At 41.1% G+C, this 72,089-nt stretch overlaps 1 protein-coding gene and 1 long non-coding RNA gene across 2 annotated transcripts; both read left to right on the top strand.

Moving 5' to 3' along the window:
- The first annotated feature begins 33,996 nt into the window (after positions 1–33,996).
- LOC112842392 (uncharacterized) lies at positions 33,997–34,772 on the top strand. The gene is made up of 3 exons (XR_003214140.1): positions 33,997–34,324; positions 34,413–34,543; positions 34,635–34,772. It is a non-coding gene; the product is annotated as an uncharacterized LOC112842392 (long non-coding RNA).
- A 20,488-nt stretch (positions 34,773–55,260) lies between these two features.
- On the top strand, positions 55,261–59,021 carry LOC109194737 (uncharacterized). The gene is made up of 4 exons (XM_019345493.2): positions 55,261–55,861; positions 56,251–56,418; positions 56,958–57,053; positions 57,617–59,021. Exons 1-4 carry the CDS (start codon positions 55,352–55,354, stop codon positions 57,932–57,934), a joined length of 1,092 nt encoding a protein of 363 aa, XP_019201038.1. The 5' UTR covers positions 55,261–55,351; the 3' UTR covers positions 57,935–59,021.
- The last annotated feature ends 13,068 nt before the right edge of the window (positions 59,022–72,089 follow it).

Below are 72,089 nucleotides of genomic sequence, written 5' to 3'. Positions count from 1 at the left end.
GGTGCTGGCACAGGACGTGGACGTGCAGACCAAGCAGGACCCGCAGGAAACGAGGCAGGACCAGACGAGGCAACCACAGGCGACAGAACTGGCCCAGACAGTGGCTTGGCAGCCGCAAGTGATGGAGCAGGTGGTGGCGCTGCAGGTAACGGCATGGAAGCCGCAGGTTGAGGATCTGGAGGCGCTGATGGTGGCTGAACAGCCCACCGGGTCCTCCAGCGAAGATTGAAGATGGCTGGAGCGGTTCCCCGGACCCTAAACCCTAAAGGCTGAGCTGCAGACTGAACTGGTGACAAAACAAATGGCTGAGCTGCAGGCAGAGCCAAAGGTTGGGCAGCTGATTGAGCTAATGGCTCTGCAGATGATTGAGCTAACAGCTGAGCTAACAGCGGTAGTGGTGGTTGTAGTGGAAATTGAGTGAGTGGTGGTGTTGGTTCTCCTGAGCCTACAGAAGATGATGGAGGTGGCTGAACAAACTGCACCGGCTCCTTAGTGTCCGGGTGTCCAGAGTTAGCTGAGGTAGGTTGCTCAGCCTCTGGGGAGACCCTGGGAAGGGTCTCAGTCCCTTGTAATGCCAGTTCTGCAGTTACGAAAACAGGTTTTGAATCTCCAGTCCCTGAGCTAGCATTCACTGTCTTTATTATAATACTCCTGGACTATGAAGGAGCATGAAGAGAGTCTCTTAAATCCTCAGGGCCAGAAAAGATGGCTTTTGAAAGACAGTCTTTTATTTTGCTGCTTCTGAATTTACTAAACCAGGGGTATAAGATACTGAGTTCACAGACACCGGATAGACAGGCTTAAGGTTAACAGGCTCTGAACCAACCAGCTGGGCAGTTTGACAGTTGATGGGGAACAGTGAGTTCTAACTCAGTGTCTGGTATAGCAGTTCTAGTATCTTTAGGCTCAAAAAGAACATGGATGCCACCGTTTGTAAAATCCAAGGAACTGGAATAAATGTCTGTGGAATGAGAATGACATCAATAAAAACAGAAAAGGGAGTGGGGACAACAGAGGTGACCGCTGAAGATGGAGAAGTGGTGGCCGACTCGTTGTCCTCCGACCACATTGCTGCGAGGAAAGTGGCTAGCGAATGACGGTCGGAGCAGGGCATGGGAGGTGTATTGTGGCAAATCTATTTAGTCAAAAAATGGACCAGACATCAGATGTAGAAATGTTAGTCTTTATATTAGACTTCAAAAAAAAGGGAGGTGTACAACAGACAAAACATAATGGCTTCCCGAAAACCTTTCCATTTTCTAGCTAACATTGAGTACCTTCCCACTTCTGCCGCAAAGGATCCTGGAAAATGCAGTCCCCCAATGTACACATACAGTAAATGCTCTTTTTTAGTAGAAGCTCCAATCTATAGCCAGCAGTTTTAAAAAAAAAAACATATGGGCGATCGTGGCTTAAGAGTTGGGAGTTCGCCTTGTAATCGGAAGGTTGCAGGTTCGAGCCCCCGGCTCGGACAGTCTCGGTCGTTGTGTCCTTGGGCAAGACACTTCACCCGTTGCCTACTGGTGGTGGTCAGAGGGCCCGGTGGCGCCAGTGTCCGGCAGCCTCGCCTCTGTCAGTGCGCCCCAGGGTGGCTGTGGCTACAACGTAGCTTGCCATCACCAGTGTGTGAATGTGTGTGTGAATGGGTGAATGACTGGATATGTAAAGCGCTTTGGGGTCCTTAGGGACTAGAAAAGCGCTATATAAAATACAGGCCATTTATGGCTGGCAACAAATCACCGACAATAACCAAAATATGGTGTCATCAAATCAAATAAATTGCAATAAAGTCACAAGAAGGTGAATTATTCCACGGTAGCGGCGTGGAAATGCCTTCCTGCTGTAGTGGCCGCTGGCTGCGCTGCGGAGAGCTCCGTGCTCTGCTGCTGCTGCTGCCGGGCGGCGAGCTCCATCTAAGCTTTGTGTTTCCTACCATAGGATCAGATATTCTAAATTTTCCTTGATAGGGCAAATCATTCAAAAGCTGGACCAAAGAATACATGAGCATTCTGGCAGTCTATCAATAGTATCATAAGGTGTTCAGAAAATATAATGGTCTGTGCAAGTTTACTATGCATATGAGTGAAATCATTTGTGCTGGAAAATTCAGTAGCCTGTGCAGTCAAGTCCAGGAACTTTTGCTGTACAGTTTGGTAGTCCATACTTTTCAGGTCTGTTACTTGTTAAGCATACAATGAAATGATAACAATATTTAACTGTACCACAACATTTCTATCTGGATTTAAATTATTCATTTTGCACAATAGTCTTTAATTTTCACTTAAGGCCACAAGAGAGTGAATATATCACATTTGTTTTCATCATCTAAACATTTAGAGAAGTATAGACATGTTGGATACACAGTATTTGTGGACTAATATTTACAAGTAATAGTAACTATTAACATATCTTTCCTGTGATGATCACCTCTTTCACTGAATTTTGAGTGTTTTAATCAACCTTGTGACCGCCATAGGAAATGAATGGGAGTCCACTCACTCACTCACACATTCACTGAACGACCCAATGAATGACTCACTAAACGACCACATGAAAAACCCACTGAATGACCCACTGAACGGAATTTGATGGTGAACAATGTTTTTTGTGCTACTTTCGAAGCAGTTAAAACAGACTGGTCAATTTTGACTGGGAACACTAAAGTAAGGGGCGGGGGGTGAACACAACATGAGGGTAATATGTAATATGTCTTTGTATATACACACACATATTTATATATTAATTATTATTAACATATAAATATGTGTGTGTGTGTGTGTGTGTGTATATACACACACATATTTATATATCAATACTCGTGGCGTCATGATTGCACTGTGGTTGGCACTGTTGTCTTATCTAATTTAATTCAGATAAAACTGAGGTTATTGTACTCGGCCCTGAAAATCTTAGAAATATGGTATCTAAGCAGATTCTTACTCTGGATGGCATTACCTTGGCCTCCAGTAACACTGTGAGAAACCTTGGAGTCATTTTTGACCAGGACATGTCCTTCAATGCACATATTAAACAAATATGTAAGACTGCTTTCTTCCATTTGCGCAACATCTCTAAAATTAGAAATATCCTGTCTCAGAGTGATGCTGAAAAACTAGTTCATGCATTTATTACTTCCAGGCTGGACTACTGTAATTCACTATTATCAGGAAGTCCTAAAAACTCGCTGAGAAGCCTTCAGCTAATCCAAAATGCTGCAGCAAGAGTACTGACAGGGACTAGAAAGAGAGAGCATATTTCTCCTGTTTTGGCTTCCCTTCATTGGCTTCCTGTTAAATCCAGAATTGATTTCAAAATCCTGCTCCTCACATACAAGGTCTTAAATAATCAGGCCCCATCTTATCTTAATGACCTTGTAGTACCATATCACCCTATTAGAGCACTTCGCTCTTGCACTGCAGGCCTACTTGTTGTTCCTAGAGTATTTAAAAGTAGAATGGGAGGCAGAGCCTTCAGTTTTCAGGCCCCTCTTCTGTGGAACCAACTTCCAGTTTGGATTCGGGAGACAGACACTATCTCTACTTTCAAGATTAGGCTTAAAACTTTCCTTTTTGCTAAAGCATATAGTTAGGGCTGGACCAGGTGACCCTGAATCCTCCCTTAGTTATGCTGCAATAGACGTAGGCTGCCGGGGATTCCCATGATGCATTGAGTTTTTCCCTTCCAGTCACCTTTCTCACTCACTATGTGCTAATAGACCTCTCTGCATCGAATCATATCTGTTATTAATCTCTGTCTCTCTTCCACAGCATGTCTTTCATCCTGTTTTCCTTCTTTCACCCCAACCGGTCGCAGCAGATGGCCGCCCCTCCCTGAGCCTGGTTCTGCCGGAGGTTTCTTCCTGTTAAAAGGGAGTTTTTCCTTCCCACTGTCGCCAAAGTGCTTGCTCATAGGGGGTCATATGATTGTTGGGTTTTTCTCTGTATTTATTATTGTGCTATCTACTGTACAATATAAAGCGCCTTGAGGCGACTTTTGTTGTGATTTGGCGCTATATAAATAAAATTGAATTGAATTGAATCTTGTAATATTATGAATACAAACCATACATACCATACCAAGCTCAAAGAGACATTATGTGTATGATGCTTCATACAAGGTTCATTTCCCACCATTTTTATGTTTTCTTTCTGCACCTTAAACATTATATCCAAATAATTTTGTGCTGGCAAAATCCCCTTGGAATATTTTCCCACAAATAATCATTCTCATGGCTGACCTGAACCAGCTGTAAAAGAAAGCATAAATAAATGGATTTAGCATTGAATTCGCCAATGTAAGCCAGTTAAGAGTTTTAATTACAGAAACTGGTACCGAATCACGGGTAAGTGGTGGAAATGTGATGCAAAGAAAAAAAGGACTCCAGCATAATATAACAACTCCCAAAACAATAGCCAGAGTTTTGGTCACCTTTCTCTCCATCATGCTGGCAGTTTGTCCACACTTTGTTGTGTTCTGGATGCTGCGTGCTTGCCTCCGTGCAACAAAGAAAATCTTTAGGTAGATACAAAGCATTGTGATCACTGGCAGGTAAAATGATAATATAATTCCAATTGTGTTTCCCACAACAATGCCAATCAAAGATGATTTCTGACAGTTTTCATTATTTAATCCAGCAATGGTGACACTAATTTTAATTATCACAGAAACCCCCCAGCTCATCAGGATCATGAACACAACAACATGATGACTGATTTTTGTTTGATATGTCAGAGGCTGGCAAACAGCATGATATCTGTCAATAGAAATACAGCAGAGATTCAGGATGGAACATGTGCTCAGTGAAATATCAAAGGTGCCTCGCACTTTGCAAAACAAACCCTCATGATAAAGACATGAGCTGAGAGAGAATGCCATGCTGAGAGGAAAGACTATAATCCCAACGAGCAGGTCAGCCACAGCAAGAGAGAGGATGAGAGAGTTAGTAGGAGTGTGCAGCTGTTTGAAGTAAATCACAGAAATTATTACAAGAAGATTTCCACATATTGTTATAACAGAAAATATTGAAAGGAATGCATACAAGAATACACATATAATGGAAGGGCTGTTTGTCAGCATGTATTTGGAGCCCTGTATTACATAACATGGATGTAAATCATTGACAATGTAGGTCTGTTGATAGTAATTGTTGGTTCCATAGTTGGTTCCACAATCCTGAGTCTTGACTGGAGGTAGATTCTCCTCAGTACAGGTCAACTAATGATTGCAGAGAGTTGAGACACACATTTTAAAGAGATGAAAGAGGGAGACAGCATTGAGCTTTGGCCAATTACATAAGCTCAAAAGATAACAAACAAATCTGACACACTACCAGTTAAGGCAAGAGCATCCAGAATAGTGTTGGGATTAAATAATTTGCAGTGCCCTGTGTTTTCTTTTGTCTGTGTTGTGATCTCCATTTTACCATGCTGTGTGTTCTACCTGTCAGCCTGTTTTTGTTTAGTGATAATGTGGGGCTTCTTGAACAAGGGGACTATGGTGGAGGACGTGAGGCAGGGTGGGACAGGTGACTGTGTAGGGATTTCTTGAAGATCCCAGCCTCGCCTCGTGTTCCTCCATGGTGAAGGTGCTGCTGCTGTAGGCTGTGTGTTGTTGCTGTGACTCCAGTGCCTCCTGTACCGTGACCTCAAAGTGGGCGAAGTAGATGTTCAGCTCCTCCGCGAGTGCCAGGCCACCTTCAGCAGCTCTGAGGTTGATCACATAGTTTGTCAGATGCTGGACGCCTTGCCACACCTGCCAGCTGCTGTTACTCTCCAAATTGTCCCCAATCCTCCTCCTATAGTCCCCCTTGGCCTCCGTGATACCTCTCTTCAGATTGGCTCAGGCCATGGTGTAGTGGTCCCTGTTTCCAGACCTGAAAGCAATGTTCCTGTTAGAGTGAATTGTTAAATGTTGTCATTTTTGTGCTTACAATTGTGGATCTTGTTTCAAACTGCATGATCAAAGACATTTTTCGTTGTCTTTGATCTTTGTTCTTTGTTCTTGTCCTCCAGTCTGTTGAATGGTGAGGGGGGGCTATAGTGTTAACTGCAGGCACATTCTATGTAAGGAATGTGACTTCCTGTCATTTGTGGGCTCGCCTGTGTTTGTATATGGTAAACCGTTAGCGGAAGCCAAGACATATACAGGGGTGAAGGGAGATGACACCTTTGTGATCACCAGGAAGTCACGCACACAGAGAGACACTCACTCACATGCATACACACACACACACAGACACACACACACACACACACACACACACACACACGCACATGCATGCACACACACAGTGCCTGACACACCACAGGGGGTTTTATGATGGGTGGTGCTTGTGAAAACTGTAACTGTATTCAATAAAAAGGCTGCGGAGGGAGCCGAAGTTGGAGTCTTCTGAGGTCAAGGTCAGAGTCCTGTTCTGAGGTTCCGACTGGGCTTCCCTTGTTCAAGTTAAAACCGATCAATTGCTGTTTTGTCTTGCTTTGTTAACGGGAATAAGTCTCTGAGTCAGCGAGGTCTATAAGTTTAGACCTAACAGTTCCTCTCCTTCAACAGCTGCTGGACCTTGTTAAAATCTCCCAATTCTTTTAATCTTTGGGCTGAAGGAAGGACAATACTCGGTGTATAAATGCTCAATCAACAATCATTTATTTCCATACAATTCAACACTTAAGAGCATAAGAACCATCATGATGGGGAGACCTGCCTGCAGAGGGTCACAGCAAGTCTCAAAATGGTGACGGGTTACTCAGCTTCTTATAGCCTCTAGTGGCCCCCACCTAGTCGTAAAAGCCTAAACATTCACATTCTTTCTCTCACACGGCGCCTAAGTTATGACCTCGGCTCCCTGTCTTTCTGCTCTCTGTAAAGGTGGGGGTATGGAATGTGGTCTGTCTCTTCTGTTATCGGCACAAGGTCTTCTGCACACAACATTCTCTTCATGATTCAGCAGTATGAAATGTCAAGAAACAGTGTAACACATTCAACAGTGTCGAGTAATACAGGTCAATCCAATAGATCTAATGATTTTCACACTCTTTTAAGTCAGAAGTATAATGCAAACTAAAACTACATACTGATCACGCACTCTATATTAAGGGGTATAATGTGATCTACAGCAGTATCATAATTCAACTACTTTGATTACATATATAAGGTAACATATGATAACAAAATAATCTCACAACCTCCCGGGTCATCCAGGGCTTTTGGTTGGGATAAGCCCAGATGTGTTTGTCCACTGTGACGGTGTCTATGCAGTGGGCAGCCACCATTCCGGGCACTGGATTGGTGGCTGCCCACTGCTTCACTGAGTGTGTGGTTTAAATGCAGAGGACTAATTTCCTAGGGACTAATTTTCTACTGCATTAATAAAGTATACATTATTATTATTATTATTGTTATTTTATGTAACCGAGAACACTGCCTGTGAACATTTCCAGGTCCTGATGTTCAAAGATAGTTGGTCCTGTTAAAGCAGTCCTGCAGCTGCTGAGAGGTGCCCTCTGGCCATATGGTAACAGTCTTTGTGATGGTGGGAGCAGTTTTCTTGAGGGGGGCATATGCAGGAATTAGAAACAAGGACAAGTGGTCAGACTGGCCCAAGTGTGGTAAAGATCTGGCCCTGTAGCCAATAAACTTTGTCCAGAAGGTTCAAGGTTCTTTATTCGTCACATGCATAGTTATACAAGTATAACACACAGTTAAATGTCACCCCTAGTGGCACAGTTGACTTGCTGGTGGAATTTGGGGATTGCTGTTTTTAAATCTGCATGATTAAAGTTCCCTGCTATGATATGTACAGCGTCAGGGTATATGCTCTGTTTCTTATTCATGTTTGTATGCAAAAGTGCGATTGCCAAGTTAGCATTAGCATCTGGTGGTTTGTAATCAGTTGTTAATATGACAACGGTGAACTCCCTTGAAATGTAGATGGGCCTGGATTTGACAGTCAGATATTCTGTCCGGTGAACAGTGGCAATATGTGATCACCGTGTGGCGATCATGGCTCAATAGTTGGGAGTTCGCCTTGTAATCAGAAGGTTGCCGGTTCGAGCCCCGGCTTGGACAGTCTCGGTCGTTGTGTCCTTGGGCAAGACACTTCACCTGTTGGTGGTGGTCAGAAGGCCCGGTGGCGCCAGTGTCCGGGAGCCTTACCTCTGTCAGGGCGCCCCTGTGGCTACAATGTAGCTTGCCATCACCAGTGTGTGAATGGTTGGACGACTGAATGTGTAAAGCGCTTTGGGGTCCTTAGGGACTAGTAAAGCATATACAAATACAAGCCATTTACCATTTGTACACCAGCTGTTGTTCACATATATACAGAGCCCCCTTCCTTTTCTCTTACCGGAGTCCACTGTTCGGTCATGGCGCTGAGTGGTGTAGCCTGCTAGCTCAATAGCAGAGTCCAGAATGGATTGATGAAGCCAGGACTCGCATCAATCTTTGATGTAGTTGTTCTGGATCTGGCATTCATGAGGAATAGACTGGGGAGCAGTAGTTTGAGTGCCTGCCTCCGTAGCCTAGCTAGCGCACCAGCCCCACAGCCTTGCTTTTTCTTTCTCTCTCGAGGCCGTAGACTGAGCCCATGTTTGATGTTTGTTTTTATATCTAATCTTTCCTCTCAAACCTTTAAACAGCAGCGAGTCTGCAGCTGAGGGAAGAAAAACTGAAAGGTTTGATTATTTGAATTATTAATCAGCTGGAAGCACCATGTTTTCACTCAGTCTTTTATTTGCAGCATGTTTTAAGTGTTTCAACAGGGGAATGATGGGAGAATATGTTTTAAAATAGCAGTGTGCGGCCTGCTGTACTAAAATCACTGCTCAAACGGAGCCCGGCATTGTCACGGTAACATGCGTTAATTAATTTGGTGATTTATTAAATGTATAAATGATATTAAACTTAATTCTAATCTGCTGCTGAGTCTCTTACGCTGATGGAAATGCAGATAACACAGAACACGCAGGAACACCTGTTCAACCAATCATATTCATTCCACTTTGCGACAACCTGAAGCGTTCATTTCTTTTACAACAGTGTTTTGTTTGCCTAGTATATTTTTATTTTCTTTATACTGCAGGTTTTCACTTCTCTAGAATAGTTGGCACTAATGAGGATGATTTTCTGTAAAAGATATGACCCGTTAATTAGACTCGTAGATGATGTTAGATTAGTTTGACGCTGCCGACACTTTCATTTAACTGTGCTGGGAAACCCTGGGTTAACTTAGAGAGCTGATAACCAGCTTTTTGCGTGACTGTTTATCCTGTTCCCAGTGTTAGAGTTAGTGAGTCCAGATAACGGAAAGATATCCTGGATATGTTGACCTCGCTCTGTAGTATACAGGGCTCTGAGACAGCAGCTGTTTACCCTCATGATTAATATTCACAATGAAAATATTAGTCGAACATTGTGAAGTCTGTATGCGTTTCATAGTGTCTAACAAGCTTTGTATAGTCAAACCTAACAGTTACTACATGAAGGAAACACCAATGCTATCTCTTTTTATAAAGATTATCCAAAGTGCCAAAATGATTTAAATAAATCCATTATTAAATAAATAATTAAATGTGTCAATAATTAATAAAAACTTGAAATAAATAAATAATTTATTCAATGTTTTAAATGAAATCAATAGACATTTAATAATTCAAATTTAAATTAATTAATAAAATATTTATTAATTAATTAATGGTGTATGTAATTAATTCATTTTGTCACTCCCGGCCCTCCATAACGATAAGCGATCACAATATTTGCAAAACTATTTGAACAATTAAACAAATGACATATATCTGAATTATTGATTATTTCTAATATTTTCTCTTCAAGAATAAATGAAATTGCTCTTTTTTTCCCATACTTTCAAGATTGGAATTTTTTGGTGCATATACGGACAAAGCTTATTTGCTACTCAGATCATTTCTTTCAGTAGCTATTGATAATACCCAAATCAAAGAGACATTGAGTGCGATGCTTCAGGTAGTGTTCAGTAAAATGTGGCTGTTTTATGTTTGTTTTTACTGTAAGATTTGTGAAATCTTAATTAATATGTGTATATTTGTTCAAGTCAATTTTGTGTTTGCAAAATCCCCTTGGAATATTTTCCCACAAATAATCATTCTGATGGCTGACCTGAACCAGCTGTAAAAGAAAGCATAAATAAATGGATTTAGCATTGAATTTGCCAATGTAAGCCAGTTAAGAGTTTCAATTACAGGAACTGGTACCTGTAACTGGTACTGGTAATCACTGGTAAATGGTGGAAATGTGATGCAAAGAAAAAAAGGACTCCAGCATAATATAAAAACTCCCAAAACAATAGCCAGAGTTTTGGTCGCCTTTCTCTCCATCATGCTGGCAGTTTGTCCACACTTTGTTGTGTTCTGGATGCTGCGTGCTTGCCTCCGTGCAACAAAGAAAATCTTTAGGTAGATACAAAGCATTATGATCACTGGCAGGTAAAATGATAACATGGGTCCAACAGTGCTTTCCATTAGAACGTCAATCAAAAATGATTCCTCATATTTTTCATTATTTAATCCAGCAATGGTGACACTAATTCCAATTATCCCAGAAACCCCCCAGCTCATCAGGATCATGAACACAACAGCACGATGGCTGATTTTAGTTTGATAAGTCAGAGGCTGGCAAACAGCATGATATCTGTCAATAGAAATACAGCAGAGATTCAGGATGGAACATGTGCTCAGTGAAATATCAAAGGTGCCTCGCACTTTGCAAAACAAACCCTCATGATAAAGACATGAGCTGAGAGAGAATGCCATGCTGAGAGGAAATGCTATAATCCCAATGAGCAGGTCAGCCACAGCAAGAGAGAGGATGAGAGAGTTAGTAGGAGTGTGGAGCTGTTTGAAGTAAATCACAGAAATTATTACAAGAAGATTTCCACATATTGTTATAACAGACAATAATGCAAGGAGTGCGTACAAGAATACACATATAATGGAAGGGCTGTTTGTCAGCATGTATTTGGAGTCTTGTATTACATAACAGGGATGTAGATCATTTACAATGATGGTCATGTTCATACTAACTTTTTGTTCCATAATTTAACAGTTTCAAACCAACAATATGGAATTTTTTCTGCTGCACTAACCTGGGACTTGACTGAAGGTAGATTCTCCTTCAGTACAGGTCAACCACTGATTGCTAAGAAGAGCGAGAATCCAGACAGAGTTAAAAGAGGTTGCCGAAGAGGGAGACAGCATTGAGATCTGGCCAATTACACAAGCTCAAAGGATAACAAACAATACTGATACATTGCAAGTGAAGGTGAGAGCATCCAGAATACCCAAAGGATTCAATCAGAGGATTCTCTTGTCAGAGAAGGTGACAAAAAAAAATATAAATAAAAAACAATGTAACATATTAACAACATATTGGGAGGATGAACCATAATTTATTCAAAAACTATTCTCTCATGCAATTTTCTGGTAATTGTAATGTTTTGGTACATTTCATAAATATTAAGGACATAAAAAGGACAATAGGACAATAAGGACAATAAAAGTTCTCATGTTAAATATAACAAAAACTAATATCTAACCAGATTATTATGGTTAGATGCAAAGATGTAAACCTCTGCAGAGCAATACTTTATCAAAGGCTGTGTGAATGAGGAAATAAAACAGAGTCAGTCAGCTGGATCAGCTGTAGCAGGACAGGATAAGTCAGAGAGAAACTCAGAGTTTGTTAAAGAAAACTTGCCAGCATGCAGCTTCACTACTCAGGTAACTGTCTCAGAGATCTAGGTAACCCCTTTTGTGGAACAGAAAACCCAAAGTCTCCCCTATTTCACAGTTAATAAACTCAAAGTTTTCACTAAGTCTCCTGTTTAAAAAATCTATTTTTATTAAATTGCTGGTTATCAGGTAACGAAGAAAATAATACATTTAACAGTTACATATCAAAAACTATTACACTTTAAAACAAGTAAACAAGTAAATTGTGCCATTCTAAATATAGAATTAGAATAGAATAGAATAGAATAGAATTCAACTTTATTGTCATTGCACATGTCACAGGTACAGGGCAACGAAATGCAGTTTGCATCCATCCAGAAGTGCTTTAGCCGCGATATAGATATATTACAATATATATTAGCAATAATATAGATGTGTAAGTATATTACAGAAATGGGTCTATTATGGTATGTTATAATGTACACGGTGTGAAGTATGTTATGAATATTCTATAACTATAAGTATGTACAGGCTGTAGTGAGTACAAGCTATGTACAGGCTATGAACAGGATATAAATATGAAATAAAAACTATACAGAAATCTGAGATATACAGTTATACAGAAATGTGAACTATGCAAGTTATAAACAGTTGTAGGATTGAAAAATTATCATATGTACAGAATGATATTCACACAGAACTATACAGTAGTGCAGTTAGGATAATTGTGATAGTGATAAAGTGCTAGTGGTTGTGGGTGTGTGTATGTTCAGTCCATGAGTTTAACGTGGGTCAGATGTCAGGAGGCAGAGTTCAGGAGTCTGACAGCTGTGGGGAAGAAGCTGTTCCGGTACCTGGTGGTCTTAGTCCGGAGGCTCCTGTAGCGCCTCCCAGAGGGCAGGAGGGTGAAGAGTCCATGTGATGGGTGACTGGGGTCTCTGATGATTTTCCCAGCCCTTTTCAGACACCGCTTCCTGTAGATGTCCTTTATGGCAGGAAGTGGTGCTCCGGCGATGCGCTGGGCAGTTTTCACGACCCTCTGCAACGCCTTCCGGTCCGAGGCGGAGCAGTTCCCGTACCAGACTGTTATACAGTTGGTCAGGATGCTCTCGATGGTGCAGCGGTAGAAGTTCACCAGGATGTCTGAGGACAGGTGGTTCTTCCTCAGAGTCCTCAAGAAGAAGAGGCGCTGGTGAGCCTTCTTGACCAGCTTGGAGCAGTTGGTTGTCCAGGTGAGATCCTCGGAGATGTGGACTCCCAGGAACTTGAAGCTGCTCACACGCTCCACAGCCGTCCCCTTAATGTGGATGGGTGGATGTGGGTCAGCATTCCTCCTGTAGTCCACGATGAGCTCCTTGGTCTTCTCGGTGTTAAGCAGTAGGTTGTTTGTGTCGCACCACTCAGCCAGATGATCCACCTCCTCCCTGTAGGCGGTCTCATCGTTGTCGCTGATGAGGCCAATCACCGTGGTGTCATCTGCAAACTTAATGATGGTGTTAGAACCATCAGCAGGTCTGCAGTCGTGGGTGAAGAGGGAGTAGAGGAAAGGGCTCATCACACAGCCTTGTGGTACCCCGGTGTTCATTGTGATTGTTGATGAGCAGCGGTTATCCAGTCGGACATGTTGGGGGCGGTTGGTCAGGAAGTCCAGTAACCATTTGCAGATGAGGGAACTGATGCCCAGGTCTGTCAGTTTCCTGATGAGTTGTGAGGGGTGGATTGTGTTGAATGCTGAACTGAAGTCTATAAACAGCATTCTGGCGTAGGTGTTGTTGTTGTCCAGGTGTGAGAGGACAGAGTGCAGTGCGATGGAGACTGCATCCTCTGTGCTCCTGTTCTGGCGGTATGCAAATTGGTGGGGGTCCAGGGTGGGGGGGAGACAGGATTTGAAGTGTGCTAAGACCAGCTGCTCTAAGCACTTAGTGATGATGGGGGTGAGTGCTACTGGGCGGTAGTCATTGAGGCTAGATGGGTTGGAGTTTTTGGGTATCGGGACGATGGAGGTGGATTTGAAGCAGGCCGGTACCACAGCGTGGGCCAAGGACAGGTTGAATATGTCTGTCAGGACTCCTGCAAGCTCCTCAGAACACGCTCTGAGAACACGCCCGGGGATGCCATCAGGACCTGCAGCCTTGTGGACATTGATCCTGCTCAGCACCGCTCCTACATCGGTGGGGGAGAGAGTCAGAGGTTGGTGGTCTGGCGTCGTGTCTGTTTTGGTTGTGGTCGTGGGGTTCCCTCGCTCAAAACGAGCATAAAAGTTGTTGAGCTCGTTGAGGAAGGAGACATCAGAGGATGCGGGGGAGGGTTTGATGGTCCTGTAGTCTGTAATGGTCTGGAGTCCTTGCCACATGCGTCGGGGGTTGGAGTTGGAGAAGTGTTCTTCTACCTTCTTTTTGTAGTGGTGTTTGGCTTTTTTGATGCCCTTCTTTAGATTAGCCCTGGCTGTACTGTAGGCGTGTGCATCTCCTGACCTAAAAGCAGTGTTGCGGGCCTTCAGGAGGAGACGAACATCCCGGTTCATCCAAGGCTTCTGGTTGGGGTACATGGTGATCCGTTTCTGGGTGGTGACACTGTCTGTGGTTTCGGAGATGTAATCCAGTACAGATGAGGCGTACTGGTCCAGGTCTGTGTTGGTGAACATATTCCAGTCTGTGTTTTTAAATCTGTCCTGGAGCACTGCGTCTGTCCCCTCTGGCCACACTTTAATTGTCCTCACAGTAGGTTTCACACGTTGGATGAGTGGTGAATACCTAGGTGTGAGGAACAGGGAGAGATGGTCCGATTGTCCAATGTGGGGGAGGGGTGTTGCTTTGTAGGCTCCAGCCAAGTTGGAATAAACATGGTCTAAAGTCTTGTCTCCTCTGGTGTGGCAGGAGACATGTTGGTGGAATCTGGGGAGGACTGTCTTTAAGTTGGTGTGGTTGAAGTCGCCAGCAACAATAAAAGCAGCCTCGGGGTGTTTATCCTGGTGCAGAAAGTTCTTTCATGGCCAACCTAGCATTAGCGTCGGGGGGGATATATACTGCAGTGAGTATGATCGAAGTGAGTTCTCTGGGGAGATAATAAGGTCTGCATTTAACCATTAAAAACTCCGCATTAGGTGAGCAGTGACTCTCAGTAGTAGTGGAGTTCATGCACCAAGCATTGTTAATATAAATGCACAAACCTCCACCTCTGGTCTTGCCGGAGTCATCTGCTAGCCTGTCGGCTCGGTGTGTGTGGCGTCCTGCTAACTCGATAGCATTGTCCGGGCAGCTGTTGTTCAACCATGTTTCGGTGAAAAACATGACATTTGAGTCCATAATCCGTCTGTTGTTAGTGATGGAGAGCCGTATCTCATCCATTTTGTTTGCCAGAGAACGGACATTGGCGAGGAAAATACTGGGTAAAGGCAGCCGATGTGGTGTTAGCTTTAGCTTAGCCCGTAGCCCTCCGCGCCTACCTCGCCTTTGTTTACGTTCTCGGCGCCGTCTGCGTGCACTTCCGCCCGGCAGGGGAGAGTGGGCAGCCTCCGGTGTTCTGGAGATCTCTGGGATGAGTCGGAGATCGGCGATAAAACTGTTGGAGTTATGAGTCCAGATGTCCAGAAGCTCTTGTCTGCTGTAGGTCAGCAACGCACAGCAATTCTGGATGAATAATCCGGTTAAAAGTAGATAAAAAACCGCTAAATAGCAGATTCTGGAGAGACACTGAGCCTCGTGTTGTTCACGCGCCGCCATCTTGGTCTAGCGACCAAGCCATCTTGGTCTAGCGACCAAGATGGCGGGTACAGTTAGGGTACAGTTTCGGTTAAAATTGTAAAATTCATAAACAAATCACGAAATTTACTTGTTCATTTATTTGTTGAGAGAGTGACAAAGGTTTGTAAATCTCTCTCTCTATATAAGAAAAAAAAATCTCGCCACTCGCCATACAGGTCTTTATCCTTTAAGCTTGGATGTTCTACCAGAGGCCTGGGAGCTTGAGGGTCCTGCACAGGATTTTTGCTGTTCCTAGTACTGCGCTCTTCGGAACAGAGATCTTGGATGTTGTTCTTGGGATCTGTTGGAGCAACTCAACCAGATTGGGGTCACTGTCCCAACTGCTCTGACTCCCAGGGACCACTGTTGCCTTCACCCTCCACATCTTCTTGGGCTCCTTTCTTAGCCCTTAGTATTTCTCCAACTTGTCATGTTCCTTTTTCCTGGTATTGCTATCACTTGGTATAGCTGCATCTTTTACTGTCTTCTTCTGCTTGTCCACCACACCACTTCCATGATGGTTCCTCACCTTGCTCCTCTTCTTTCTCTGTTGTCTGAGGTATTCAAACTATCAGTTGTGGCAATCTTCCTTACCATGGTAAGGAGCTTTCTTAATTTGGATTTAGTGGCTTCTATCTCCTTCTTTGGCCAGCTTATTATCTGAACAGTTTATCTGATAAGCGGCAGGGTGTAGGTGTAAATTGTGCAGATCGTGTTCTTTCCATTCAGCTGACTCCTCAGGACTTTTGACCCTCTGTAGGTATTTGGTGCTTGCGGCTTTTCTAGCAGCCTCTTCATAATTTGCCTTTGGGATTGGATTTGCCATGTACTTGTAGCTATCTTTAAAGTCCACAATGTAGTACAATGCCCTTAGTTCTGACGACTTTCCCTGTCTTTGTTACCATCCGATTACACTTCTCCAATCCGACTGACATTCCGATGTCTTTGCTGTAAGTGCTCATGGTTATGTATCAGTTATTTGTTATCTCATTCACTCCTGACATACATCTTAATGTGATAAAGCCTCTAGTATTGTTCTCCACATCCCCACTGAATTCCTAAGAGGCTCTAAGAGTCACGCTGAAACATGGATCAGGGATTTCCTGATCCATGTTTGAAGTGCTGAGTCATAGGTAGGGATGGGTATCGTTTAGGTTTTATCCGATACCAGTACCAAACCGGTACTTTTGAAACGGTGCCGGTGCTTAAACGGTGCTCGAACCGGTGCTCGAACCGGTGCTTAAAGAATGGAGAACACAAAATTGGTCCAAAAACCTCTCATGTTCAGCTGTTTTTTTGTAAAAAATAACAATGTTAGCCATTTCTGCAGCTATAGGGGATTTATGGCATCACTCTTGGCTGGAAGCAGTGCTTAATCAATGGAAAAAACACAAACTTTGTCCAAAAACCTCTCATGTTTAGCTGTTTTCCACTTTTTCTTTGGTCATTTTAGCCATTTTGGCCAGGGTGAAGGGAGTATCTGCCATCAAGCAAGAAAACAGCCGCATGTAACTACGACAGTGTTTGCTAGTTCCCCTTACATGCATTAATTTAATAAGGTGGTTAGCCTACTCAACGTAAATTACACACGGACAACATTAAGCTACTCACGCAGAGAAGAATGGCTGCTGCTGCCATCATCATCCGTCATCATTTCTGCTACACTGGCAGGGCTAGGGGCCAGGACTCTCCTCTTCGGGTTTTTGGGGGATGTTGCTAACTCCGGGTCCAATAACAGGCAACCCACCCGCAGTAGATGTGCACGGTCTGAGGTCTCGCAGCAAGCTATCAAATACGGCGCATTTCTCGGCTTTTAACAAAATGCTATACGTCGCCAGGTGTTTCATCAGATTCGAGGAGTTACCTTCTTTGCACAGTATCACCTTAAAGCACTTGCTGCAGGCTGCTGAGTTTGCATCTTTTGCTGTGAAGTACAGCCAGATTTTGACTGCTTCGCGTTGGGCGTTTTTAATCTGTAGCTCTGCTCTAAAAGAACGTACGTACCTGGGCCCGCCTACTATGCTTGCAAATGTAAAATGATTGGCTAGAATCCAAAGTGCATGACATCTCAGGAAAAAAAAGCACCGAAATAAAGCATCGAAATGTGCGCTGCTTTTCGGTCTGGTTACTACCGTTTATGTCAGAACGGGATACCGGTACCCATCCCTAGTCATAGGTTTTTTTGTAGTTATTCCAGACTACAGTTTGTCAGTTTGGTCTGCTCTATCTACTAGTAGCAGGTGTTCTGCCCCTCTGATGTTTCTGTCAATTCTTTTCTGTACCCTGTTCATGTATTGAACCATATGCCTGTTATTCACAGCCACTATGGTGTTTGACAAGAGCTTCCATACAGAGGGAGGTTATTGGCCGGTAGTTGGATGGGACCAATCCCTTCTGAGGATCCTTGGGGACCAGGAGTGTCTGGCCTTCGGTTAGTCATTCTGGATGTATCTTGTCCATTACTAAATTGTGCTGAAAGACACTGATGAAGTTTCTTTAGCTTGTAAGTGCGAATCATGTCAGGGCCTGGTTGTGTCCAACTCTTCATGCAATACCGGAGGCTCTGTCTTGGATGTCTGCCACTGTGATGGTTACTGGATACTGTTCAGTGAGATTGCTCTAGTCTGCTCTTAGATCTACTTGTCACTGAGCAGTGTTGTTATGTTGATTTTTGTTTTGTTGATAGAAAAATTATTAAAGTTATGCAATACTCTCTGAAATTAAAGCTATGCAACACTCTGTACAGTAAACTGAAGGAATGTATCTCTTCCTCTGTCTCTCTCCCTCTAACCTGTCCCTTTTTCAGGCCTTGTCATGGCTCCTCAGCCGTCTGTTTTCCAAAGCACAGACTGTATATGCTATTGCTACCTTGCAAGTAAAAAAATGTGTTGGAACTTGCTACTCTGTGTGTCTCACTTCGTAAGATAATTATTGTAACATGTCATACTCCCATATGCTCTTCCAGTATTGCTCTATCTCTAGGCTTGCTGGGACTGTTCTCATATTGTTCCCCTGCCACTGAGATTACACCTTGGATGGTTCAGTGGAGTACAGCTGGTTTATTCCCCTGCCTTGCATATCTCTAGTATATCTCTTCAAGCAGCTGGCCAAGGCAAGGAATCTTTCTTTGGCAGTTTCTAAGGCCTCAGGTACGGACAGCTTGCTGTGCTTCTTGGACACCCCTTTCTTTATCCCACCTTTCTGCAGCTTCAATAGTTGGTTAACTTCTCTCCATACTGCCTCGATCTTGGCCTCTAGTCTCCTTCTCCATTGAGAGTACTGCTTGTTGTGGCTGTTCATCTTATAGCCAAGCATCTCAGCGATCATTCCTGAATTAGTGTAGATAAGCTGGTTGGTTTTTTGTGATAGTAGTAGGCCACTTCTTATCAGTGTGTCCTAGTTCCTCGACACCTGATTCAGACCTTGTTAATCAGGCGACATTCAAGCTGGCATGGCTTCAGTTATATCGCTCGCTCATATCTGTGGTAGGCTTGGGTTGCATGGGGGGACTAGCATGGAGGCTATTACTTGGTCAGGGGCCGAATCCCCGACCTGAAGTTCCAGGTACCACAGATAAATACATGGAAACTGGATATATAACATGCACACAAGTATAATGTACATATTTCATTTTGTAATTTTGCAAACAGGTTTTAATCAGGTTGGTACAGTTATTGGGTTCAGGGACCTTAGTTGTACTGCAGCTTAGTATAGTATGGTACTGTAACATGTAGCTGACTTCACTAATGAGCTGAATGAAATAAAAAATGCAATAATCATAACCTACAGTTTTGAGATTTTGTTTTTTAAAATTTTCTTTTAATATAACATTTTTACTTTATTTCTATTATTTTCCTAAAATTATTATAAATAATAGTACTAGTAAAGTACAACATGATTTAAAATAAGTAGTTTAATATGTGATATGGTGAATGCAAACTCATGTGTTAATTATGTCTCAAAAGCCTTCAATTAGAGGTGTGAATATATAGTGTGAGTGTTGTTGGTCCCTGAGTTAATATGTTACCAAACAACAACACACAAATATACTCTCCTTCCCCAGATCTTCTGAGGTGTTCAACATGGGGTCTCAATCTTTTCCAGCAATAAGAAAACTGAAAAAGCAAACCAATTAATGGCCATTTAATGATCTGAAGAAAGTGCGATTATACCCACAGAGTCCAATTAACATGAAAAAAGGAAAACAGACAAGGGAATACATTCTGTTTATTTACAGGATCACACCAGAAGTTCACTTCATCCACTTTATGATGTAAGTTACACAGATACCTAAACAAATAACTATCAGATGAATACCACAACTTTGTTACTTTTATAGCAATGGCAATATATATGATAATTACACATAAACTAACCACAAAACTTAAACTATGTTTGGCTCACTGTTTCTTTTCTGCAACAATGTTTCTTGGCAATAAATCTTATACAACTGGAAAGCCTGTTTATTTCCGCTTAAATGGTGCCACATTTGTAAGGAAAATGCATTGTGTGGAGCAGCAGAGTTTAGTATGTGGTTAGGGCCCATGAAAACTTGCCAAATCGTCTCTGCTAATGCCAGATAGCTTATTCTGCTATAGTATCTACTCTTGTTTGGTGTCACTGACTGGATTGGATGATTGAAGACTGAAGAAACAAGGCATATGTTTCTACAATAGTCAGTCATTCATTGTGGCTTTTAAGTCTCTTTAGGCAGATTTTCGTCTTGCTTTGTGTCATCAGTGGCAAAGCTGAAAAAATCCTAGTGTGTGCTGTGTACTGAATGTGTTTAAAGAGATCCCAAGATAAACTGTAAAGCTGCTGAGTGCATGAATCTTTTTGTGGCTACTGTAATTTCATTGTTTGTTTCATGTCTACTTACTAATTAAGCAAAACCAAAACAGGTGTGTTTAACTTGTCTGCTGAGTTCTGACATGTATTTGCAGATTTATAAGACTTTTTTAAATTTAATTTTAAATAGATAGAGAAAATGAGAAAAAAAAGGGAGAAGAAGAAGGCACAATATACAGGAAGCACTTGACCTTATATCAAGGCCAGTGCACTAATTTGGAATTTTAAAAAAGCTGAATTAACAGCAAAAGTAAAGATATTCTCTGTTATACACTGCAGTTCTTGTTATATTTCAGTGAACTGGTAGGTTTTAGGTAAAATATAAAAATTACATACCTCTGCCAAATAACAAGATTCTAAAAAGATTTAATGTACCATGTGTTGTCTCCACTGAGGATCTTTGTCTGCTGTAGTAATGGCTCGAGAAATTTCTTTAGAAAGGCTTTTTACCAATGAACAATAAAATATTATTTTTTTCATCAAACAAATTGAATGACAAATAATGATAAAAAAACAAACAAACTGCATGACATCTCAAGAAAATTTCACAAACTAACTCAAAGAAACCAGACAGACAGGTGTGTGACTCACACAAAGCAATCAAGGAAGTTGCTTTTCTCAGGTTGTGCTGCACAATGATTGTGCTCTCCTGACAAGAGGCTTCACAGACGACAACAACAGCATAAGGTAATCAACTTAATTTAGAATTTCAATTACTCTTTGTCTTTTATATCTCATTATTATTTCTCATATCTTCAGACCAACTTTAGAGAAGGATCCTAGAATGTTTACTGACACATCTAATATCTAGCTATTTTACATTTACTGCTGTTTGAAAAACAAACATATAAGCCAGTTTGCAAGCAAACAGCAATAAATTAAACATTTTGAATTCCTGGGCAGCGTAGTGGTTCAGCAGATAGTGCTGACACTGATTATTATTGACTGTGTCTATGTCTTAGCCCTGTGTCATAATGGCAACATGGCCAGGGTGTATGCCATCTGTTGCAGCTGAGACAGGCTTACAACTCCTGCTACCCTGAATGGGGTATGTGGAGGAAGATCGATGGATTAATGGATGGATGGATGGATCAGAGATAATTCACTTTACAATTGAGGTAGAAGCATCAGTAACAGACCTGACACAGTCTCAGGGGTTAAAATGTTAATATGTGCATTAGCTCATTAGTTTCCTTTTAAAATAAATTATGAGACAAAAATGTTATTAGTAAGGTTGAACTCTTGGAGTATAATGTAGCTAAGAACTGTGAAACATGTATAAGGTTCATGATCCAGAACAGCTTATAAACATGGGCACTTTTCAGCAAACCAAACACCATCTTCACCTAAACTTAGAGTAACCTCATTGTTATGTTCTTATGTCTGCGTTGTTTCTCTAACATAACAAAATTTCACTCACACTGTGCTGCTAAAGTCAAAAGTGAGTGTTTAAATTCTTTGCCACTGCTGTACATATATACTTTATTGCACTTAGTAGGTATTGCACAACACAGTGTCTTTGTCTGAAAGTCTGACATAAGAGAGACTCAGTCTTTTTCCTGAAAACAACTTGTCATACCAAAGACTAATGTACTTCCTGAAATCTGATATGAAAATTTCAAGACAAAGTCATTGCTGTTTAAATATTAACTGATATTCTGTAAGAATTAGGATTATTTACTTTGACCCTTTAAGGTGTAAGTTATCACTGACCACAACCCTAACACGCTACTATCAAAATATGTAATTTTTATTATTGTTAGAAAATATTACTACAAGTCCTGGCAATCATACATTGAAGAAAGTAATCATTCTCACATTCAATAAAATATGTTTAATGTGTTTTTCTAAGAAATACTGTTTACTTGTTTGTTTATTTCCAAAATATAGGCTTATGGTTAGGGTGTAGAGCTAAAGTTGAGTTATTCAATCACCTAAATATGACACATAAACAGTTTTGGGGACTACAGTAATGCTGAAAGCAAAGTAGATGGTCAATTCTAGCGGGACAGCAAAATATGTATGTTTTGAATCCAGGGGCGATTCTAGGATCAGAGCTTTTGGGGTGCTGAGCACCCAGAGAGCTGCCCAGCCAGGCAAAATAAACTTTACACGTCACGATGAGACTTCTTCCCTGTCTCTGTTAGTCCCTGCATCCTTAAATGTCTCCAGTTGTCCCGAGTTCTCTATGACTGTCTCCTTGGTGCATTTAAACCCCTGTTCCTCCCTGTCCTCGCCGTCTGTTGTCTTCATCTCCGTTATCAGTCATCATAATTTTACCATCTCTGTGCAAGTCTGCAAATTTCTTTATTAAATCATAAGATTCTTAAATTCATCAAGTCTCTCTGTGCCTGGGTCCTCGTCTCAAAACATGACATCACTGTTGTGTACATTTTAACACAATTTAATCCCCACATTTGTGAAAGAAAAACAAAACACTTTTTTGAAAAGTCTGTAACAAAATCATCAAATCTGATAAAGTTTATTTAAATGCTGCAAAAGAAGAATGGATTGGAATAAAAAAAAAAATACATATCCTAACCTTAATTACTGGGGGAGAATAATGAATGATGCTCATAGTGAGTAAAAAGTAAACTGAGTGCATTTTTTGGCCAGAGATTCACTTTTAATGAGTATGTATAATATAATACAGATACATAAAAAATACTCCCAAAACAGAATAAGTTATTACGAATAAATTATTACAAAATATTAATAAAAAAAAAATATAAAAATGGAGGCAACTTTGTATACATTCTACCACAGGCAATGTATGAAAAAATCTTTACTGCAGATACTAATTTGACTAATTTAATAATACTAATTTTGTGTTGTAAGATTTATGAGTTTCATGCTTTCATAGTGGTACTTGGGAGAGCTTGACATTTTCTCAGGTGGTACACACTGTATAAAGTTTGAGAAACACTGATAAGGTAATTTATGTGTGCTTTTGGAAAACATTTAAAGCTGCAGTACAGAATCTTTGAAACAAGCTAGCTTAAAACATTTTTAGAATATAAACAGAGCACTCTGCTTCTTGTTACAGCTCCTCACTCCTCACTCCTCCTCAGCTCCTCACTCCACCAGGGCAGTGTTTGGCACTTTCTGATAGTGTGCAAATGTGATGTACGTACTGTGGCAGTCATACAGACAACTGGACGGTCCAAAAGTTGGCCTACCTATTACTGCCTGAGGTTTTAGTAGAGTTGTGGCTGAACCACATAAAAATCATTAATTTTAATCTCCCCAATCAATGATAATATTATGTTGGAATGTTGTTAAAGAGGGTCAAAAATGTTTCAAACCCAGTTTGTTTTGCAGATTCTGTATAGCAGCTTTTATATAGGGAGAACACAACTTCTAGATTGTATGAGTAAAATCAGGTTTTTTCTCTTTGTCAGTTTAACAGTTTCTGTTTTGCCTGTCACTATTCCCTGTCTGTTTTCTTACCTGGTTCTTCCTGACCTTGTACTTTCTCCTCACGTTCCCCTCTTTCCTCTCTCCCTCTTTGGAATGACAATCATACACAAATAGATTGTATTCAATTAAATGAAAAAATTACATTAATATGAAAAAAATACTATTATGATCACTAATGAAAAGTCCTCTCTTAGTGTACTTTCAACCAAAAGGCAAATAACCAAACCACATGAACATCTAATAAAAGATATAAATATTGAAACACTGATCCAACATTATCCTTTATTGACAGATAATTTGATCTTACACTTTTACCTGAATGTTGCACCTTTTTTTGAAAAAAACTTCCTTATATCCCTTATGAACCTGGCTGTCTCTCTGTACACACACACACACACACACACACACACACACACACACACACACACACACACACCACACAACAGGAGTTATAAGGTTAATGGGCATTCAGTCAGTTAGCTAGTTAGTATCCATTTCAAACAGGACAGTGGTAACAACAGTAGGCTACGGACAATTTTAAGTTTTAGATTTTAAATAGGCTATATACATTTCAATGGGAACAACAGGACGGTCAAATGTCACTGATTTTACTACAGAGCAGGATGGATTGTAGGGTAGCAAACATCGTCGTAAAACAAGTTTTCAACACTGCAGGTTACCTGGGTGTAATGTTTTTCGCTAAAATGAAACATGAAGCACCCCCAAAAATGGGCTAAAATCGCCCCTGGGTGGAATTCCAATAAAATTGATTCATGTTTGTGGCTGTAATGTGACAAAATGTGGAAAAGTTCAAGGGGGCCGAATACTTTTGCAAGCCACTGTATTTTGAGGTAAGTTGATCTATGGTGTTACATCATATTCTATAAGGATGTTATGTGTTTGTATACTTTCTGCCAAGTCTGGCCCATTTAGCAGAAGTCAGCCTGTTTAAGGCTCTGATATCTATTCTGTATGACTTAAAGCAGTTATGACATGGTATGATTTTTTCACCCAATAAGGGCATATATATCGGTCTACTCTTAATTTTATCAGAAACAGTTATCACGGCTCTTAAATTTTCTTTTTATATATATTTGTAATAGGGGTGCAACGATACACAAAATTCACGGTTCGGTTTGGTTCGCTTTGGTTCGCTACTTTGGTGTTTTTTCGATACAAAAAAAATGTTCATGCCTTTTTAATTTGTCATTTATTAAAATTATAAATATATATTTTAACTTAAAAGTACAGTTTTTAAATTTAATGTTGCTGAAACAACAAAATAATAATAAAAAGAGTTTATTACAGAGAAATGGCTCTTTCCAAAATAAAAGCTATACTATACGCTTCTTCTGGGGTATATTCTCAGCAGCATATTAAACATATCAGGTCCCCATAAGGAGAATCATGTGCTAACGGCTGTCTAAATGACGCGGGTAATGTTTGTAGCATGCGTGCTTGTTGTTTTTGTCCGCTTCCACTTGTCTTTGCACTAGGATGATGTCGGCGTAAATGTGCAGTCATATTCGTTGTGTTCCCACTAGTGCTGTCAGCATTAATCTTGTTCAAATGACATTAAGGCCACCTTTGACTCACAAAGTAAGTGCATATTAATAGATAAGACACAGAAAAGAGGAACTTTCCATATAAGCAATGTTTGAGACTGTGTGACGTGTAAAGTACCAAAATAACACCTATATGAGACACAGTTTATGATTCTAATGTTAGAGCTCTTGCAACTGGCGTTTGAGCTGTGCAGGGGTCTCTCTCTTCCGGAAGATGATTGAATAAAAAGAAATATAAATGTTTTAACACACTATGAGTCGGTTTTCTCTGTTCTATCATGGGGACAAAAGGATCGGGGTTTAATATTTGGTGTTTCCGCCCGGTTCGCCATGCAACAGAGAGAACAAATGTGGCCGAAGGTTGGATCTGATATGAGGCGAACAGAAGACCGGTCTGAAAAGATTTAAAGGTAGGCACAAACCTGTTCAATAAGCAAATTTGTGCAAATTGGCTGAATTCTAAATTATCTGTTCGCTGAGTAGATGATCTTAACTATCAAATTGGCTCAGTAGTGGTAAAACTGAATTCTTGAGAATAAAGTAAAACTTTGAAGTAATGAGGAGCTTTGAAGTAAGGATAATGAAACTTTGAGAAAAAGACAGTACTGAGATAAAAGTAACATGAGATGTTATGAGGAAATAAGAGAGAAAAGAGACCAATGTGTGATTAAAGAATAAGAGAATATAAGAGTTATTGGTCAGTTTATGGTTCAATAAGTGTTAGTCACGGAGTTGAAGAACTTCCCCCTTAGTAAAGACATTTACTAAGATTTTACTCAGGTGGCGCTGCTGAGAGTTGTGGCCTCAGGAATAGCTAATGATCAGAGGATCATTTTGAGATACACTTATTTGTGAGTAAAAAGAGTAATTCTGGACGTGGAAGTCTGATGAGAAGGACACCTTGAACTGGGCAAGTTGTCTAAGTGACTCAGGATTTCAGAGAATCAAGTCACTTGTGGTCTTGAGTTTTAATGGTAAATTGATTTTAAAGGAAAATCAATGTTTACCATGTTGAAGTAATTCTGAAGATATTACTAGATGTGCTGTGATACAAGTGAAGAATAAGTTGTGTACATGGGGATACACAATTGCGTTGATATTGATGGATCGGCTGCGGTCCATCTGATAAGTTAATGCTGGGTGCACTGAGACAGGAAACTGTTTTTAAATCTTCACTGGCTGCAGTGATATACATGTGCTGAAGATTACTGGACCCAGCGAGGTCCATTTGATCAAGTTCTTGGGCAGATAAATGACAGAAACAGTTTCTGAATTTTGAGGAGAATTCTGAAGCACTGAGGTTGAATTTTCTCTGTGCTTGGTGCGCTGTGTGGACTTATATCAGAGTTCAAAGGTTATGACCTGGAGGTCATTGTGTTTAAAGAAGATCAGGAATTAGAAAAGGATATTTAATGTCATATTTTGTGTAAATTGAGGAAAACTCACCATATATGTTCACCTTTTCTTCGTTTGAAGGGACACAGACATTAACACACACACACACAGTTCTTGGGTGTGAGTCACTTCCTCTTTTAATTTTAAACTGCGACACATGTGTTCATTGAACTAGAACTTCAGCAGTGAATGAGACAGGATTTAGATTAGGTCTAGTTCTGGTAAAGTAAAAGATTATGTTCAAAGTTTTATGCCCTGGAGGCCAAGAGTTGTGTATAGAGAAGAACATGACTTAGAAAAGGACATTTAAGGTCACATTTTGTCTAAGATGGGGAGAATTGTCCCATATGTGTTTATTTCTCTTCTCTTTTAAGAGGACATACGCACTTAACTGGGTGTTGTCTACTTCCCCTTTCTGATTCTAAAAAGCATGTTTGATAAAATACTCTTAGGAAAGCGTATTTGGAGTGATTCTAAGTGTGTGAATGTTGTGAGCACTGGATTTGAGTGATTCTGTGTGATTTGTACAAAATAATAAATAAGTAATAATAACACTATGAAGGTTCATAGCAGAGTGCGGGAAAAGAGGAAGTCTGAGAGAAGAGAGTCTGTGTGTGGGCGTCAAACAGGAAGTCTGATTATAGCTTGTGAGCTGGTGAGAGACGTTGCAACATGAAAACAGAGGAATTAGAGACTGAATGTCTTAAGAAAAAGTAATAAAATGATATTAATTACATGTTTTAGTGTGTCAATACAGGTGGACTCTCCTCAACCTGAAAACATGACTACAGCAGCAAAAGGATAGATTAACAGAATTGGGATGAGAAACAGGCCAGTCTTTGGTTTAAAAAATTTTTTTTACACCTTGACCTCTCATTCTGTCCCCACCCTGAGAAGAAGCTTAAAGGACAGTCGATCTCCTGATGAAGACAGAAGACAGACAGAACATCGTGGACTTGAAGAGTTAACTGCAGGCAAAAGACAAGTGCAACTGAACCATAACACTGATGACTCCAGCAGCAGCATGAAAGAAAGCACGTGATGCAACATGCACGGTGAACTGCAGGCTGGTAAGAACAGTGTGACATGACTGTTTGAAGGCACTGAATGTGATATTTTGCCAGGCTGGGACTTAACCTAAAAGAAAAGACTGAAAAGATCAACGGAGAAGAAACAGAGGAGCAGAAAAATCTGAGTGGGACTGTGTTGTTGGAGATTTTAAGGCCACACAGGACACTGTGAAGAGAGGGACAGGGACCAGTCAGAGGTCAAGCCCGGACGAGTTCGAGTGAGAGAGTACAGGATATAATTGGATTGAAAAAGGAAGCTAAATCATGGAGGTTTAGGATTGTCCACCACATCAAAAAAAAAAAAAAAAAAAAAGAAAAGAGGAAGACCGAGGAAATAATACATGAACTAACGATTACATGAATGAATAGAAAACACACATACACAAACTGTTACATGTGAAATAATTTTTGGAAAGAACCAGAAGTGAGACAGTTTGAATCCACAGCTCAGTGAAAAGATGCATGAATTAAACCTGATTATAAAATACATATGGAATGAAGAAACAGCTTACACTCACTGAACATTAACATGAATATATAAAAATGCAATGAAGAACACGCTTACACTTGTATACATGACATAATTGGTATTTTTGACCGGAAAGAGAGAGAAACAGGTCATTTAAGCACTGATGATAATAATGAAAGTTTTGTTATCTGTAGGTGGAAGCAGACCTGGATCAATTTTCCACATGCAGCGGTCGGAAGAAAGTTATAGGTTAACATTATTGGAAACGTTCAGGCCAAGTTTTTGGTAGAAGCGTTTACAGCGCCATGTGTTACTGAACCTCACAAGCAAGCTCTCACTCCTGGCTGAAGACAAGGAATGCAGCTCCAAAGAGCAATAACATGGATGAGAAAAAGAAATTAAAATCTCAAAAGCTCTTTGACCGAAAATCAAACTTGCAGCGTAACATCTCACAGTCCATGTCCACACTGGGGACGCTGCCTGAGAAGAATTCATCTCTGAGTGGCAGCCGCTCATCTGGTCTCAGTGTCAACTCTCCTGATGTTAAGAAGAAATTCACCAACGAACCGGCAGCTCTGACAGCAAGGTGTCTTTGGGTCTTTTCTCCCTGGTGGGCCGCTCCAAGCAGAGCAACAGTGACCTGAACAACCTGTGCATTAACGGCAGCCATGTGTACACAGAGGAGACCGAACCCAAGAGTGGATTCGGTCTCGGAAAGAGAACTGCCTGTTTTGGACTGTTGAAGTGAGAGAGGACAGCGGAGTAGGAGGTGAGAACACAGAGGAATGCTGTTATTTAATGTGGGAAATCCAAATTTGGGTTAGCAAATTTGGGAAAGAGAAAACTGATTGTTTAAGTTGGAAAATTGTGAAGGAGTCTGAAACACTGCCAAAAGAAACATACAAACTCACACACACAAACAGAAAATGCATTAACCTTAGAATTACAAGAGAGCTCATGAAGACTAGACAGCATGTTGAGTGTGTGAGTCTGTTTATCATCTTGTCCAAATCGCTTAGTGTGTAGTAGTTTTTAGAGAAGAAAATTAGAATTTAGTGATGATGGTGTGCAAATTGTGTGGCTTTTAACAAGATTTTCTGTGTATTGAGCAGGTGAAATTATGTCAGTTGACCTCAGTCTGTCAGGATGCTGAATAACCTGAGGCAACTGAAATATGATGTGGGGAAAATGAACAGAGGAAGTGATTTAAGTCTGATTTCAGACTATGTAAGTATTAGTTAAGCCAAAAGTAGGGCAAAACTTTTGTGGCCCTGAAGTTCTAATCCCAACAACATATGGATAGATTAATAAGAAAAATTTTCTGTGTTTAAGATTTTTCAGGTTGTTGTAGTGGTGGGTTGATTCTGTCAGTTAGGTTTGGGTTGTCTTGTTTTTTTTAATAGAGGGAGTTTTATTAAACATGGACATGTCTAAGGGGGCCCATTATTTTTGTAACAGTGCACTTAGAGAAAACTAGGCAGGTGATTTTGTTTTTTGCTTTGATGAGCTAATAATCAGCTCTCTTTTTTCTCATTTTTGTTTTAAGCAGGCCTGCAAGAGTGAATAACAGCGCTGTAAAAATTTCCGGGAGAATAAACACAGGGTGACCTTTTCCAGATGGGCGGAGGAAAAGGCTACCTGTGGGAACCTGATCAGATTGAAAGTCCCTGTCTAAAAGGATTGCCGCGAGCCAATCCAGTCCAAAAGCATAAAGAACTATTTTCCTAAAAAAACAAAATAAAAAAAATGAATGAGCTCATGTTGCTGAGGGTGGAGAATCTGATTATTTGCATGGGAGTCTCCACTATCAGCAATACCTGGTGTGAATGTGTGTGAATGAATGTGTGTAAATGGACGGTGACTGGACGGACGATGTGGACTAAAGGTTGGACCGACTGGACACTGAGATAAAGACTGGACTAAGGTTAAACACATGACTGATAACTGTTCTGTTTTAAGTTTTCTTTCTTATAACACAGATTGGATCATAAGTGGGGAAAACTGAGCATGAAATGTGAAGTTCAGGTTAACACACAGGTTTTGTTTCTAGGAAGTTCCAAGGATGCAGGCTCTGGACGGAGCCAGGAGTTCGAAAAGATTTGACATGATGATTAAATTGATTTCATTCCTAAAACACAGGTTTGCAGGGCCGGAGCAGATATACCTGAGAGGAGGATTGCTGAGGTGTTTTTAGAAATGATATGACTAACCTTTTTCTTTTAATTTCCTAAGATCGGGTGAAGCATTTTGAGTTTGTGCCACATAAGATGTGTCAAAAGGGGGGATTTAAGGTTTAATTTGAAATGGGTTTTAGGATCATTTTATGACTTTTGGGGGTTTTGATAATTTAGATATGGTAAAACTGAGGCAGAAATTGTTATTTTCATGTTTAAGTTAAAGGATTAAAATGAACTGAATCCTGTGTAGAAGATAAAATGCCGGTGTTCATAAGAAGCTGTACACCAAACTTAAAGGGAAACTGCGGGACACTTTGAATAAAAGATATGCTTTGGGGAAAACTAGCGAAGATTTTAGGAGTAGAAAAGGTTTTATTTCTTTTTGATTTCTAGAATAAGTGGTTATAATGCAGGCTTACACATACAGATATTACATAGATTTATTTCTAGGGTAGAGGTGAAACACAGTTTGCTTTGTCTTTGTGTAGGAACTGGTGATGCAGAAGCTGTAAAGATAGACATGCCATGAATAAGTTGATAGGAAACATGTCGAGACAGCCATATAGGGCAAATGTGGTATGTGTGTTGAAAAGAGGAAGTAAGTTTTGTACAGGACATGCTTGAGATGATCAGATGAGAGAAGGAGAGAGCATCTTAAGAGGGTGTTAAAAGTGTTGCTTACCCAAATGAATAACATTGAAGATTATATACGTAGAAATGATTTTTATACACATTGCGATTGTGCTCATGAAGGAGTTGATGCCCAGTCTATTGAAGGTTTTAAGCTTTGTTTGGCGCGATGTCCAAACAATCTATTGTGTAAGTGACTTGGAGCATAGAAGGATAAACCGCATACACGCTTACAAACACATAGAATCCATAAACCTGCCAGGGCAAAGGCCTGAAATTCATTTAGCTTCTAACTGCATTTTAGTCTACTTGGTAACAGATAACAGGAGATTAGTTAACCTCCTAGGACCTGGTGTCCACATATGTGGACATCACATTTTGGGTTATTTAGACGAAAATACTCAATTTTGCTCTACAAGGGCCTGATATCCGCTTACAAGGACATTATCCTGCTACTGTTCTATCGAAATTTTAAACAAATATCCTCATATGTGGCTCTCATTTTTCTTAGAAACAAAAATCAGGTTAAAAGAAAAATCTGGTAATTCTTTGTTTTTACATTCATCAGGTCCCAATCAGCCCAACTATCAAAGAGAAATTAAAAATGCATGCCGTGGAAGAGTTCAGGTCTTAGGAGGTTAAAGAAGAGCATCTGCCTCAGGGACCATGTAGGCTTGAAACTTATTGCCTTGTATGGAAGGTGTGATAGAAAGAGGAACCTCTCTGTCTAATTTTAGGGGTTTAAGATTGACCATTTGCTGTAACTGATGTATATTAGGTTCATTTGTGACGCATGAAGGGGCGTAACCCTGATGAATGAAACCATTCTGAATTGAGCTGTTTGGAGAAGATCTCTGTCTGTTTTTATGCTCAGAGGGTGATGGTTTATATCTTACCCTGGGTGTGTTTAATAAAACTAAAAGTGTTGCTTACACACATAAAGAGCATTGAGATTAAGTAAAGTTAATATAAAGGACAGAGCCCAGAACATGATATGGTGAAACAACTTTGAATGATTAAAGGAACGTTAGATGAACAAGGTAGGTTAGAGAAGTGTAGGAGAGAGAGGCTTTTTTGTTTTCTATCCTTTACAGGAGAAGATTCCAGGACCACAGCGACCACAGGGGGTGGCGAGAATCCTGGAAGCCCGAGACCGAATGGAACCAACCAGAGAAAGGAGAAGAACAGAGCACAAAGACACCTAGTTGTTTACATTGCAAAGAAGATCAAAAGCTTGTTAGACACAGGTTATAATGGGAGCATAAAAGTGATGAGAGAGACTTTAGGAATAGCTGCAGGATTTTTATGTTATGTAAATTGCCCAAACACAGTGCGCTACCCGTTAAAGGGGGCGAAGAAACCAGGCCTAAATTTTAAAGATGAAACGGGTTAACTTTATAGAGGCTGTTTCCAAAGGTTGAGAAAATAATAAGCTAATTGTATCTGTTTAGACTTTACAGTGTGCACTGAGGGAAGGGATTCTAGTTGAAAACGGGGTGTAGGAAATAGATTTAGGGCAGCTCACAGCCCGGCGTAAACGCAAGGTGCTGTCACACAGCTTGATTTAATTGTTTGATTTATTTTTATGACAAAATAATAAGGAAACATTGAAAACATACAACCCATTGAGGGGACAGATAGGGTTGGGCAAGTGAAAGGTTTTGTTTTGTTTAGCATAATCTCTTTTGTTATATTTTAGCTTTTAACATGGAACACGGCTCTCTGGAGCTTCTCTCCTGATGCTACCCCGTCAAAAATCCTTCTCCACAGAGACTATGTCAGCTCCCAGACAGACAAAAACAAACTAAAAGCCAGCAATAAACATCTTAAACATAAACAATCACAAAGAAAGAACAATACAGAATCCACATGTGAACCAAAGAGTAAAACAGTGAAATGTGGATTAGTAAATATTAGGTCTCTCTCCTAAAAGTCTCTGTTATCTCACCCCAACCGGTCGCAGCAGATGGCTGCCCCTACCTGAGCCTGGTTCTGCCGGAGGTTTCTTCCTGTTAAAAGGGAGTTTTTCCTTCCCATTGTCGCCAAACTGCTTGCTCATAGGGGGTCATATGATTGTTGGGTTTTCCTCTGTATCTATGAAGCGCCTTGAGGCGACTTTTGTTGTGATTTGGCGCTATGTAAATAAAATTGAACTGGATTGTATTGAAGTAAACTTAATGTGATAAATTAGGAATTATGTTGTGTTTCTTACAAAACACAAAAGGGGAGAACTGTCAGGAAATCAATAATAATAATAATAATAATGGATTGCATTTATATAGCGCTTTTCGGAACCCCTCAACGCGCTTTACAATACCACTATTCAATATCCTTAGTATCCTTAGTATCCTTATTTTCCTATTATATTGTTTTATGTACTTTAATAATGAAGGCTTGTAGAGCAAGGCCACCTTTGACTCACAAAGTAAGTGCTCAGCCAAACTGAAAAACAGGAAGTTTTAGTGCACAGGCATATTAATAGATAAGACACAGAAATGAGGAACATTCCATATAAGCAATGTTTGAGACTGTGTGACGTGTAAAGTACCAAAATAACACCTATATGAGACACAGTTTATGATTCTAATGTTAGAGCTCTTGCAACTGGCGTTTGAGCTGTGCAGGGGTCTCTCTCTTCCAGAAGATGATTGAATAAAAAGAAATATAAATGTTTTAACACACTATGAGTCGGTTTTCTCTGTTCTATCATGGGGACAAAAGGATCGGGGTTTAATACTAGCTTGCGCTCCGCTCAGTGGATCTGCACTCGACAGTGCAGCCTAGGCGGGGTAGTCGAACGCAGATCCACTGAGCGCTCAACACAGACAGCATCGTCAGAAGAAAAGTTGATCAAATAAATGTAAAATTTTGTATTGTTCGATACATATGCGTACCGAACCGAAAGCACTGTATCGAACGGTTCAATATCGATACGAGTATTGTTGCACCCCTAATTTGTAAGCACTGAGCCAAATTTAGTACTGCCAACATAATAAAAGAATAATATTTGTCTCTTATATGTAATACATCTATATATACACTGTAAAAGATACTTGTCTTTGAGTGACAATTTAAGGTTATAGATAAATGTAACTTGAATCTTTACTGAAGCTATTAGGAGTTGGTGGGTTTTCTCTGGTGTGGTGTCATGGGTTTGCTTCCCTTTTTCAGCACAGGTAGGTGGGGCGGTGTGTGACGGGATGCTGGTACACCGGCGGTTCATCAGACGTCATTTGATGGAGCGTTATTTAGGAGCAGCGCGACAGACGTCTGGTGTCGGAGTATTGTCGCCTATCTGAGTGGTAACGTGTTTGTTAATCTCCGCGGTGTGCACTACGGTCAACCCATGTTTTGGATTTTGTCTGCTTACCTGTTGTCCTGTATCCTTAGCCGGATCCATCACCCGCTTGCCTGTCAGCTGCTGGTGAAGCCGTATTTCCGGGATCACTTCAAACATCAATCGCATCTTTATCTTCGCATCCCGGAGATTCTCGCCCGAGCCTGTACTGCCAGTGTGACAAGTGAGCTCTCCAGCTCTCCCCATGTTTATTGTCGCTTTTTACCGATTGTTTGGTATCTTCCCCTAAAATTTCGTTTTCCTTTTTCTTATAGATCCACCCTGCATGCGCCGATTACCCCTTTCCCTCCGAGTGTGTGTCAGCCCCCTTCCCTGGTTTCCCTCCGTTTATTTATCACTGGACATAATCTCCCACCCTATGTAAATAATCCAGACACTGTAAATAAAGAGCACTTTCTGCATTACCTGCGTTTCTGTGTATTCTGCCATAGAGTCCGTTCGTTGAGCCTAACAGAAGCTCAGAATTTGACAGAGTTCAAGTTCACTGCTCTAATAACTAATAATGATTAATATAATAATAACTTTAATATTGGCCATATTATATTTATATTACCAAAGTGAGATTACTTTAGTCTCATGAACAACATTAGCTAAATGTTATTTACTATTTAATCTTAAAATTACTGTTCAGTACAGAAATGAAGCCCAACAATCATGTTTTTAGAGGCCCGTGGTCTCAGCCTCAGATACTTATCAAATCAAACAGAGCTCATATAAAAACAAACAGATGAACAAAAAAATGTTCTCCTTCCTTTCTATCAAAAATGCTGTATGAAACGTTTCCAGTGGTTAGGATCATGGTTGCTAGGCAACCTGAGCAGTGCGGCAGAGGCTAGACCGTCCCTTTTTTTTTTTTTCTTTCTTTTTTTTTGTCTGTCCCATTTGGTTCTTTAGCCGTCAGAATTGTTGTCTGAAGACCAACAAGGATACCAAATGGATTTATTCTGCCAAATGGGTCATCATGGCATTGCCGTATTGGTCCATTTGATCAAACTTTGTTGTTATTATTTATTTTATTTTCAGTTGTTAGAGATGGGACAGACATGACCTGGGGGATAGGAAAGGGAGAAAGAAAGAGAGGAAGGAAAAGAAAACAGAAGGCAAAAGAGACAGTGAGAAAGGGCACTTACAAAGACAAAGAGAAAGAAAAAAAAAAAATCTCCTGGATCACCTGTTGAGAGAAAAAGAAGAGAAGACAAGCAAAAAAAAAAAAAACCAAACAAAAACAAAGCAACATACTAAACACAACACCATCACGTTAATCTAGCTAAGTGTGAACATCAGTAAATACTAAATATTGAAAGTTGTTGTGCAGCATGCAGGACAGACAGCGCACAATGTGCTTTGAAGTAGCAGCTAAGAAAGGTGTAGTTTATGTCTACGAACAGTGAACACCCGTGTGCACACCTGTGTGGATCAACGCGCTTGTATACAAAAGGTTTCCCCATGTAACAGTCTGCTAGAGGGTGTGGAGGGCCATAGCCCCGTCCCCCAGGGCATGAAGCAGGCATGGAGGAGATCCAGGCTCCAGACATCCAGAGGCCCCAGAGTGCGAGAGCCCAAGGAGTACCACCGGAGGGGCATCCGTGCCACCTTCCTGGGAAGGGCTGAGGAGATCCCCAGACGAGGGGTCACCCAGTAGCCACGGAGCAGAAGCCAGAGGGGGCTGCACTGGCGTGCCCGCCAGCCAGCTGTGCCATAGTGAACCGAGTTGCAGGCCCCGAGGCCGGAGGCCCGAGGGCCCCTTTGCCCCGGAAGAGGCCTGACCGAGCGACAGGTCAGGCCTTTTTATTCAATCATCTTCTGGAAGAGAGAGACCCCTGCACAGCTCAAACGCCAGTTGCAAGAGCTCTAACATTAGAATCATAAACTGTGTCTCATATAGGTGTTATTTTGGTACTTTACACGTCACACAGTCTCAAACATTGCTTATATGGAATGTTCCTCATTTCTGTGTCTTATCTATTAATATGCCTGTGCACTAAAACTTCCTGTTTTTCAGTTTGGCTGAGCACTTACTTTGTGAGTCAAAGGTGGCCTTGCTCTACAAGCCTTCATTATTAAAGTACATAAAACAATATAATAGGAAAATAAGGATACTAAGGATACTAAGGATATTGAATAGTGGTATTGTAAAGCGCGTTGAGGGGTTCCGAAAAGCGCTATATAAATGCAATCCATTATTATTATTATTATTATTGATTTCCTGACAGTTCTTCCCCTTTTTGTGTTTTGTAAGAAACACAACATAATTCCTAATTTATCACATTAAGTTTACTTCAATCCAATCCAATTCAATTTTATTTATATAGCGCCAAATCACAACAAAAGTCCCCTCAAGGCGCTTCATAGATACAGAGGAAAACCCAACAATCATATGACCCCCTATGAGCAAGCAGTTTGGCGACAGGATCATGGTTGCTAGGCAACCTGAGCAGTGCGGCAGAGGCTAGACCGTCCCATTTCACAAGCCTTGCACTTCTGGCCTTCTCGGTCTTCGGAGGACGCGGCCCACGTAGACCACGAAGGCCGGGTCCTCTGAAGGATCCATTAAACACGTCGTTGACCTTCATGTGGCTTCTCTGCAGTGTGTTTTCCTCCCCGCTTCTTCGTTCTTTATTCCCAGTTTAGTTCTCTAGTTTCTTACATTTTTGGTTTGAGTTTTATTCTGCCCTCACACTTAACTAGGCAGAATAGTAAAAAGACTGGTGAAACGGCTACTTCTGGAGGCACATTGCACAGTCTCCCAGACATCTGACCCAGATGTGATGTTGTCAGCGGAGAAGGAGCACCTGGAGATCCGGTCCACCTGCTTTGGATCAACATCCAAATCCCGCAGTTAACTCGCCAAAGCAGCAGTAGAAGCATGGGCAAAGGCCGAAGCAGCATGTATCAGAGCAAAGTTTACATGACGGGAGATACCTACCGACCTACTTTCTGAAATTGATGCAGCCAAATCAGAAGGGTCTTTACATGGACTAGTGTATTTGGACACATTGCGTGTCATTGCCCCAATAGTTGATAAGTTGCCAACAAATCTTCAAGACAAGTGGATGTCAGAGGGGACTAAATACAAGCAAAGACATGATGTATATTTCCCTCCATTTTCATTCTTCTGTTACTTCATACAAGATGAAGCAAAAATGAAAATGACATCCGTTTTAAATTCTACTGTATCAGGTCCCAGGCAGCACGGTGGCACGGTGGTTAGCACTGTTGCCGCTCAGCAAGAAGGTCCTGAGTTCAATTCCACCATCAGGCCGGGGTCTTTCTGTGTGGAGTTTGCATGTTCTCCCCGTGTTTGCGTGGGTTCCCTCCGGGTACTCCGGCTTCCTCCCACCGTCCAAAGACATGCAGTTTGAGGGGATAGGTTAATTGGATAATCCAAATTGTCAGTAGGTGTGAATGTGAACGTGAATGGTTGTCTGTCCCTGTGTGTTGGCCCTGCGACAGAGTGGCGACCTGTCCAGGGTGTACCCCGCCTGGGATAGGCTCCAGCAGCCCCCGCGACCCTGGAAAGGATAAGCGGAAGCGAATGGATGGATGGATGGATGGATGTATCAGGTCCAACAACTCATGACACCACTATACAAGATTTGTCAAGTCAAGACCGTCTGTTACTGTCGACAAAACAGTGGTAAACAAAACTTACAAACCAAGCTTGGGCAGCGCGATTGAGTTCACAAACAGTGTCCCATCCATAAGAAACCGCACTCGTTAAAGAAGTGCAGAGGTTTCAGGGAAAAGATGTTAGATGAGTGTAAGGCATACCTCAGAGAACACAACATCTGTTTTAGGTGCTGTGATTCCTCAGCTCACCAAGCCAAAGACTGTAAGGAAGAGATTGCTTGCTTAGAGTATAACAGTAACAAACACGTTGCAGCACTGCATGCAGGTCCAGCTCCATGGACACAAAACACAAAGGCTCGAAACATTGCTCCAGACCAGGACAGGGAGCACAGGGAGGAGCATAGCAGAGAGAGTAGCCCAGACTTAGAGACTAGCTCAGCATGCACTCAAGTTTGTGGGGACTTAGGTGGGGGGCGCTCCTTCTCAAAAATATGTCAAGCCTACATTTATCCAAAGGTGCATCCACACAAAAAGTCAAGGTTTACACTATCATAGATGACCAGAGCAATAGGTCATTAGCGAAGTCAAATCTTTTCGACATCTTTGGCATCCCAATGAGCAACCTAGCACAATACACACTTAAGACATGTACTGGGGTTTCCACCGCAAATGGCCACTTAGCTGAGAACCTCTTTATACAGTCCGTAGATGCCCAGTTCAGCTCTCCACTGCCTTCCTTGGTCGAGTATGACTCTGTTCCAGACAACAAGACTGAAATCCCAATGCAAGAGGTTGCTCTAGCCCATCCACACCTCAAACACCTAGCAGGTCACATGCAGCCCCTAGACCCTGAGGCCGAGATTATGTTGCTGTTAGGACGAGACATGATACATGTGCACAAAGTGCATGAACGAGTGAATGGACCAGTCAGTGCTCCATTTGCTCAGAAACTTGCACTTGGGTGGGTTATTGTAGGGGATGTATGCCTAGGGGGAGCCCATAAGCCAGCCATCATGGGCACATACAGAATGAGCGTTCTAGAGAATCGGCGTCCAAATCTCCTAACACCCTGTCAGAACAGTTTTCATGTCAAAGAGCAGCCACAGTCACACAACAAACCCTGGAACACTCACAGCTCATGTCAAATAGGGAAACACATATTTCAGCAAAGTGAAAAGGATGAAGAGCTGGCCCCTTCCCTTTGATGACCAAGCCTTTCTGCAGATTATGGAAAGAGACTTTTACCAAGACAATGCAAATAGCTGGAAAGCTCCACTTCCTTTCCGTACACTGAGAACCCACCTCCCAGAAACCAAGCACTCAGCTGCTTAGAGTCACTGTGCCGGACATTAAAGAAATGTCCTGAGATGGAGAGACATTTTATATATTTCATGCAGGGGTTGTTTGACAGAGATCTAACCGAACCATTTTTCTTCTTCACAAGAAGAAGAAGAATGCTGGTATCTGCCCTTCTTTGGTGTTTATCACCCAAAGGAACCTGGGAACATCAGGGTGGTGTTTGACTCCAGTGCTAAGTTTCAGGGAGTGTGCTTAAATGATGTGCTGCTCAAAGGTCCAAATATGAACAACAGTCTGGTGGGGGTGCTCATCCGTTTCAGAGAAGAAACGGTGGCTGTCACAGCAGACATACAACAAAAGTTCCACTGCTTTCAGGTGCCAGAAGACCACAGGAACTTCCTCCAGTTCCTGTGGTACCGCAACAATGACCCAAGAGAGCCAATTGTCAAGTACAGAATGAAAGTGAACGTGTTCGGCAACAGCCCTTCACCAGCGGTATTAATTTTCGGTCTGAGAAAGGCGGCACACCTGTCCAACACACAGCACTCTTCTGAAGCCAAGCAGTTTGTCCAAAGACACTTCTATGTTGACAGTGAACTCCAATCCCTCCCCACTGAGTCAGAGGCAATCAAGCTCCTTAAAGACGCACAGGAACTGCTTGCTGCGTCCAACCTGAGACTCCACAAAATAGTCTCAAACAGGCCAAATGTCATGAAGGCATTCCCTACTGTAGACTTAGCAAGCGGGCTCAAGGAGATAGATCTTAACACAGAGTTTCTTCCAGGAGTATGTTGGGACATTGAAGGGGACACTTTCACATTCAGGGTCTCGCAAACTGAAAAGCCTTACACAAAAACAGGTGTTCTCTCCACAATCAACAGCCTTTTTGACCTGCTGGGGTTTGCAGTGCCAGTGAGTATCAAGAGGAGAACATTGTTGCGGGAACTGATCAAAGAGACTTGTAGGTGGGAAGAGACTCTTCCAGAGGGCTTGTTCAAGGAGTGGTCAGAATGGAAGAATGCTCTCAAACATCTCAAGCAAATCCATATCACAAGGCCGTACTGCTCCTTCTCCTTACTTGGTGCGAAGCATACAGAAATCTGTGTCTTCTGTGATGCATCAACCCAGGCAATTGCAGCTGTGGCTTACCTGAAGTTAACGAACAAACATGGTGAGACAGAGTTTGCGTTTGTATTCAGGAAAGCCAAACTTGCCCCCAAGCCTGATCTTACCATTCCCAGGCTTGAGCTGTGTCCATCGGTGTTAGCGGAGAAAGTTGGAGAGCTAATCAGAGATGAAATGGACCTTCAGTTAATGTTGTATTTTACCAGTGTATGTTTGGCACTAACTGCTGTGAGTTGCTTGTGGTAGTTGTAGTAAGCTGTAGTACCAGCAGTGGGGAATATTTTATTTCAAGCCAACAAACCACATTATTTTCTGAAACTTACAGTTAAAAGAACTGAGACAGGGTGATTAAAATGTCAGTCAGTTCTCCCATTCATTGTATCATTACCCTCTGTTAAGACTGGAGATGACACTACTAATTTGAGTTCATTTAATTTAATGTGAGAGTGCACAGATTCATTCTCAACTGGACATAGAGGATGAACAAAGACCATGCGCAGTTTTATTTCAGCTGGGAACTCACCTGAGCTCACAATCAGTCTTTGAGTTAACAGTGTCTGGAATTATTGTTCCGGGCCCGGGAGGAACAGGATGAATACATACTTTTAAATCCAACACGGCTTCAGCTTCATGGCTTCAGGAAAAGCAGTCTTTTTAATTCCAGCCACAGAAGGAGTGAGAAAACAACAGTTTTTGAAAACAACAGCTCCACACTCCTACTAATTCTCTCATTCTCTCTCTGGCTGTGGCTGACCTGCTTGTTGGGTTTGTAGTGTTAACCTCATGTCTTTACTATGATGATTTACTTTGCAAAGTACGAGGCAGCTTTGATGTCTCATTGTGCACAGCTTCTATTCTGAATCTATGTTGTATTTCTATTGACAGATATTATGCAGTATGTCAACCTCTGACATATAAAGCTAAGATAAACAGTTATGTTGTAAATATCATGGTTCTCATGATCTGGGGTGTTTCGGTGTTAATTGGAATCAGCTTTGTAATTGTTGGAGGGAAGCAAGAAAAATGTGCCAGAAAGTGTTTAACTAATGCTGCAGTACGAAACATAATGGGACTTATTTTCTCATTTTACCTCCCAGTGATCATAATGCTGCGTATCTATCTGAAGATTCTCCTTCTTGCACAGAGACAAGTACGCAGCATCCAAACCACAACAAAGTTTGGCACAGCTGATAGTAAGAAGAAGAGGAAGGCCACCAAAACTTTGGCTGTTGTTATGGGCCTTTTCCTCATGTGTTGGTTGCCTTTCTTTCTTTGCACCACTGTTCTTCCCTTCAGCTATGTTTACATTGTACTTCCTCTGACTGAATTTCTTAATTGGATAGCGCTGTTAAATTCAGTGATAAATCCTTTTATCTATGCTTTCTTTTGCTGGTTCAGATCAGCTTTTAGATTAATAATTTCTGGAAAAACATTTCAGGGTGACTATAGGAACTCAAAACTGTTCTGACATGCTTGAGGGTGTTTAAAAATCCCAGTGGATGTAGTCAATTCTAAAAATGTGAAAAAGAAAATATAATATTAACTTTTCTGTCTTTTTAGCTCTATTTTGACCTGCATTTGACTTAAACAGATAATATATACAACAAAATTTTTATGAACACATTTGTTTTTGGTGGTGCATATTTTATACTATATACTGTTTCACCAATTTTTATATTTTACTTGCTTAAATTAATAATTGAAACAGGCATTCTGATTTTTTTTGTTACTTTTTTTGACAAACAAATAACTCCCTACCCTTTTAATTCAATGTACTCTTTGCAGAATAGATTTATTTCTGGCCCAAATTTAAAGTGATATCCTCCAAGTAGACAAAAGCTATGGCTGCATATCCAATTCTTTTAATCTCAGTTAAATAGTTCTATAAAGGGTAACACTCTATAACACGACCTGCAAAAAAAGTACCGTGCACTGAAAAAAAAGGCCATGTTGGATATACTTGATTCAATAGTGGACATTGGTTGCACACAAATGTTTTGCTTTTGGAGAAACTTAAACAAATGAGTTAAATCAACACAACTTCTTCATATTCAATAAACCTGTGCATTTTGTGTTCAGGAAACGCGATTGAAACATGTTTAGATGAAGTAAGTTGAGCTCTTGGAATATTTTAATCCTCCACAATTTTGTCATTTTATTTCAACACTATTCAATAACTTTTACCCCAGTACTACTTGGTCACTTAAATACTACATGTTGTCTTCATATTACATAATGTTCAACAGAGTCTAGAGCAGGGGTAGGCAACCTTTCTGATGGCGAGTGCCATTTAAAATTTCCTCAGAAGTCAGTGTGCCATATGATTGCATTAGCAATAAATTTAATAACGCTCTATATTAACAGTTACACACTATATAGAACCACTTTATAGAATTATATTTGTTTGCAGATGTTGGCAGCTATCAGCGAATAGTTATCAGCTATTTTGAAACAAACAAAAAAAAGACACTTTTTATCCATAACAAGAACTCCATAACAGCAAATACAGAAAATACAAATGCTATTTATGGTCTCCTCACAACAATGATAAGAAAAATAAACTGGGCCAATATGGCATGTTTGTTAATACAGAGACACACATGTTAATGTGATCTCTGGTCTCACACTCAGAGACACAGGTCTCCGAGTGTCCAGCATTCAGACGGCTACCTGAGGACACTCATGTGATAGAAAATCTGCTCACACAGATATGTAGAGCCAAATACTGTCAATAAGGCCTCTGCAATGTTCTGAAGACAGTCAAACTTGTCAGGTAGTGATGTGCAGCAGGTGAAAATGCAAACTCCATGAACACGCACAGCTGTAGATTCCAGCTATTTCGATGTTATATGTATGATTTCTATACATTTTATGTCAGATAAAAACTTTGGTTGTAAGCTTCAGATAATTATTTAATAACACCCAGACATTTTAAACGAGAATAAGAAAATATTTCTTTGTGCCCCCCTTTCCCTGTTAATGCCCTACCTGGCCCCTGGCAACACTTTGCTAGACCCGCCCCTGCACAGTTACCAGCTGTCAGCTACTTAGAAAAGGATCCTGGTGTTATTTGTCTCTCAGAAACAGTTCATAACTTCCCTTCAACTCATTACTGTCACGTAAAAGGTAAACCTGTTTCTCCATCACCTGTTCAGCTCTGATGATTCAGTAAGGACATCTCCTGGTTTCATCTGCATGTTTCCCTCTCACCAGATATACAAACCATCATGACCAGCAGCTTTTACAGCTGTGGCTCCGGCAAACATCAGCTGATACTAGAAAGAAATATTAAATAAATTCTAACAACAGCTGATCAAGCTTAAACATGCTGCTGTTGTTTAGCGCAACATCCGCTGGTTTCCTCTTTCTGGCGCAAAGTGGGCGATAAACAAACAAGAGAGAAAAGCCGATCAGCTGATCATTGATCGTTTCATGATTGAGCAGAGGGAGGGGGAGAATGAGAGAAGAAGAAACAGCTGACAGCGTAACCACAGAATAACTCCAGCTTTGTGTCTTTTTTTCATTCTAGCTGAAGTCCGGGACAAACTGTGTTCCTTTTCACCTCAATACGAAACGCGTAATATTTTCTCTGAATACGAGACGATTCCGTCTTTTTACAGGCAACTCTACTAACTAACCTTATGAATAAAATAAAGTTCACTATGGTATCACTAACATCAAAGCACCCACCCAGCTGTATAGAAGCTCCGTCATGCTAGCTAGCACGCAGTACCAGTTATTGTAACTGACTGTAAAAAGTCAGCACAACGAAAATAAACTCCACCTAAACTTGGTTTATATCTGACCCAGATAGACTGCAGGTCATAACTTCTTACCTGAAGTTCAGTTCACCTGAGACTCGGACCGGCGGCTGCCTCGGGTCGTTCCTCCTACTGCCTCCCCTTTCTCTCATCCACCTGCTGGCCTCCACCACTTGCTAATTTTACTGAATCTGAGGAAGCTTCGCCATAGCCACCACCAAACAACTGAGTTATTTGTACACACCGGCCAGCATCTGGCCAATCCACCACCTTTCATTGTTTATACGGTTACAAAGGAAAAAAAGTCACCCGGCCACCGAGCAAAAGCCCGATGGCCAGTCCAGCATTGGTCGTGCCATCAGTTAACCCTTCGCGTGCCAACTGTGGCACGCGTGCCTAGGGTTGCCGACCCCTGGTCTAGAGTCTGGTTACCATAAAAATTCTCTTCTACAATAATGCAAAACCAAATATTTTTTTATATTTTTACAGTGGTGTGAAAAAGTGTTTGCCCTCTTCCTTATTTCATATTTTTTGTATGTTTGTCACACTTAAATGTTTCAGATCAACAAACTGCTTTCAATATTAGACAAAGATAACACAAATAAATACAAAATGCAGCTTTATAAATGAAGGTGTTTAATACTGAGAGGAAAAACATCAAAACCTACATGGCCCTGTGTGAAAAAGTGATTCCCTCTTAAAGGCCCTTTCACATAGGATGCGACATGTGTTGCGCTGGTCGCTGTGCTCTGCTTGTCATATTTTTGTGGGTGCTCTAAATGTACTACAGGGTGGGCCATTTATATGGATACACCGTAATAAAATGGGAATGGTTGGTAATATTAAAGTCCTGTTTGTGCCATTTTATTACAGTGTATCCATATAAATGGCCCACCCTGTAGATGTGCCTGCTCCTTGCCATTTCAAAACATGTATCTCTCTGACTTTAAATCCCCACAAGAGTTTGTGTTGTATTATGTTCAGATGTTTATTAAAAAAATGTATCGCTCATTCATAAAAACAAAGTGATGCAACTATCCCGACTAGTGAAGAGCATGTCATTTCCACAACACTGATTTCCTCCCATGGTCCCCAGCGCCATTAAAAGAAATTACTTTAAAGGCTCTGGAGGTCCCTAAAGGCTCTGCAGGTAAACTTGTGTCAACAAGTTCACCGAACGCACAGAACGTTTTCTTTCATCATGTGGCTGAACTTTGCACAGCTGTAGGCTTCATTTCTATTGGTCGCCCAAAGGTACTTCAAAGCATGCAGTGGTCAAACCTCAACTGGTTTGAACCTTGATCGCGGCATGCATGAGTGCAAGTGCTGCGCTTGCACTGCAATTTGCTCGGCATTGTGGGAAGCCATTATTGCACGGCGCAAGCAACAGAAATGAATGGGTTTCAGAGCGCAGTGCTGGGCGTGCAGCGTCCTATGTAAAAGGGCCTTAAACCTAATAACTGGTTGGGCCACACTTAGCAGCAACAACTTTAATCAAGCGTTTGGAATGACTGGCAATGAGTCTTTTACAGCAGTGTGGAGAAATTTTGGCCCAGTCATCTTGGCAGAATTGTTGTAATTCAGCCACACTGGAGGGTTTTCCAACATGAATCCCCTTTTATTTATAGGAACAGTGAAGAGTGACAGGAAAGCAGAGGAGTAAAGGGCAGCAGGTCAGATTTGAACCCAGGATGGCTGCTTTCAGCCACGTAGCATGTGGTCGCCTGCTCATCCCAGTAAGCTAAACCGTAATGACGTGTCGGTCGCGAACGAAATGACTCTTAGAGCCGGCTCTCTGAAGTGAACGATGCGAGCCATGGTTTTTTTTCTTCCCTTCTCTCACCCTCTCTCTTGCACTTTTTTTCGCTTCACTCCGCACGTGAGCCTTGTGCTTGTGCTGAGTCGAGGGGGGAGGGGCGGTAGTTACACTCGCAGTAGCACAGGAACTGAGCGGGAGGGAAAGAGAGAGAAAGACAGCCAGGGACAACAACAAGAGACAACATCGTCACATTAGAAAGGTATAGTAATCATCCACAACTATTTTTAGTTGCGGATGATAAAGGATTCAGAAAGTTTATTCATGCAATGAATCCTATGTATGCAATTCCAAGCAGGAAAACGCTCTCCCAAAAAATCATCCCAGGCCTATATGACAGAGAATGTACATTTTCTTTTCATTTTGCATATTAATATATTAATTTATATTTTATTGTGTTGTGGTTTGCAGTGTTTTGTGTTGTTTCGCTTTAAATTTGTTTAAAAGGAAAAAGCTGAAAATTTAAATAGTTAAAAGTTAAATAGTTGTTTTTTGTATTTTATAATTTATTCATTACGTTTTATGTGGAGTGAATAAATAGAAGTATATTTACGGTGGCCCCTAGAGACAACGTACGTTCAAACTCCAAAACACATACAAACTCAAAACACAACGGAAGTGCTCCAGGATGCTAGAGGCAGTGTTGAGCTTTTGTTACCTAGACTGTAAAATGTAATTCTAGCTGTTTGTTATTTCAACATATTATTCTATATCAGTTTGATGATAGATGACTGAAGTTGTTGTTATAACATAGAATTACAAGTTAAAAACATCCCAATTACACCAAAAAAAGCTAACTTGAAAACTCATGTCCAGCTAAATCAGCAACTTATGTGAACTTGACAATGTGGGGAAGTTGAGCACAGCAGGATTCAAAACTGTCCCACGTGACTGCTATCGAGGTGCATCATGGGGAATTGGCGGTTAACGACATGCTCACTTTACTTGGACGTTTTCTAATCGTCTTCTTTGGAATATGCTTTCAAGGTGAGTAACATTGGTTATAACTATAAGGAAAGAGAGCTACAAAAGTTGGAACATGTTTTGAATTCATGGCATGACGTGGGTTTTCTCTTTTACCAAAATGTTTGCTTTAGCTAATGTAACTTTAGCCAACAAGGTCCAGCTTGTGTGTCATGACCAAACTTGACCTAATAAACTGACATATGGCCTTTTTTATGGGTTTAATTTGGCACTGACCAAATCACAAGTATTGTGCCGCTAGCTTTAAGGTTGTACACTCAACCACTGTTGCGATGTTACACTGTAAAATATAACTTGTTGTTTCAACTTAAAAATATCAGGTAAAGGGCTGCCTTAAAATTTTAAGTTAAGTCAAGAAATAGAGTTTGTTCTTGTAACACAACCAAATGTTATGTTGATGAAAAATCACATGTTGTCTAAACTTTCGTCTTAGTTTAGTTGACTGAGATTTGTTAGTCAGTTCAACTCCTTTAATTGTCATTTTTACTTGGGAAAACCCTTTCAGCTAAATTAAAATAATCTATTGTTTAAACTCTTGTCCTAGTTCAGTTGACTTGGGTTTTTTAGTTAATTCAAATACTTTAGTAGTTCTTTTAACTTAGGAATCTATTTTAGCTTAACTAACATAATCTGTTAGCTAAATTGATTTAAGTTTATTAATTAACTGAGCTCCTTAAGGTAGCTGAGTGAACTTGTAAATCAGTTTCATTTTAATTATCAGAGTTGATTGACTGGATGTAAAGAAAAATGTGTATTGAACATCTTAATTTTTTTTTTTATTATTTTTTTTTTTTTTAGCTTTCTAACATCCATTTCAGCAAAACTACCTGTTAGGTTTATCTTAGATCTCAGGTTTAAATATCTACATTCCTTTAAATTAATTTTCTGTTGTTTACAGAAAAAAAATAAAACCCCACAGATTCCATTAAAGTGTATCTGATCATTTCAGGCAGAAAGTTTGTTTTAAGAACATGACAAGACTTACTCATGAGCACCCAACATTCACCATTTACTGTGCCATCTTAGTCATCTGAGAAACAGAAAAATCAGTGACGTAGCTCATCAGGCTCACAATCCATCAAAACTCAGAGGTTGCGCCCTGTGAAACAATAAATTTGAACTTGGTCTTGAGCCCAGTTTGGGTGAAGATTAAATTCTGACCAATACTCTAGGAGCAGTAGTGATTCTTGTGAAGTAACAACATAAAGTCTGCATTAATGTAATGTATCAACGGGACACTTGCTATTTTAGAAAAGTTATTCTTTACATTTGCAAAATTTTTAAACTTCATTGTGCTCAGTCACACCTGTTAGCATAAAACTTGAAATATTAAAATAGTACAAAACCTTTGATAAGTGACAGTAAAGATCAGTTTATAACAACTAAGACATCAAACTCTTGTATTTATCTTTGTTTACAATTGCAAAAATTCCACAGAACCACCATTATATTGTTGGTCACATAAGTTTCTTAAACCATGAACAAATGAGTAATTGTCTAATCTGGAATGTAAAGTGCAGTCATTTAGTGACATACAAAAGTGAGATTATCAAAAAACAAACAGTAAAATAAAAACTGTTCTTAACACTAAGGCAGGGGTCGGCAACCTGCGGCTCCGGAGCCGCAAGCGGCTCTTTAGTCCTTATAGTGCGGCTCCGCGTGGTTTGGGCAAATAAATTAGAAGTATTTAGCTGAAGTGTATTTTATTTATGTTAGTTCTTTTTAACTCGTAGTTCTAAATTAGAAGATTATTGTGATATTGAAATATAAAAATAAAATTATATTCTATTATTTTTTCATCGCTCAAAATAAGTCAGTCACACTCGCAGAAACGCCATGCATTTATCAAGACTTTCAACCCCAGGTAGGCCAATTATGGATCTTCGGATCCACATTATGTCAGCAGGTGTTCTCCACCGTGAACTATGTTAAAGACAAACACCGTTCACGCCTGACAGATGACAGCTTACAGTCCTGCGTAAGCTGACTTCGTATAGCCCCGATTTGCGGACTCTGTGCGCAGAGGTTCAGGAGCAGAAGTCCCATTGTAAACAAATCACGGCAGACCCGATGATGTTTCCATGAGCATGCTTTTGAGCATCTCTTTATTGAGCACTTTTCACACACGGTTGCTGTACGCATACAGCCGGCTGTAGCTTTTCTGCTCACAGCCCGACATACACCACCAACAACACAACAGCACAGATAGCACAGACGTTAAGGCAGCGAGGCGTGATTGCGGGTGTCGCTCAGGTGCGTCCGCCTCCCCTGCAGCGGCGCTGCAAACCACGCCCAGCCGCACGCATTAACCACGTAAAATACATATTTAGGCAGAATTTTGCAAATATCTATTTTTCAGCAGCATAGTGCTTTTTTCCAATTATTTTTTAAGAGTCAGGTCAAGGCTCCAACAGCCCAAAGGCGATATAAGGGTGGGGGCTGACAACAGTTTTTGTTTGCTACATGGATCATTTTAGTTCAGGTTGGTGTCTTTCCTTTTGTTATATTTCTTTAAGAGTTCAAAATGTGTTGATTACATAAATATAATTTAATTTTCTCTGTAGCACTTCATGGATATCATAAGCAGCACACCTTAGTTGTTCACACAAAGTATAAAGATAAAAAACAATATATACAGTGTTATCTTCATTTTAGATGTCAAAAAGTATTTGCGGCTCCCAGTGTTTTCTTTTGCGTGGAAACCAGGTCCAAATGGCTCTTTGGGTGTAAAAGGTTACAGACCCCTGCACTAAGGCAATTGTATGCTGTGAGCATACAATTACAGTTCTGCATGGCTTCCTGCAAGAGTCTGTTTCTTAGACCATGCACTAGTGAGAGGCACTGCCTTCCACCAATGTTCATTAGGACATTCTGAATGACTTCAAAGATGCCCTTAAGTTCCTTTGGATAGTCTATGTTGAGGGCAAAAAGAAGGCCCATCAGCATGGAAATGGCACTTGAGACATCCCTCAGATTAGACAGGATTACTGCCGCCTCAAGGACAACCAACACATCGATGATGTCTTCTTCTTTCACCATCACAATGCCAACTTTCATCCTCTTTGAAAACGTGTCTTCAATACCTGTCGGCTATAAAAGGGTTCAAAGACAAAAAAATAAAATAAAATTACACAATTACAATTACACAATATCCCTTGTGGTTAAGAATTCATGTCTTTCCGAAGAAGAGCCATACTGATGCCTTGGATGATGGTGATTGGCTTTGGGTAACACTTATTAGTTGTTAAAGTTTTTTCAGAATGAGATATGTACCCCCATGTTACAAATCCATTTCTTGCTTTAAACAAAGATCATGTTCATAAATAACTGAGCATGTCTTCAATTGCAGAATTCAAACAAAATTTTCAATTTAAATGGTAAATGACCTGTATTTGTATAGCGCTTTACTAGTCCCCTAAGGACTCCAAAGAGCTTTACACATTCAGTCATTCACACACATGGGTGGATCACTGAATCGTGGCTCAAGAGTTCGTCTTATAATCGGAAGGTTGCCTGTTCAAGCCCCGGCTCCGACAGTTTCAGTCGTTGTGTCCTTGGGCAAGACACTTCACCCGTTATCTACTGGTAGTGGTCAGAGGGCCCGGTGGTGCCAGTGTCCGGCAGCCTCGCCTCTGTCAGTGCGCCCCACGGTGGCTGTGGCTACAATCTAGCTTGCCATTATCAGTGTATGTGAATTTAAATCTACTTATGCTAAATATTGGCTGTGCTCTAAACCAAATCTGGCTGAGAATATATGAAATGTGCAAACTGCAGCTACACTACAGGATCAGATTGTGGCTCCATAGACAATGCTTCTTTAATCAGTAAGAGTTTATTTTTCCCCTTATATTAACAGCATGAAAAAAGAGCATATAGACATGGCTGAACAGGTTGCATAATTGGCACTGAATATCAGCATCCACCTTTACCCAGCTCCCCAATGACTCTGGGCCAGTAACCTTTAATTGCTTACCCAGTCTACACAGTCTCTTTTCCAGGGTCCAGGACATTTCACCAAAGTATTGCCCCCGACAGCTGTAGCAGCCACTGCAGGCCCTTAAATATCCTAATATCTCTGCCATTACAATATACAATGTGAGAAATCAAACGTAAAGCTGAAGTGAACAGTACAGCAGCGAAATGTCAAAGACCCTGGTGAAGACATGAATAAACACAAGACACTAATAATATCAATGCTAGCTTGCCAGTGAGTTTCTCTGAAACCTAGACCAACTCCAGTGTCAAAGATCTTGTAATAATACATTTGGTGAGGAAAAAGTACACATGTTATCATGTGGCATCTATTGTTTCATAGATGCCACATGTTTCATTTAAAATCCACTGTGGTGCTGTCATTATTAAATTTACTAAAAGAAACAATGCTAACCTTCACAGTCTTGAAAGTGTGTGAGGGATCTTCCTTTAGAAAATGAGGTCCTCTGTCCTCTTCCTTTGTGTAGGGCTCTGGTCAAAGAAGTCAAAAAGAAAACAAAAACACTTTTTAAACAGTGTTTATGAAGCATGTAGACAGCTCCAAATTCACAGCTTTTTGATACATAATTCCATCAATATATGATTATCATTGGAGATTTTGAATCAGGCTTATCAGGACATTCAAGTAGAATATGATATCCAACCTACCACCAATATACACAGATTCTGTAAAAGGTACCACACTAAATGTCCAGTTGTGAAATATGATGACAGACTTTACTTATCAGCTTTCTTTCAATGAGTTCATCAGTTGAACTGGATAACCTAAAACTTAAACAAAGGATTAAATTTCGCAGTTGAACACTTACATCATCACCGAAGCATCTTATGAGCCTAGTTAGCCCTCCTATGCTGCTCTTGATTTTGTACAGCTCCACGAACCTCTCCATAATGGTCAAGCACAGCAAAAAGGAACCCTTTCAGGTCAACAGATGTAAGACGGGCAAATTCTGCTTCAACCTGAGCAATAGAAGAAGAGGGGTGGAGAGTACAGGCAGAATAAAAAAAAGATTCTTTGAGACCCAAATTTAAGCAAACCGTCATCTGAGGCCCATTAGAGAAAACACAAACACACAAAAGCAAACAAACAAAAAGATGCACTTTACCTGCCGTTCAGTGAACAAGGAAGTTCAGAGAACAATAAGCTCTGTCTCGAAATCTTTTAAAGTAGAATGATTGTGAAAATGACTTATGTGATTTAAAACTTTAGTAAATGTGCGATTAAAAGAACACGGAGTACAAGGACAAGTAACAATGTCCTTATTCCTCAGATGTTTACCTTGATGAGCAATACTGTTTTAGTCCAACTGCCTCATTAAAGTTACACAACAGGCTTTTTACATTAAAGCCAGCAAGTCCATTACATACTCCCTTTTTAGATCTGAAATACTGTGCACATTCTGTGTATATGTAGTGGACAGCAATTTACCCAAAAGAGTGCAAAGTTTGCAAGTCCACCTCATTTAAATGACAAAGTCAGATGTGATCATCTAGACCTGTGAAAATAAATTAATGACAAACCTGCAGTTATGGATGTTATTACAACCACAAGAACCTAAACAGTCTGCTCCATTGCTTTTGTTAATGAATCATTTGTTGGTAGCACGTCTGAATATTTAGTTTATGCCACCTGCATGCAATCATCAATAGTGCAATATTACTTCTTAAGAAGTACCCTGACACTACAATCTTTATATCATTTGTTCTATAGAGCTATTAAGTTGCAATATAATCTGTGGTGTTTCCAGTATGACAAAATGCACAAATTGTAACTTACCATGTGACTCCACTGACAAAAATAAATCCCCAGCATCAAGTTTGGCTTCACAGACCTAAAATAAGTAAATTAAAAATATATGTTATAATTATATTGTTTTCGCCATTTATTCATGTTTGCTAATTTTCTGACATATAAACAATGTTAGTTTTGTTACAATACAGGGAATGCAGTTTAATTAAAAGGTAAATTATGCAAAAAAAAAAAAAAACCTTCTGCAGTATACCATGCCAAAAATCAGTGTCTCTTATGCCACTTATTTTATCACTACAGCTCTTTTAGTATGGAAACTCACACAATCTAGTCATACTGATCACAAGAGTTCAAAAATAAGTCAAAATAGTGAGCTGTTGTTAAGCATAAAGCATTTCAGGGTAACAAATAACTGCACAATATAATTAAAGCAAAAAATAAGCACACTGGAGGACTATCTGATAAAAACTAATATAATGCTTGTTTGTAGACCATATTTTGTCTCAATCCTCAGCGCACTCTTGCAGCTTAGCATGCAGCAGTTAATAACAACTTAAGTCATTACATAGGGGTAAACAGATGACAACACTGTAATCCCTAACAGTTGTTCTAGCTCATAACTAATAAGCTCATAACACTCAAATGTTGTTTTGTAGTTGAGCAAACTATAAAGTATTGAGCTCTGTTGGCTTTTATGCAACTTTAATTGAATAGGGCTCAATATTTTTTAGCTAATTTGTTTGGAACGCTCAAAAAGTTTAAGAAGCATATATTAGTGACGTTCTGGTGGGTGGAGTCTTGTCGCTCCCTCAGGAAAGCTGAGTCAGCCATCTTGAATTTACCTTGATGCGGGGAAGATTTGGCCAGCCCGTGTGGATTAAGAGTCCCCAACTTCAACCCACCACGACCACCACCTTAATTTTTTTCATCAACTGCCCTAAATTTGGTAAGTCTAATGTGTTTTTGTTTTGTTTAAATTTAATTTCGATAAACAGTCTTTTTTATTTTTTACTGGAAATATATTCGTACTTTGTGCACAGTGAATGCTTGCTATAAATACATTCGAATCCAAGTAACTGTAATTTTAGAAGTTTTCGAATGTGACAAATACGTAATGTTATTTCAAATTACAATGGTGTAACGTTTTGGCGGTTTTCCGTGGGGGACAACATTTCCCATAATGCATTGTATTCTTGCCCGGGAAGTTGACGGTGGCAGTTCTAGCTCCATGCGTTTGAACTTTTTACTAAAACTTTCTACTGTCCGTTTCTACCGGTTGTCGTATTCGCCGGTAATGCACGTGCGTATTGTGAGTATACTTATTTCAATAAGTGTCCGCGTTACACAGTCAGTAGTTTACGCTGTTGAGCTATGTGTGTGTGTGTGCTAGCATGAAACGAACAATCCTAAACAACATGAGTGTGTTATCATGATTAGACACGTTTGTATTTTTTCGTAGTCTCAAATGTGTGGTTGTGAGATAATCTCGAAATCCTTTTAACAGTTTAGAGGGGTATTCCACTAAGCAAGCTCTACAAGTCAAGGCTGGGCAGTGGGTCCATGAATAAACTGCCTCACTCCTGCAGGTGTCTTTCCATACTTCCCATCGTTCAAGTGAGGCAGAAGCATGTGCTGCGTGTGTATGTTGAATGAGACACCGCCCTGAAACTTACTCTACTTGAGCGACCAAAATCAGTGGAGGAGCTGAAAGAAATAATTCAAGAGAGGTTCAAGCCAAGACTGAATGGGGACTTTAGCCTTCACTATGAGGATCCGGACTTTGATAGATAAGATAAGATAAGATAAGATAAGACTTTATTGATCCCACGACGGGGAAATTTTTGCGTCACCTCAGCTCAGGTACAGCTATCAGAAAGAAATACAAAAAAAAAAATACAAATAAGTACAATCAATGAAAAAAGTAAGATAATACACTATATAAAATGGTAGCACACACAGTATAATACACTATATACAATGGTAGCACACACAGTATAATACACTATATACAATGGTAGCACACACAGTATAATACACTATATACAATGGTAGCATACACAGTATGTGATTATGGATATGGTTGGAAATATGGAAGACATAAACTATATCGCTTGATATAGCTATTGTACCACTACTACTATTCCTATTTATAGACATGTACACACTAAATATACATATGTATACATATACATACATATATACCTGCACATGTCCATACACATGGAAGGTCCATTATGCATGAAGTGGTGACCGTGGATGTTCACAGTGTCCAGTGACTTATGACATTGTGATTGAGGAGTTATAGAGTCTAACTGCTGTTGGGATGAATGATCTGCGAAAGCGCTCCTTCCTGCACCGAGGGTGTTTCAGTCTCTGACTAAGTCTCTGATGGTGGTCTTTGTCTCCTTGTAGACATCCAGGAGTTACCAGAGAAGGGCACATTAAGAGTTGTCAGACCTGAAAGCGACACCTTCTCTACTGCATCTTCTGACACAGACATACTCCCACATGTACCTGCGATACAGCGCCAGAAGAGTTGGCCTGATGAATTTGTTGTTCCTAGTTTTTGGTTATGAAATGGATCATATACTAGAAGAAGGAAATCGAGTTTATGAAGAATCAGCAAAATTGCTGAAGTTAAAGAGATCACAGAAGAGTGAAATCCTTAAAAAAATGGCAGAAACAATCTACAGTTTTAAAGCATACGCACATAAAAAGGAAGTGGCAATGGCTGCTCAAGCTTTGATTAGAGCTCATCCATGTCTCAGAATGACAACTGGTGAAGACGGGGCATTGGGATGGAAACGCCACATGGGGTACAAGCTTGCATCTTACCGTAACAATCTAGCCAAAGCTGGGGTTGCAGAAGTAGCCATCAACACAGGGAGGCGGAGCCGAAACAACCCCAACAATGATCACCCCCATCAAAACATAAAGAAAGCTCGAAAAGCTGAGGTCAACTACATCACCAACCTACCGAAGGATCAAACCCCAGCCACTCTGGAAAAAATGAGAGAACAGATCATGCATGAAGTCGAAAAGACTGAGAGAAACTACTTAGTCATAGGCAAGCTCATGGACACAACCTATGCCCTATGTCGCCAAGAAATTGTTGGAGCTGTTGGAGCTCCACGAGTGAGAGACGTCGTAGACAGATGGCCAGCCCTACTTATGGAGTCACAGGTGAAAAATAAAATATAAAATATGTATATATATATATGTGTGTGTATGTGTATATGTATGTCTGTCTGTCTCTTTACTGTTCTCCCAGTTTTTAAAAGTCTAGATTTTCAAACAATTTACCAAAAAGCAAATGACAGATGTAAAATGACAACACATCACTCTGTGACGTATTTTTTTCCCCATTCACAGTAAACAGAGTCTCTAGAAGTTTATTTATTTAAATTTCCTTTAGATAACATTACAAAGAATGACAAATAACTTTCTATTTTGGCCTTGGTTCTGACTAGAATTGCTCTGGTTTTGCTAACCTGAGAACTTTGTAAAATACATTCACAATTCTGTTCCTAATTCATCTGTGTTCATTTCTGTGTATTTTTGTTCATGTACAGGTGGTTGCAGAGTTCCACCGAATCAAGAATGTTAACCTGCGCACTCAATTCTACAAGGAGCTGGACAGACACACGCCTAGACTCATCACTTTGTTCCGAGACAATGCCATCAAGACTGGCAAGATTGCAGAGGAGCTAGCAAAGCTCATGAGAATTTATGACATTCAGGTAAATTTTTCATTTCACATGATTCAGAATTACATTAACAGATGGTTTGTACACAGCTGTAAGAAGCCATAGTGTCAATTGCTTCAACTGTGCCCCGCGATTAAGTGATTATGCCATGGATACAAGGTTGTCATTTTAGGAGAAGGACATCTTGACAAAATGTATCCTTTCAAAAGGTGTTGTGTTAAAAAGATTTATCAGCTTCAATTTAAAGAAGTCCAAATAAGTACTGTTTTTGTAAAAATTGGTTTACATTTGGAAGTTTTTCCTTTGTGAGTTGTTGATGTATTTACAATGGAAACTTATTAATTTAAAATGTGTATTACTAAAAATACGGTTATCCAAAATACTGAATTTACCATCTATGGCTAGGGTAGAGTAGGGTTACCCTTCTAGATTGAAAAGTTTAGCCCGTTACACAAAAAGTTTGGACACCCCTGATCTATAACAATGACAATCAGAACATGGCTATCCAACACTTTGTTTTTACTCTGCATTTGTGTAAATACTATTCTAATAGATATTGTATGTCCATCTAGGAACAGCGTGATGTAAATACAAGACGGGCCCTCGTCCTTCGTGCACTTCCTGTGTACCTGCGTGAAGATGCCTCCACGTTATTCAGGACTTGTGATGTAAGTGTACTGCCCTCAGCATCAACCCCTTTGCCTAGCTGCTCAGTTGAATATATCACTCAGAACTCAAGGAGAACCAGGGTGTATATCAGGAAGGAGGTTCAAAACTGTCCTCATCTGACTTGTTTTCTCCCATATATCAACTATTGTTGAATAAGATTGCAAGAAGATTGTTATGCATAAACCAGAAAACATGCAAATAGTTGAAAGATTATTAAACAAAAACAAATCCACAGATAAAAACTCTCTCCCTTTTAAAATTCAAGTGTTCTATTTTTTTGGAGGTGCCATGTTGTGGTCAGAGAAATGTTTGGTAAATAACAAAAACAAATATCTTGACATATATTTATTATTGAAAACATTTATTTAAACATATGTTTTGAAACCAAACCCAAATTAAGATTATTGTAATGCATCATGATGTATCGCAATATCAAATTAAATCGTTGACATTATAATCCTAAAAGAAACGTGCAACTTATGAAGATTCACACCTCTAATCAATAGCATGATTTGTGTCCTTGAGGGGCTGAACTCATTCTTGTATTATTTGTGTTTTGCAGTCAGCAGATGGTCCAGACCTCACTGTCACTCCTGTGGCTCTGCTGACAGTTGTCACGGATGACACTACTGATTCGGCCCTCTTCAGTCCCGAAAGCATCTGCATTGTCGTTGAGGATGAAATACTTGTGAATGGTCCCACAAATCTGGCTGACTCATTTCTCCTGCTCTTTGGGTACATCTATGCACTAGACCTACAATACCCAAAGAAACTTGAGCTTACATTCACATTTATCCAGAAGGTTGTGATGTGCCTTGAGGACAACAAACCACTGAAAGGGCGTCTACTGACGCTGAAGAATGATTTGTTCAATGAGTGAATCACTCAGAATGGACTACTTGTTGAGCTGAGTATTGAGGAAGCTTTTTTTTTCCTAATCGTTTGCCTCTTCTACTTCAAATTTAAAGTGAATGACTGCTCATTTCGTGGACTATTCATGTTTAACGTTCTGTTGCCTAATACCTTAATGCACTACCTGATGTTTGTTCCCAGTTATGTACAGTTGTATAAACCAGTACAAATCTGGATGCTTCATTTCGCCTGCTTTTTGGGTAACTCTGTGCACTAGACCTACAATACGCAGACTCTCGAGCTTTTATTCACATGTATCCAGAAGGTTGTGATGTGCCTTGAATACAACAAACCACTGTTAGGTTGCTTACTGATGCAGAAGAATTTGTTCAAGTGAATCACTCGGAATAGACAACTCGTTAAGCTGAGTATTGAAGGTTTTTCTTGTTTTGTTTTATTTTATTTATACCATTTTTTTAACCATTTTTTACCATTTGCCTCTTCTACCTCATATTTAAGATGAATGACTGTTCAGTTCATGCTCTATTCATGTTTAATGTTCTGTTGCCTAATACCTTAATGCACTGCCTTGATGTTTGTTACCTATGAAGTACAGCAGTGGAAACCAGTACTGTTTATTTTATGTATTTTTAAAATAAGTGAGCTGCAGCTGTCAAGGTACAGTAAGTGTTAAATGCCTCAATGTTCTAATAGCTGCAATTGCTGGTAATACTGAAAATGTTATTTAATTTTAGAATTGAGATGGAGACCCTGGGAGTCTTTTTCTTTTGTTTTATTTATGAAGCACTTTTTTATGAGTGAGCTCGGTTATCTGTGCCTTTTTAAAAGCACATTGTGTTTAATAAAAAAAGTTGTTAAATTGTTAGTGTTGTTACTTTCATGTTTTCTAACACTTTTAGCTGATTATAATTTACTGGGCAAACAGTTTAGAATTATTCGTAAATGTATTTCCCACAGTATTTTAAAAATATTTATTAGATTTTAAGTGTTATTTCCCATATTATAAGTTAGAAAATATGAAAAAGTTTGAGTTTATTTCCCACATCGTATGAGTTGCAATATGTAAAATATTTTGAGTGTATTTTCCACCTTAATTAAGTTGAAAAATATTGAACATTTTGAGTTTATTACTCCCTAATTATAAGTTGAGGAATATCAACATTCATAAGTTAACATTGAGGTAATTTAAGGCAACTGCAACTGTAATTTTTATTTTAGTTAAACTTAAAACTTTTAAAAACATCACTAAAAAATTGTTGTTCTGTTACACAACAATTTTTGAGTTCTGTGAACTTATTAGGTTTTACAGTGAAGCATCGGAGTCCTGCCAAAAAGTTCTTTTTGAACCCAGTCAGTTATTGGAAATATTGCCAAAATGAACTTCCACCAAAATACAACAGCCTGTGAACTTGAAAGAAATTTACAAGTACAGAGACAATATGAAATAAGCTTTATTAATTAGCTGAGTTAGCTTAAGTCTGTGTTTCTTTGTCTGCGTCTTTGTGAATTGTTTCCTGTTTTGTTGTGAAAGGTTGTGCCTCATGTCAGTGTGTCTAGCTTTGCTCCCAGTGTCGTTAGCCCAAACACTCCCAGCTATGTCTCCCTCCTGTTTCTTATTCCCTGATTACTCCCCGGTGTATATAAGCCCTTTTTTTTTCTGTGTTCTCTGTCGCGTCGTACCCTCAACTAGCTGTGTGTTTTGCCTCCGTGTTTCCAGTCTTTTGTCTCTCGGCTCCAAGTGTTTGTTAGTAGCTTTGTGTTTCAGTTTAGGGTGTTATTTTGAGTTATGTTTGGAATTTTGTCCCAGCAATAAAGCTGCGCTTTAAGTTTGACTTCCGTGTTGAGTCCTGCATTTTGGGTCCCCCACTCCTGCCTGCCTGCCTGCCACACAGCCAACCCTGACATTATTTAGTTAACACAGAAACTCACCAGCTCGGCTTCATCAGTCATAACAGCAATATCAATGAAAAGAAGATCCGGCAGGTAGGATCTATGAGCAGTGTTGGGGAGTAACGGAATACATGTACCGCCGTTACGTATTTAGAATACAAAATATGAGTAACTGTATTCCGTTACAGTTACCGTTTAAAAAGGTGGTATTCAGAATACAGTTACTTTGTTGAAATAAATGGATTACACGGCGGTACTTTCCTGTTTCATATTGTCGCGGGTCAGGATTGTTTGGGTTTGTTTGACAGCTATGTTCTGTTGTTCCAGGTGGCAGCGTTACGGTTGCCATGGTTACAGGGTGACGCGCTCTCTCTCTGCGTGTTTCCTAGATGAGAGAGCGCTTTTTTGTTGTTGTTGTGCTAAGCTACAAGGCAGAATGCTACAGGCATGGCCCTAAAGAATGTAGCCTCATGGGCAGTGTAGTCCGTGCTGCAGGGAGAATGGACTACCATACACGTTATGTGTCTGTGAGCGAGGGAGGGAGAGAAAGGAAAAGTCCGAGCTGTCACGGAGCAAAAACGGGAGCTGGAAGCATGTAAATATAATAATAACCACTGCAGCCAAGAAGAGTGCCTGACGAGCCCATTTGTAAGTAAGCTATTAACACTAGGTTTACTATCCTGCGCCAATTTGCGTAACTTCCCTAAACCCAATACCCCCTAGAATTACTGGCTTTTTTATTTTCTGGTGCAAGTCCCGAGGTGTTAAGCACCCCTGCTGAGATTTTCACAGGTCGTCAGCTTGTTTCTCCTACAGCTTTTGTTGTGCAAACCACCCATTGTCCTTGAGGCCTGGCACATTTGCATTTGCTCACTCAGAGTTGCTCAGATCCAAGGCAGGCCAAACCTCTGTGTTACAACTTTCAGAAATGCCTGATAGAAATGCTTCAACTTACTCATGAGATTTTGACCACATTTTTTGCGGAAGTCACAACTATACTGAATGCACGACCGTTGTTGCCAGCTGCAAGAAATGCTTGGTAGGGAACAGCTGTTCCCTACCAAGGTTCGTTTCAAAGTTTGAAAGACTTTGAAATAAAACAGACTTGTGTACCCATATATTGTGAATGTCTGTCTTTTGTATGTAGGTTGTAACACAGAGGTTTGGCCTGCCTTGGATCTAAGTAAACAAATGCCAATGTTGCACAAACACACACACACACACACACACACACACAGCAAATCTGCATTTATTTGTCCCACAAGTGGAAAATCTGCATTGGAGCCGTTTTTGGATGATGGAAGAAATGTCACAACGGACAATTTCTTTACTTCACTGTCACTGTCGCACAGACTGCTGCAGCGCAAAACAACATTACTGGGCACGGTGAATAAATTCCGGCGTGAACTTCCTCAACTTGCAAAAGATACTGCAAAGCGAGAGGTATTCTCCACTTCAGTGCTTTTACAGTGTGGTGTAGACGTGTTGGACCAAATGGCACGGATGTATTCTGTAAGATCAGCAACACGCAGGTGGCCAGTAGCGGTTTTCTACAATATGCTGGACCTGGCGGCAGTGAATGCCTACATTTTGTACAAGGCATGTACAGGGTGGACACGCAAAAGAAGATTGTTTCTGCGTCTTCTAGCTCAGCAACTTCGTTGCCGATTCATGCAGCACAAGGAAATCTTAGCACAGAGGCAGGCTGCTGCAGCTGCTGTGCCAGGGACTGTAAAGACAACACAGTGCCAGGTGCAAGAGAGCTGCAACAGGAATTGCAGCAGATTTACCTGTGCAACATGTAAGAAATTCACCTGTGCCAAATGCAGGGATGATGGATACTGGGTCTGCAAACCCTGTAAAGTTTGAAACACTTTGAAATAAAACAGACTTGTGTACCCATATATTGTGAATGTCTGTCTTTTGTATGTAGGTTGTAACACAGAGGTTTGGCCTGCCTTGGATCTGAGTAAACAAATGCCAATGTTGCGCACACACACACACACACACACACACACACAGCAAATCTGCATTTATTTGTCCCACAAGTGGAAAATCTGCATTGTCATTGCAAAAAAGTGGACAGAGCACGGTATAGAAAGTGCACTATACAAACATTTTATATATATATACATATATACATATTATATATATATATATATACATACATAGTTATACACACACATACATAGTTATACACACAGACACATCTATATCATATATACACACACACATATATATATATGTATGTATATATATATATGTGTGTGTGTGTGTATATATGATATAGATGTGTCTGTGTGTATAACTAGACTTTATGCATATTATATAAGGTGTGGCTATATAAATATATAAATATATGTACAACTCTGTGTATATATGTTTATGGACAGGCATGCAGGCAGGTAAGGAAGGAAAGCAGCCTTGCAGGGAAGGAAAAACTTGAATCTCTCATGGTTAGGGGTTGGGGGAGGGTGTGTTTGCACAACAAAAGCAGGAGAACAATGGAGCTGACGACCTGTGAAAATCTCAGCGGGGTGCCAAGAGGTGTTAAGGTCGGGGGGAATTTACGCAAATCTGCGCAGGCCAGTAAATCTAGTAGTAGGGACTTGCACCAGGGAAAAAAGGCTCAGTAATTCTAGTGTTAAGACTCAACTGTACACTGTGTTCGTGTTTTCCTCCGGAAAAAATAAGTTCCGTTGGAGCAGCCTTTCAACGCCTCTCTCTGTCTCTGGCAAGCAAAGTTGACCCAGACAACAAAGTAAAGCTATTTTTCGGCTACCAGCCCGACACGGAACCCACTGTATTAGCCCGAGGTCCCTTTACTACTGTTCGGAGCCGCGGACCTTCAGTAACAGTAATAAATCACAGCAATAGTACATTCACGTAGTTGTAAACAGCATGATAATATATTAAGTAATCCAAAGTATTCAGAATACGTTACTCTCATTGAGTAACGTAACTGAATACGTTACAGAATACATTTTGGGGCATGTATTCAGTATTCTGTAATGGAATACATTTTAAAAGTAACCTTCCCAACACTGTCTATGAGTGACTGTTAACACATACCATCCCAGACTTACATAAATCACTCCGTCTTAAATAAATTTGTCATTTAAAGCAAATACAGGTCTGGCTGATAATAAATCACAACAAAATAAAATGCATGTTAGAAATATGGGAAAAAACCACACACCTCCCACTTGGGCTACGTGTCAGACTAAGTAGGCCACAATAACAAGTAGCAGTAAACACTAATATAGAGAACAAGAAACTCTTATAACCGTGTTTTAAACAGGTTGGACTTGGTCCCTACACCAAAGAGTCTCCAATCCGTAAGTATTTCTCAGGTACTCAGGGGGACTAACCACGTCCCTCTTGCTCCTCTACTGGCAGTAACACCACCAGCCTCCTTACATCCCTGTGGAGTGTTGGGAAATCAGTTTTACCCCGGTTCTTTTTTATTCCTTGGGCCTCCAGAGATGGCACCGGACCCAGTAGTCATTTTTACAAAATCTTTATTCATCTTTATTCATCTTCATTTAAGCATGCACTTCTGGAAGGGAAGACGAGGCCGGCGTCCCTCTGCAACAATCTTCACCTCTTTGTTAGTTACACCCAGCTTTATAGAAGCGACCCCATCATAAAACCCCCACGGTGTGCTGCAAACTCTGTGTCTGTGTGCATGAGCACGTGAGTGCCTGTGTGTGCACATTCCCCCGTGTCTATGTGAGTGCATGTGAGTGAGTGTGCATGTGGATGTGTGAGTGTAACAGTAAACACTGTGTGTGTGTAACACTGTGTGTGTCTCTGCGTACTAACCCGGTCATAATAGTCCATCTCCCTTCCAGACCACAGTTAACAAGTTACAAATGTTGAGACCCCCACACAGGTATCCTCTGGGGAATTTCCACTCAGCATTAACTCCTCTTTGTCTTACTTTCACAGTTCAAACTGGGGGAGGGTCTCCTAAGATCTACTCCTAAGTTCATGACACAGTCAGGCCTTTATTTATATCCAGGGCAGTGTCAGTGTCTCTACAATAATTCTACATTCTATCTAACACATTTCTAAACTCTAAAATAAGCTAAACATTCCTACAGGAGAATGGTGGAATGACATGGTTCCCTGTCCTTCCTTGCCTGAGACCAGTTGATGGGACAACTACAACAAATCCTTACTTTGACGTCCCGAACAACACCCCGGTCATCTGGATCTGCCTCCTCCACGCGGCCCAGCTTGAAACGGCCCCTAAGTGCGTTCTGATCTGCCACCCAGACAAGGTCCCCAACAGAGACATTTCTCACCGGGGCATGCCATTTTTGCCGAACAAACAGGTGCAGTCCGGCCAACTAGCTCCAGCGTCTCCAAAACTTGTCCACTTCCACCTGGACTGCACATAGACGACTGAATGGGTAGGCAGGGAACTCAAAACCCATGTTGTCACCTCTGGGCCCTGCCCGACCCAACAACAAAGAGTTTGGTGTCAAAAGATCTACAGTTACTTCCTGAACTTGAGCTCTGGCCCCCATCGGCCTCTCATTGGTGAGGTTGGCCGCCAAATAGAGGAGGGTTTGGAATTCCAGAGTAGTCAGATTTCCCTCCTCACCAACATTGCTCAATGCCCTTTTCAACACGAGAACAGCTGCCTCCGCCGCTCCATTCCGATGTGGGGAGTCTGCTGGACTAAACTCCCACATCCAGTCAGACCCAACCACGGCTGCCTTTCTTTGGATCTCTTCTTTGTCGATACCCGCAAGGAAACTGTAGAGCTCCTGCAGTGCAGATTTGGCTCCCACAGAATTGGTCCCCTGGTCAGACCAGAGTTTTTTGGGGTGACCCCTCAGGGCAGTAAAACGCTAGTATGCCTTCAGGAAGCCTTCAGTCGACAGATCTTCAACTATGTCTGCATGAACTGCTCTTGAGGCCATAAAGCTAAAAACCACGCCCCAGACTTTCTTCTTCACTCGTCGCTTTACTGAGTCTCTGACAAAATACGGACCAAACAAGTCTAAATCAGTGAACTCGAAAGGGGCTGCTGGTGTAGTGCGTACGGGAGGAAGATCACTTATCACCTGAGTGCATAGCTTGGCTCTGTACTTTCTGCAACTTATGCATGAATCGATCACCTTCCCTACAATCCTGGAACCTCGAACTACCCAGCCTGTTTTCCTCATCCGAAGAAGGGTGGCAGAAACACCTTCATAGTTGACACGATGGGCGTCCTCAGCGAGGAGAGAGCTTAACCGACACTTGTAGGGGATCAGTGGGACCCCGGACCTCTCCCCCTCAATGGATTGAATCTGGCCATAGCACATCAAGAGCCCCGTCGTTTTATCCTTGTGCACAACCAGGCGGTTGAGCGTCGTCGTAGGGAAAGTCACACCTGCTTGGGCAGCGGGGCATAAGTCCTGAAACGCTTCTACCCGCTCCTGGGCCGTGGGCACTGCCTCCCACTTTAATCCTACAGCAGTTCGACCCCTGCCAGATAACCAAAAGTGCAAGACTCTACGGACATAAGCTATGACCCCACAGAGCTTGGTTAGGGAGTTGAACCTTGAAAGATCCACTTGATTTATGAAGGCTGAACCCCAGTACTCCTTGATCCTGCGGACCTTAGAAGCAACAGAAAGAGACCCCTTGTTGCTGAATGGTAAAAGCTCTGGACTTATTCGGCCGCCGACCACGGCGTTGACACCATCAGGACCATCTGGAGTAGTCTGCTCTTTCCTGCGACCTTGTTAAGATGGCAGAAAAAGCCTTTCTTTGGAGTCAACTGATGACTTCTCTAGTCCCAGAGGCCACCTCTGCAGCATGTTTTATGGGGTATTCCTCTATTGGCTTGGTTAGGAACATGGGACCGGTCTGCCATGAAGAGTCCTCACCAAGCTGCTCAGGGGAACATCCTCTTGTGACCAGGTCAGCCACATTGTACTGGCCAGGAAGCCACCACCAGTCGGTCACAGGCCCAGCCTTCTGTATCTCGCCCACTCGATTGGCAAAGAAGGTCTGGAACCCGTAACTCTCCCATTGGATGGCACCTAACACAGTCTGACTGTCCAGAAAATGGTACCAACGATCTATTTCCAACCGACCGTACTTCGGAAAGCTCCACAAATCTCTGCCTTAACACCATCTCCCTTTTGTTCGATTGGAGTCAATTTGGCCTTGGACTCCACGAGCCGAGTCTTGACCCCTTCAGAAGTTTCCCAGCGCAGGTAGAGGACCGCTCCGTATGAGTCACAACTCCCATCAGAGAATGTGATCCCCCCGGGTCTACCCACCCAGCCGGATGGCGTAATACTCCTGGGAAAGGTGATTGTACTCAGCCGCGCGTACTCCTCAAAGAGCTTAATCACTCTCCCACGTAGCTCACTAGACAGCAGCTTATCCCACGTATCCTTAGTCAGTATTCCGGCCTCCTGAAAGGCTCGTCTGACAAGAATAATACCTTTCTGCTTCAGGGGCGTCGCCAGACCAAGGGGGTCATAGAGCCCTGCTACCTGACTCAGAAGCATACGACGGGTGAGGGGATTCGGCGTCTTCTCCTCTATGTTCTCCTCAGTGAGGTCTACTTGAGTACGCATCTTTTTCTTTCTTGTGGAAAAGTTAATAGCCACCATGAGGAAGAGCTTATCTTCTTCCACGAGATAACCCACACCAAAGGCCTTGTTGTCCTCGGCCCGCAGCTGGTTGGGCAACACGATGGTTTCTGGTTTGGCAGGAACAACACCTTGCCTCCCACTAAAGCCGGACCACACCCAAGGCTTGAGGTAAAATTCCCCCTGCTTGAGAATAGTTTCAAGCCCCTCAAGGATCTCGCTCAGCCTCTTAGGATCGTTGTGGGACACAAGGATGTCGTCTACGTAAGTATCCTCTTCAGTGACACGTCTTTCTTCCACTCTGTTGACAAACTGTGGCAGGAGGGCAGTCTCTCGCATGGCGACCTGAGCGATACAACCTGCAGGCTTGTCACCGATGTTCACCCGTACCACAGCATAATCCTTGATGTCATCCTCTGGGGAATGCCTCAACAAGAAGCGGTGACCATGCACCTCTTGATCCTCCAGCCATATAGAGTTATACAGTTTGGAGACATCCCCTATTGCCGCATGCTCTCCCTCCCGGAAATGGAGCAGCACCGCCCTGATGGGATTCAGAACATCAGGGCCTTTCATCAAGATACTGTTCTGTACACCTCTGTACACCTGGCTGCTGTCCCAAACAAGCCTCACCGGCGTGGTGTTGGAGTGTGGATTGGGCGCCATCAAATGGTTTATCCACCACACGGCTCCTTTCCACTTGTCCAACACTGTCTGGGAAAGCTGGATAGCGGCCCCCCCTAGCCAGCATGTCACGTACCTGCTTAGCATAAGCTGCCTTCCATAGCGGATCTTTCTCGAGGCGCTTTTCTGACTTCAGGAAAGTCGCCTCCACAGCTTTGCGGTTGTTAGGCAGGGTCGCAGGGTCCTCTTTCCAGGGATATTTAGCATCCCAATGGGGCTTGTCACTATGATTGTCACTCAGCTTGAAGGTTAGACCTCCTCTGATGATCTCCAACTCTCTTTCATCAGCAAGTGACATTTCCTTCCCTCCAGGGGCGCACTTCCCGCAGCGGCACCTGCCACACATGGGGTCACAGGCGGCACCAATACTGTCCCACTGCAGCCATTTGATGATCTCAGTGTTGGATGTATTTGTGGTACCGACCTCTACGCTGTTCTTTGGTTTTGGGCAGCAGTTACGGAGGGCCACAACTCTCTGAGACTCCGTCTTCATGGAGCACGCAAAATGGGTGGATGAGAGATGTGCAGTCACCTCCACATCTTCAAACAGATCTGGGTGTATGGGAAAAAAACACAGTGCTTTTTGGAGTTTGTACGTGTTTTGGAGTTTGTACATGTTTTGGAGTTTGTACGTCCTTTGTCTCTAGAGGCCACCGTATGTATTTATATATAAACATATATAAATAAAACCACGCTTTTTTTACATTAGTAATTCCTTTTGTGCATAATTTTGTATTGTTGTTGATAATAAATTAATTAAAGCAACAAAACAACCTGAAAAGCCGGTTGGGAGCCAAAAGAGCCGGCTCTTTTTAGTGAGCTGAGCCGAAACAGCCGGTTCTCTAAAAAGAGCCGGAATTCCCATCACTACTAAACCGGCACCTTTAAATCCCTAGTTAAGGTCATGCCACAGCATCTGAATTGGATTCAGGTCAGGACTTTGACTAGACCACTCCAAAGTATTCTTTGTTTTTTCTTAAGCCGTTCAGAGTTGGACTTGCTGGTGTGTTTTGAATCATTGTCCTGCTACAGAACGTAAGTGAGCTTCAGCTTCAGGTCAATGAACAGATTGCCATACATTCTCCTTTAGGATGTTTTGGTAGACATATTAGCAAGTCCTCCAGGTCCTGAGGCAGCAAAACAGCGCCAGACCATCACACTATCACCAACATATTTTACTGTTGATGTGATGTTCCTTTTCTGAGATGCTGTGTTACTTTTATGCCTGATGTAATGGGACACACACATACCAAAAAGTTCAAAAGTCTTGGACTAAAAAGACAAAAGTTGGAGTATTATTTGGAAACTTGTCTTGTCCAAGTCTTGAGGATCATCAAGATGTTTTCTGGCAAAACTGAAATGAGCCTTTATGTTCCTTTTGCTCAGTAGTGGATTTTGTCTTGGAACTCTACCATAACAAAGTGACTGGGCAAAAATGTCAGAGTCATGAACAGTAACCTTAACTGACACAAATGAAGCCTGCAGTACTTTAAATGTGGTTCTGGGGTCTTTTGTGACTTCTCAGATGAGTAGTTGCTGCACTCTCATGTAATTTTGGTAAGTCAGCCTGGAAACCATTGTTCTCTGTTTTAACAGTTTGTGGATAATGGCTCTTACTGTGGTTGGCTGAGGTCCCACAGCTTTAGAAATGGCTTTATAACCTTTTCCAGACTGATAGCATGGCAGCATAGCTGCCAGTGGCACTGGGACACCAGTGTTTATTCATGATAGTGTTAATGAATTCTGAGGTGTTCAGAGACATACTGTCTGCTCAGATCCAGGTAAATGCAGTCAAATCAATGGGCGGCATATCATAATACAGATGAACAATGACCCAAAACATAGAGCCAGGGCAAGACAGGAGTTCATTAAAGCAAAGAAGTGGAATATTCTTGAATGGCCAGGTCAGTCACCCAATAACCCAATTGAGCATGCATGTCACTTGTTCAAGACTAAACTTTGGACAGCAAAGCCAACAAACAAACAGCAACTGAGAGCAGCTGCAGTAAAGGCCTGGCATAGCCGTAAAAAAGGACAAAACCCAGCATCTGGTGATGTGCATGAGTTCAAGACTTGAGGCTTCTATTCCCAGCAAAGGGTTTTCAACCAAGTATTAGAAATGAACATTTAATTTTTTTTAGTTATTTCAATTTATCCATTTGCTTTTGACACCTTGAAATGAAGGAATTGTATTAAAAAATGCTGTAGTTCCTCACATTTTTTTATTCAAACAATGGAATTAAAGCTGCACTTTAACTACAACCATTGTTGTTTTATTTAAAAATGAACCCACGCAATATACAGAACCAACATTAGAAAAAAAGCTGTCTGTGTCCAAATATTTATGGGTCTAACTGTATTATGCAGTGTGCCACCCTCTGACTTACAAAAGTGAAATAAATGGCTGTGTTGTCATCATAATGATCCTGGTCAGCTAAAAGATGTTTAGTTTAAGTTTGTTTTAGCGTGTTTTGTTTGTGAAATTGCTCAAACCCATTCATACAAAAACAACATTTATAAATATATCATAACATATGAATGAAACACATAATATATAAAATACAAATTTTTTGTGTTTCCTTTATTTTTTGTGCTAAAATACAACATATGTTTATTGCATTGATTTTTAAAATATTTTTAATTCAGTATATTTGTGGCAGGCATTTCTAAAAATCTAATCTACTTGAACTTTCTTTGAAAGTTCCTTCTTTCTGTGTTTTACAGTGCTAACCACTATGTCACTGTACTGCCTCCCTCTCCTGGTTGACAAATCCAATGTGTAAATATCTTTGCTTGATTAAAAATTCCTTGAACTTAAATTACAGCAAAATTGAGTTGCATTTGCCTGAATTGGAAGTTTGTCAGGAGGGATATTATACTCCTTATGTCAAACTGAGTGATTTGTGGCCCCAATAAATTATTCATGAGCTCAGGAAGTAAAGGAAGTAATAAAGGAAGTAATAAAAATATGATATTCATTAAAAAAATATGATATTAATAAAATTATGATTTTCATAAAATTATGATATTCATCCAAAATATGCTAGTTCATAGCTCATTGCTTCCCCCCCCCAAAAAAGAACTAATTGATTATTTAAAATGTTTTTATATCAAATAGCATTCTTTTATTTTTAAGCCATTAAAAAGTTTTTACTTTTTATGCTTAAAAAACGCCATCTGGTGGTGGGTCAGCGCGTGTGTCTGTGCACGCTCGTGCGCGCTCATGTGTCTGGGACCGTGCTTGTGTCTCTGGGACCATGCTTCTGTGTGTGAAAATGTGTTAAACCATAGTAAAACTGCTTAGTTAAACTTGTGCTGTTGTAACGTTCAGTATGGCCAGACATACAGGTTGCATGCCTTGGGGGAAAACTTTATTTCAATTTATATGCATTTGTTTAATCCGAACAAGGAGATTTAGAATCAAAGTCAGAGTCGCAAAAAACTCTCACGATCCCCCCAAGTATAAACGCGCCACGGTTCCCAGCGGCTCCCAGCAAAAAAAAAAAAAAAACTCCCTGAGAAAGCCAGCATCTGCTATCCCGTTGGAGGAGAGATTCCGTCTCAACACTGGGGGGTTTTGGGGCTATGCTTTCAGCCTCCCAGAGAGCGAAATCTATTTCTACCAGCTAAAAGCAGGTGAAAGTTTTGGCCCGCTAACACCGCGGATCGCCTTTAGTTCCTCTGACTGGGCTGTTTTGACCCTCATCGCCACCCCTGAAGTGTAGGAGAGCCTGCGGGAAACGAGCTCGCAGCAACTGCGAACCAGGGACCAGCAGACGCAGACGCATCCGGTTTTCAAAGAGGCCCACGCATTTCCACCATTCACCCAACAACACCGGCCTTTAAACACGGTGAGAAAAACCGTCACATACGCGCAGTGGGAGACGAAGACCACGCCGTTTTGCAAGTGGATCTGTAGAGCTAGTCGTCAAACACCAGATGACGCTCGCACAGATGATTTTGTGCTGGACCTTACAAACACCCAGTCCGGTGTTTTCAACACATTGCTTCGAATTCCCACTCACGACTGGCTGAAGATGGTGGGTGAAAAGAATGGGAGAATATTAGAGCTTTTTAAGCTAAGTAAAAGTACAATTGACTTGGTCCTGGTTGGAAATAACCCGCAACGTTCTACATAACCCCGCCCCTCATCCGGTCCCCCTTACCCCGCCTCCTCCTCCTCAGTCCCTTTAAAAACCACAACGGCTGTCTCCTCCACATCGTCTAAAAACAACCATGACTCACCACAGCTTTGGGATGCCCTCTGCTCTTTCTCCTTCATCCCTCCGACCATCAGCTGCTTATATACCACCACCGAGCCCTCCAATGGATCTGGCTACTCCACCATCGAGCCCCCATCAGGCCTCATCATCTCCGGCCGCTATGCGTCCCTCATCACCTCAAGGCTGGAACTCGCCCAGCCACCCTCTACTAGCAGCTCTCGGTTGGCAATCACCGGATGAGACCCCGGCAAACACCTCAGTCTCCGGTGCCTTGCTGTGGGCTTTGGGCGACCCTGTGTGCCGGGCTCTTTTCCGAGAGCCTGAAGACAATGATCCCCACCCCAGCGAGAACCGCGGACAGCCTTCGGCCGTGGACAACGATGAAGCCGCGACTCTACTCCCCACTGCTGTTTTTGAACTTATAAAATTAACTCTAAAGTACCTTATCAATTCGCTACTTCAGAAACATAGACAGGATGTCTGTCATGGATGTGAGGTCTCCCACCCCTCACAGATACGACATTCTTGCCTTTTACCGCTGGAAAAATATTACTTTTTCAAGTACTATGATGAACTCTGTAAAACATTATGGAATGGACATTTCACCAACACATTATTACAAATTTTACGGCTAGAGGGTTTTTCACCACCAGCGGCTCAAGTCAGAGGTGTGGCCCAAGCGTATCTCTTTGAACTCAAAGATGCCCGAGACATAGAGACTGCACTGCAAGAAATTGACGCTAGCGTTACAGAAGTTACC

The sequence above is a fragment of the Oreochromis niloticus genome, linkage group LG15 (genome assembly GCF_001858045.2).
Source record: "Oreochromis niloticus isolate F11D_XX linkage group LG15, O_niloticus_UMD_NMBU, whole genome shotgun sequence".
NCBI lineage: Eukaryota > Metazoa > Chordata > Actinopteri > Cichliformes > Cichlidae > Oreochromis > Oreochromis niloticus.
Note: the sequence above shows the minus strand (reverse complement) of the source record. Positions and strands in the feature narration are given on the sequence as shown.

Bases quoted from the DNA above. Each gene is read 5' to 3' on its own strand.
- LOC109194737 (XM_019345493.2), top strand. From the start codon at position 55,352: ATGGCAGAAACAATCTACAGTTTTAAAGCATACGCACATAAAAAGGAA. The intron at 56,419-56,957 runs GTAAATTTTTCA...ATGTCCATCTAG, and splicing joins TGAGAATTTATGACATTCAG to GAACAGCGTGATGTAAATAC. The intron at 57,054-57,616 runs GTAAGTGTACTG...TGTGTTTTGCAG, and splicing joins CGTTATTCAGGACTTGTGAT to TCAGCAGATGGTCCAGACCT.